The sequence below is a fragment of the Oncorhynchus gorbuscha genome, linkage group LG13 (assembly GCF_021184085.1).
Source record: "Oncorhynchus gorbuscha isolate QuinsamMale2020 ecotype Even-year linkage group LG13, OgorEven_v1.0, whole genome shotgun sequence".
Lineage (NCBI taxonomy): Eukaryota > Metazoa > Chordata > Actinopteri > Salmoniformes > Salmonidae > Oncorhynchus > Oncorhynchus gorbuscha.
The window spans coordinates 687,939-760,027 of record NC_060185.1 but is presented as its reverse complement, the minus strand read 5'-3'; the positions used below and the strand labels follow the sequence as shown (position 1 = coordinate 760,027).

General features: G+C 45.3%; 1 protein-coding gene and 1 pseudogene across 5 annotated transcripts in view; both read right to left on the bottom strand.

Moving 5' to 3' along the window:
• Positions 1 to 16,080: 16,080 nt before the first annotated feature.
• On the bottom strand, positions 16,081 to 62,841 carry LOC123993818 (annotated as a pseudogene).
• Positions 62,842 to 65,031: 2,190 nt separating this feature from the next.
• The window catches only part of LOC123992446 (EH domain-containing protein 2-like), a 45,514-nt gene continuing 38,456 nt past the window's right edge, over positions 65,032 to 72,089 (bottom strand). For 4 of the 5 annotated variants that reach the window (XM_046293578.1, XM_046293580.1, XM_046293582.1 and 1 more), the window contains 3 exons: positions 69,864 to 70,052; positions 69,491 to 69,652; positions 65,032 to 67,458 (listed from right to left, as the gene is read on the bottom strand). In XM_046293578.1, coding sequence (XP_046149534.1) covers positions 66,907 to 67,458; positions 69,491 to 69,652; positions 69,864 to 70,052 — 903 coding nt within the window. In that variant the 3' untranslated portion in view covers positions 65,032 to 66,906. The remainder of the gene's footprint in view (positions 67,459 to 69,490; positions 69,653 to 69,863; positions 70,053 to 72,089) is intronic. The other variant, XM_046293581.1, reaches the window with a different exon arrangement.

Sequence of the window (72,089 nt, the reverse complement as noted above, 5' to 3'; positions counted from 1 at the left end):
TCCTCTCCTCCCTCGCTCCCCTCCCTCCCTCGCTCCCTCCCTCCCTCGCTCCCTCCCCTCCCTCCCTCCCTCCCTCCCTCCCTCCCTCCCTCCCTCTCTCTCTCTCTCTCCTCTCCCTCCCTCCGCCCTCCCTCCCTCGCTCCTCTCCCCTCCTCTCCCTCCCTCCGCCCTCTCTCCCTCCCTCGCTCCCTCCCTCCCTCCCTCTCTCCCTCCCTCCCTCCCTCGCTCCTCTCCCTCCCTCCGCCCTCTCTCCCTCCCTCGCTCCCTCGCTCCTCTCCCTCCCCTCACGCCCTCCCTCCCTCGCTCCTCTCCCTCCCTCCGCCCTCCCTCTCTCCTCTCCCCTCCCTCCCTCTCTCTCTCCTCTCTCCCTCCCTCCCTCCCTCTCCCTCCCTCTCCCTCCCTCCCTCCCTCCCTCGCTCCTCTCCCTCCCTCGCCCTCCCTCCCTCCCTCGCTCCTCTCCCCTCCCTCCGCCCTCCCTCTCTCTCCCTCCCTCCCTCCCTCCCCCTCCCTCCTCTCTCCTCTCCTCCCCTCCCTCCTCCTCTCCCCTCCCTCCCTCCCTCGCTCCTCTCCCTCCCTCCCTCCCTCCTCCTTCTCCTCTCCCTCCCTCCCTCCCTCCCTCCTCCTCTCCCTCCCTCCTCCCTCCCTCCCTCCTCCCCTCCCTCCCTCCCTCGCTCCTCTCCTCCCTCTCCTCCCTCCTCCCTCCTCTCCCTCCCTCCTCCCTCCCTCCCTCCCTCGCTCCTCTCCCTCCCTCCTCCCTCCTCCCTCCCTCCTCCCTCCCTCCCTCTCCTCCCTCCCTCCTCTCCTCTCTCCCTCCCTCGCTCCTCTCCCTCCCTCCCTCCCTCCCGCTCCCTCCCTCCCTCCCTCCCTCCCTCCTCCTCCTCCCTCCCTCCCCTCCCTCCCTCTCCTCCTCTCCTCCTCTCCCCGCTCCTCTCCCTCCCTCGCCCTCCTCCCTCCCTCCTCCCTCCCTCCTCCTCTCTCTCTTTCCCTCTCCTCGCCCTCTCTCCCTCCCTCTCTCCCTCCTCTCTCTCCCTCCCTCCCTCCCTCTCTCCCTCGCTCCTCTCCCTCCCTCCCTCCCCCTCCCTCCTTGCTCCTCTCCCTCCCCTCCTCTCCCTCCCTCCTCCCTCACGCTCTCCCTCCCTCCCTCACTCCCTCGCTCCTCTCCCTCCCCTCGCTCCCCTCCCTCCCTCGCTCCTCTCCCTCCCTCCCTCCTCCCTCCCTCTCCCTCCCTCCCTCCCTCCCTCCCTCCTCTCCTCTCTCCCTCCCTCACGCCCTCCTCCCTCGCTCCCTCTCCCTCCCTCACGCCCTCTCTCCCTCCCTCGCTCCCTCGCTCCTCTCCCTCCCTCCGCCCTCCCTCCCTCCCTCGCTCCTCCTCCCTCCCTCCTCACGCTCCCTCCCCCTCGCTCCTCCCTCCCTCCCTCACGCCCTCCTCCCTCCCTCCTCCTCTCCTCCCTCACGCTCCCCCTCCCTCCCTCACGCCCTCCCTCCCTCCTCCTCTCCTCTCCTCCCTCTCACGCCCTCCCCTCCCTCTCCTCCCCTCCCTCCCTCCCTCGCTCCCTCCCTCCCCTCCTCCCCTCTCCCTCCCTCTCCTCCCTCCTCCCTCCCTCCCTCCCTCCCTCCCTCCCTCCCTCCCTCCTCCTCTCTCCCTCTCCCTCCCTCCTCCTCCTCTCCCTCCCTCTCTCCCTCACTCACTCCCTCCTCGCTCCTCTCCCTCCCTCCCTCCCTCCCTCCCTCCCTCCCTCCCTCCCTCCCTCCTCCTCCCTCCCTCCCTCCCTCCCTCCCTCCCTCCCTCGCTCCTCTCCCTCTCTCCCTCCCTCCTCGCTCCCTCCCTCGCTCCTCTCCCTCACTCCCCTCGCTCCTCTCCCTCCCTCCCTCCCTCCCTCCCTCGCTCCTCTCCCTCCCTCCTCTCCTCCTCTCCCTCCCTCCCTCCCTCCCTCGCTCCTCTCCCTCCCTCCCTCCCTCCCTCCCTCGCTCCCCTCCCTCCCTCCCTCCCTCCTCTCCCTCCCTCCCTCCCTCCCTCCCTCCCTCCCTCCTCCCCTCCCTCCCTCCCTCCCTCCCTCCCTCCCTCCCTACAGCTAGGGGACCAGACTAGCCAACTGCAGACACATTTATCTTCTGTTTATTCTGTATACTCTGAGCCTGACTTTGGACAAGGGCACCAATAGACAGACCATTGTCACATGGCATCTCCAGAGGTTCACACATCCTATCACCATAGTGGTAATAGAACAACTGACAGGAAGGACTCACCAGGTGGACAATTGTTCCAATGGTTCCTTCCTTGATCGTGTCTATGTGGGAAATATCCAGGTTAAGACAATGTGGTCACAAAGCTATAGGATATTAATAAAGCTATGGGATATTAATAAAGCTATGGGATATTAATAAAGCTATGGGATATTAATAAAGCTATGGGATATTAATAAAGCTATGGGATATTAGAATTCCGTTGTCTTAACCTTAACTGGTCACAATCCAAAGTTTGTATTGATAATGGTTTGGTCACACAGGTGGCATTGAGATGCAGCCACTTTTTTCTGTGAAAGGCTCTTGGGAAGTGGTAAAAGGAAAGATATGATAAATGAGGTTGAGTGGATATAGTGGCTCCCTATTCCCTATGGGCACTGGTCAAAAGTAGTGCACTACCTAAGGAATAGGGAACCATTTGGCAGTCACCCATAAAGATTATCATCAGATGACATCAGATGTACTTTTGGTGATCAGAAGCAACTCTGAAAATATAGTTGACATGGGTTATGATTATGACCTTGGATATATTTCAATCTCATAAAACTATAGGTATGACACAAGATTCCTAACAGATGTAAATAACAAGTATTTCATATCCAACCAGCTCGCTAGATAAGTTTACTAGCTAACAGTGAGGAGAATCAATAATACATATTGTGGTAATAGAGGGGAGGTACGTGATGGTAATAGAGGGGTGGTACGTGAGGCGACGTTGGCTCCCTCTGCTGGGGATACGGGAGCTGGACACCTCGACACGGACAGCTCTAAGTGGAGGTAATTAGAGGAAAGGGACAACCATCCGTGGAGGCCAAATAAAAGGAGCACGGTGGCACACTTCGAGAGGAAACGGGGAGAGACCGACAGCAAGCGAAAGGATAGAAGAAGGACCGAGCCAAACCTCAGGGATTTTCTTTGTTATGTTAATTGTCTCTTTTAGTAAAGTTGTTTTTGCGGACTAAAGCCTCCCTGTCTCTGTGTCAATCTCAAACCAACACCCCACGGTTTACCAGAAACTATTTAGTGTTCTAAATCGCAAAAACTGATAACATAGCTTCATTAGATTAGCTAGATACTGTCCGACTGATCGACCTGCCTGTAGCTAGATACTGTCTGCCTGATCGACCTGCCTGTAGCTAGATACTGTCCGGCCTAATTAGAATATATTTGCCTAAACATGCCTAATCGACCTGGCTGGTCACAACTTGCAGGCTTGTTTTCGAATTGCTGTGCGTTTTGTTGACAACCTATTTTGCTATCTGACAACTTTACGGTTTTCACTTTTTAATTACCGTTCATATATTTATTTATTTTTTCCTCAACTTTTTCACTCCGGACGCTTATCTGGACACGATTCGTCAGGACCTCCAACAGCCGAAGCTAAGTAGTAACATTAACATGATGCCTTCTAATTGCAGCCGCTGTGCTCGCCTTACGGCGAGGATAGCTGTACTGCAAGCCCAGCTTCAGACGCAATCGTTAGGCAAGGGTAATTTCAGTGTAGGAAAGGATGAAACAGCGTCTGTGCCACCAGTAAGTACAGATAGTAGTATAAATCCCCTCGCTCATTCAGCCGACAGAAACTTTCAACCGGTTTTCCCCATTAAGCAGCGGGTCGGTGTCAGATGCCGAGTCTTCTCTGGTCTCTACTCCTCCCGTTACGGGGTCTGAGACGCCAAAGCTTCCCACCATTAGCTCTGACAAATTGAAAACTCTAGTCATTGGCGACTCCATTACCCGCAGTATTAGACTTAAAGCGAATCATCCAGCGATCATACACTGTTTACCCGGGGGCAGGGCTACCGACGTTAAGGCTAATCTGAAGATGGTACTGGCTAAAGCTAAAACTGGCGAGTGTAGAGAGTATAGAGATATTGTTATCCACGTCGGCACCAACGATGTTAGGATGAAACAGTCAGAGATCACCAAGCGCAACATAGCTTCTGCGTGCATATCAGCTAGAAAGATGTGTCGGCATCGAGTAATTGTCTCTGGCCCCCTCCCAGTTAGGGGGAGTGATGAGCTCTACAGCAGAGTCTCACAACTCAATCGCTGGTTGAAAACTGTTTTCTGCCCCTGTGTTAAATGAGGCCTCACCTCCTGGCTACACTAGTGACCATATCCCCCCCGTGCATCCCGCAAAGGCGGAGGTGTTGCTAACATTTACGATAGCAAATTTCAATTTACAAAAAAAAAATGACGTTTTCGTCTTTTGAGCTTCTAGTCATGAAATCTATGCAGCCTACTCAATCACTTTTTATAGCTACTGTTTACAGGCCTCCTGGGCCATATACAGCGTTTCTCACTGAGTTCCCTGAATTCCTATCGGACCTTGTAATCATTGCAGATAATATTCTAATCTTTGGTGACTTTAATATTCACATGGAAAAGTCCACAGACCCACTCCAAAAGGCTTTCGGAGCCGTCATCGACTCAGTGGGTTTTGTCCAACATGTCTCTGGACCCACTCACTGTAATAGTCATACGCTGGACCTAGTTTTGTCCCATGGAATAAATGTTGTGGATCTTAATGTTTTTCCTCATAATCCTGGACTATCGGACCACCATTTTATTACGTTTGCAATTGCAACAAATAATCTGCTCAGACCCCAACCAAGGACCATCAAAAGTCGTGCTATAAATTCACAGACAACACAAAGATTCCTTGATGACATTAAAAAAATGTCTCATAAGAAACTAGCTCCCTGGTACACAGAAAATACCCGAGCTCTGAAGCAAGCTTCCAGAAAATTGGAACGGAAATGGCGCCACACCAAACTGGAAGTCTTCCGACTAGCTTGGAAGGACGGTACCGTGCAGTACCGAAGAGCCCTTACTGCTGCTCGATCATCCTATTTTTCTAACTTAATTGAGGAAAATAAGAACAATCCGAAATTCCTTTTTGATACTGTGGCAAAGCTAACTAAAAAGCAGCATTCCCCAAGAGAGGATGACTTTCACTTTAGCAGTGATAAATTCATGAACTTCTTTGAGGAAATGATTATGATTATTAGAAAGCAAATTACGGACTCCTCTTTAAACCTGCGTATTCCTCCAAACCTCAGTTGTCCTGAGTCTGCACAACTCTGCCAGGACCTAGGATCAAGAGAGACGCTCAAGTGTTTTAGTACTATATCTCTTGACACAATGATGAAAATAATCATGGCCTCTAAACCTTCAAGCTGTATACTGGACCCTATTCCAACTAAACTACTGAAAGAGCTGCTTCCTGTGCTTGGCCCTCCTATGTTGAACATAATAAACGGCTCTCTATCCACTGGATGTGTACCAAACTCACTAAAAGTGGCAGTAATAAAGCCTCTCTTGAAAAAGCCAAACCTTGACCCAGAAAATATAAAAAACTATCGGCCTATATCGAATCTTCCATTCCTCTCAAAATTTTTAGAGAAGGCTGTTGCGCAGCAACTCACTGCCTTCCTGAAGACAAACAATGTATACGAAATGCTTCAGTCTGGTTTTAGACCCCATCATAGCACTGAGACGGCACTTGTGAAGGTGGTAAATTACATTTTAATGGCATCGGACCGAGGCTCTGCATCTGTCCTCGTGCTCCTAGACCTTAGTGCTGCTTTTGATACCATCGATCACCACATTCTTTTGGAGAGATTGGAAACCCAAATTGGTCTACACGGACATGTTCTGGCCTGGTTTAGGTCTTATCTGTCGGAAAGATATCAGTTTGTCTCTGTGAATGGTTTGTCCTCTGACAAAACAACTGTAAATTTCGGTGTTCCTCAAGGTTCTGTTTTAGGACCACTATTGTTTTCACTATATATCTTACCTCTTGGGGATGTTATTCGAAAACATAATGTAAACTTTCACTGCTATGCGGTAGACACACAGCTGTACATTTCAATGAAACATGGTGAAGCCCCAAAATTGCCCTCGCTAGAAGCATATGTTTCAGACATAAGGAAGTGGATGGCTGCAAACTTTCTACTATTAAACTCGGACAAAACAGAGATGCTTGTTCTAGGTCCCAAGAAACAAAGAGATCTTCTGTTGAATCTGACAATTAATCTTAATGGTTGTACAGTCGTCTCAAATAAAACTGTGAAGGACCTCGGCGTTACTCTGGACCCTGATCTCTCTTTTGAAGAACATATCAAGACCATTTCGAGGACAGCTTTTTTCCATCTACATAACATTGCAAAAATCAGAAACTTTCTGTCCAAAAATGATGCAGAAAAATTAATCCATGCTTTTGTCACTTCTAGGTTAGACTACTGCAATGCTCTACTTTCCAGATACCCGGATAAAGCACTAAATAAACTTCAGTTAGTGCTAAATACGGCTGCTAGAATCCTGACTAGAACCAAAAAATTTGATCATATTACTCCAGTGCTAGCCTCTCTACACTGGCTTCCTGTCAAAGCAAGGGCTGATTTCAAGGTTTTACTGCTAACCTACAAAGCATTACATGGGCTTGCTCCTACCTACCTCTCTGATTTGGTCCTGCCGTACATACCTACACGTACGCTACGGTCACAAGACGCAGGCCTCCAAATTGTCCCTAGAATTTCTAAGCAAACAGCTGGAGGCAGGGCTTTCTCCTATAGAGCTCCATTTTTTTATGGAACGGTCTGCCTACCCATGTCAGAGACGCAAACTCGGTCTCAACCTTTAAGTCTTTACTGAAGACTCATCTCTTCAGTGGGTCAGTCATATGATTGAGTGTAGTCTGGCCCAGGAGTGGGAAGGTGAACGGAAAGGCTCTGGAGCAACGAACCGCCCTTGCTGTCTCTGCCTGGCCGGTTCCCCTCTTTCCACTGGGATTCTCTGCCTGTAACCCTGTTACGGGGGCTGAGTCACTGGCTTGCTGGTGCTCTCTCGCCGTCCCTGGGGGGGGTGCGTCACCTGGGTGGGTTGATTCACTGTTGTGGTCAGCCTGTCTGGGTTGGCGCCCCTCCCTTGGGTTGTGCCGTGGCGGAGATCTTTGTGGGCTATACTCGGCCTTGTCTCAGGATGGTAAGTTGGTGGTTGAAGATATCCCTCTAGTGGTGTGGGGGCTGTGCTTTGGCAAAGTGGGTTGGGTTATATCCTTCCTGTTTGGCCCTGTCCGGGGGTATCATCGGATGGGGCCACAGTGTCTTCTGACCCCTCCTGTCTCAGCCTCCAGTATTTATGCTGCAGTAGTTTTGTGTCGGGGGGCTAGGGTCAGTTTGTTATATCTGGAGTACGTCTCCTGTCCTATTCGGTGTCCTGTGTGAATTTAAGTATGTTCTCTCTCTCTCTATCTCTATCTATCTCTCTATAGCCTGGTTCCTCTCTAGGTTTCTTCCTAGGTTTTGGCCTTTCTAGGGAGTTTTTCAAAGCCAACGTGCCACAACGCCTGCATTGCTTGCTGTTTGGGGTTTTAGGCTGGGTTTCTGTACAGCACTTTGAGATATCAGCTGATGTACGAAGGGCTATATAAATACATTTGATTTCAGCCTGCTCTGTAGCTATCAAATAATTCATCGGTTTTTAAGATTTTCAAAATGTATTTACTTACTTCTCCATGTGGACGTTTGGAGACATTGCACCATGTTTGTCACCAGAGCGCTATAGAGCATATTACTATTTACCTGTCAATAAATTCATGAAAATGACAATCGATTCAACTATTTACCCATTTAATAACCAGACCATCATGCAAACTTGTTATGCTGAATTATTGATACAGAATGTGCTGCCAGCAGTCCACGAGCCACTTCACTGCTGTAGGTTTCCTCTCCAACCATAATCTAGCCGATTCTAATAATTCGCTGGTTGATAAAATACATTGTTAGTTACGACTGGGGGTTGGAGTGAAAACTTACACGTGGGTAGCGCTCCAGTAACAGGGTTGGAGAGCCCTGGTATAGTCTATGCACCATAAACCCCTACTCATCGCTGAGAGTAGATGAGAGACTCTTGATTACCACCTTTGAGGTCCTACTCTGAGCGGTGAGTAGATGAGGTCAGTCAAACTTTTAGCGTGATTCATAGGAGTAATGAGACGCTTGATAACTATGGACCCTGATAGCGGTTCCATATGTGACAGATATTCAAATCTATTTTCAAAATTTAGAGTGTAAATCTAAAGATGAAACAACTAAGACGGTTGCTGATATGAAGAGGATTGTGAGAGAGAGAGGATAACCAGGATTGTGAGAGAGAGAGAGAGGATAACTAGGATTGTGAGAGAGGAGCGGATAACCAGGATTGTGAGAGAGAGAGAGAGAGAGAGAGAGAGAGGATAGCCAGGATTGTGAGAGAGGAGAGGATAGCCAGGATTGTGAGAGAGGAGAGGATAGCCAGGATTGTGAGAGAGGAGAGGATAGCCAGGATTGTGAGAGAGGAGAGGATAGCCAGGATTGTGAGAGAGGAGAGGATAGCCAGGATAGCCAGGATTGTGAGAGAGGAGAGGATAGCCAGGATTGTGAGAGAGGAGAGGATAGCCAGGATTGTGAGAGAGGATAGCCAGGATTGAGAGAGAGGATAGCCAGGATTGTGAGAGAGGAGAGGATAACCAGGATTGTGAGAGAGGAGAGGATAACCAGGATTGTGAGAGAGAGAGGATAACCAGAGAGAGGATTGAGAGAGAGAGGATAGCCAGGATTGTGAGAGAGGAGAGGATAGCCAGGATTGTGAGAGAGGAGAGGATAGCCAGGATTGTGAGAGAGGAGAGGATAGCCAGGATTGTGAGAGAGGAGAGGATAGCCAGGATTGTGAGAGAGAGAGAGGATAGCCAGGATTGTGAGAGAGGAGAGGATAGCCAGGATTGTGAGAGAGGATAGCCAGGATTGTGATGAGAGGATAGCCAGGATTGTGAGAGAGGAGAGGATAGCCAGGATTGTGAGAGAGGAGAGGATAGCCAGGATTGTGAGAGAGGAGAGGATAACCAGGATTGTGAGAGAGAGAGAGGAGAGGATAACCAGGATTGTGAGAGAGAGAGAGAGAGGATAACCAGGATTGTGAGAGAGAGAGGATAACCAGGATTGTGAGAGAGAGAGAGGATAGCCAGGATGAGAGAGGAGAGGAACCAGGATTGTGAGAGAGAGAGAGGATAACCAGGATTGTGAGAGAGGAGAGGATAACCAGGATTGTGAGAGAGGAGAGGATAACCAGGATTGTGAGAGAGAGAGAGAGGATAACCAGGATTGTGAGAGAGAGAGAGAGGATAACCAGGATTGTGAGAGAGAGAGAGAGGATAACCAGGATTGTGAGAGAGGAGAGGATAGCCAGGATTGTGAGAGAGAGAGAGAGAGAGAGAGAGGATAACCAGGATTGTGAGAGAGAGAGAGGATAGCCAGGATTGTGAGAGAGGAGAGGATAGCCAGGATTGTGAGAGAGGAGAGGATAGCCAGGATTGTGAGAGAGAGGAGAGGATAGCCAGGATTGTGAGAGAGATAGAGGATAACCAGGATTGTGAGAGAGGAGAGGATAACCAGGATTGTGAGAGAGAGAGAGAGAGAGGATAACCAGGATTGAGAGAAAGAGGATAACCAGGATTGAGAGAAAGAGGATAACCAGGATGAGAGAGGAGAGGATACCAGGATTGTGAGAGAGGATAGAGGAGGATAACCAGGATTGTGAGAGAGAGAGAGGATAGCCAGGATTGTGAGAGAGAGAGAGGATAACCAGGATTGTGAGAGAGAGAGAGGATAACCAGGAGAGAGAGAGGATAACCAGGATTGTGAGAGAGAGAGAGGATAACCAGGATTGTGAGAGAGAGAGGATAACCAGGAGAGAGAGGATAACCAGGATTGTGAGAGGAGAGAGAGAGAGAGGATAACCAGGATTGAGAGAAAGAGGATAACCAGGATTGTGAGAGAGGAGAGGATAACCAGGATTGTGAGAGAGGAGAGGATAGCCAGGATTGTGAGAGCGGAGTGGATAGCCAGGATTGTGAGAGAGGAGAGGATAGCCAGGATTGTGAGAGAGGAGAGGATAGCCAGGATTGTGAGAGAGGAGAGGATAGCCAGGATTGTGAGAGAGGAGAGGATAGCCAGGATTGTGCCTTTGGCTTCTGGACAACAAAATAAAGTTGATATGAAAACCAATAGAACAGGAGAGAATAGTGGTGGGTCCAAAAGGGAAATACATAATTACTGTCTATATAAATCAACTCATTCAAAGTACTTCACCAGAAAGCATGACTTAGACCCAGAGGACTCAAGGATCATGAGCTTATTTTAAAGAAATAACTGTGGATTGCTTCACATCTCAAGCTCGTAGGCCTATTTGGGAAGTGGGCGTGCCAATAGGCCTAGCTGATGATTGCGTTGCGGCTGTCAGTGAAAAACATCAACAATTTGTGTGAAGATAATGTTTCTTGAGTATAATTTAAAATGTTGATACAAGAAGGGAAGGGGTGTGTGGTGAAGACAAGTTTCTCTCCAGAATGACTCGGCTGTCTCCCGCATTCATCGTTTCATTGTGTTAATGGTTTCAACTCCCCATGTACCGGTGAGTCATTTGGGTAAATACATTTTTGTTAACCTTTTAGGGAGTTTTATTCCTCTGCTGGTAGGGTGACTACAGCTCAAGCTCATTACCATAACGCACAATGCGCAAAAATATTCCTAAAAATATTTAACCTCCACACATTAACAAGTAAAATAGCTCAAATGAAAGATAAACAAGTTGTTTATCTAGCCAGCAAGTCAGATTTCTAAAATGTTTTACGGCGAAAACATAGCACATATTTATGTCAAACCACCACCGCAGACATAGCTCATTAGCATAGCCAAGTAGGAAAAAATATGCAATCAACAAACGCAGGATTAAAAGAAAAATCATTTCACTAACCTCTTGAAATCTTCATCAGATGACAGTAATATAACATGTTACACAGTACATTCATTTTTTTTCAATAATATGCTATATATATCCATAAATCTCTGTTTACAATGATGCATCGTTCAAAAAATGCTACTCAAATGTCCTGAGAAATGACGATAGCCCCGGCAGATAACGTCAGCTAACAAGGAATACACATCATAAACTTTGACTAAATATGCATGTTTTACATATGTATAGCAAGATACACTTCTTCTAAATGCAATTGCATTGTTACATTTAATTTTAACGTTACATTTTGCGTTCACTAGACTATAATATGGAGTCGGCGCTCCCACAGTAGCATAATGACTCCTCTATCTTGGAGTCGACAGAAACCCAAAATTAATACATTAAATATTCCCTTACCTTTGTTGTTCTTCCATCAAACGACCTGTAAGGGATTATACTCACCAAATTAGCATTCAGTTTTCAAGTCTGCGTCTTTCGGTTCTCAAAATAGCCTGATTTTGGTAAAAATGTAGTCAAAATTGAAGTGGTTGCGCACCAAAACTTCGAAAGTATATATAATATGTTGAGTAAACTTGTCAAACTATGTTCATAATTAAGCTTTAACATGTTAATGCATGTATTAGTCAATTATCGTTCTCATTCTCAAAGTAGAAACGTTGTTTGCAGAGTTCACAACCTACAACACTTGTGAGAAACAAGTTCTTTATTATTTCATTGTCAAATGTTTCATTGTCTTTTGTTTGGAGCACTCCATGTGAGCATGTGCCTAGTTTCTCTGATAATGTTGAGAAAGCATGCATGCTTGACTATGCATGGAAGTACCTGGCCTGCTGTGTGGAAATGTAGGAAAGTGTTTTTCTAACATCCATTGCGAATGATAATACAGTATATTAGAACTATAGTTCCTTACGGTAAGCTATTTCAAAAATCTTTCAAACAAGCTCCCCGTTGATAATCACCAATCCTCGGTGTGAAAGAGCAATTGGAAGTTATGTGCCTATAGGCTATGAGTTCCATGAGATCTTTTCCTTAGTCACCAATGGATCACGGTTTATCAATGTGTCCATATGGAGGAGGATGGTGATCTCTGATTAGTTTACTTTTAAATGTTTATCATTTTAATTCAGACTTTTATGATAAACCAAATTAAAATGACTTTGAAACCGAATACATTATTCAAATACTACTGTTACACGAAAATGTGCATATGAAAATCCTAATTGGCACGCAGAACAAGAGAAATGGTAAGATAAATTGTAAGCTTCCCCAAACTTGAAACACCGCTGCCTATGAAGTCTTTATAATAGAATTCCCTCCACTTTTCAATGGTCGGTTTTGACTATAGGCTACTAAGACATGCCTCATATCAAATAAATCATTCAGCTTTCAAACAATTGGTCCTCTGTAGCTCAGTTGGTAGAGCATGGCGCTTGTAACGCCCAGGTAGTGGGTTCAATTCCCGGGACCACCCATACGTAGAATGTATGCACACATGACTGTAAGTCGCTTTGGATAAAAGCATCTGCTAAATGGCATATATTATTATTATATTATTATATATTGGCTCCAGCTCACATTGTATGGTGGTAGGTGATGCGCTGATAGTGTTGGCTGCACGTGAGGCGCGCCTCAATAACCAGTTGAGGAAAACATTTTTTTTCGTGCTATTTTTAATCATGCACAAAAGCCGTTTTCAGCATGTGTTTGCATTTAGAATGATAAAAGCACATGTTCTACTCCAGCAGCATCAACTGTTGGAGCTGCAGGAGAAACCCCCTCCAGTGTTAGAGCTGCAGGAGAAACCCCCTCCACTGTAGGAGCTGCAGGAGAAACCCCCTCCAGTGTAGGAGCTGCAGGAGAAACCCCCTCCAGTGTAGGAGCTGCAGGAGAAACCCCCTCCACTGTAGGAGCTGCAGGAGAAACCCCCTCCACTGTAGGAGCTGCAGGAGAAACCCCCTCCACTGTAGGAGCTGCAGGAGAAACCCCCTCCACTGTAGGAGCTGCAGGAGAAACCCCCTCCACTGTAGGAGCTGCAGGAGAAACCCCCTCCAGTGTTAGAGCTGCAGGAGAAACCCCCTCCAGTGTAGGAGCTGCAGGAGAAACCCCCTCCACTGTAGGAGCTGCAGGAGAAACCCCCTCCACTGTAGGAGCTGCAGGAGAAACCCCCTCCAGTGTAGGAGCTGCAGGAGAAACCCCCTCCACTGTAGGAGCTGCAGGAGAAACCCCCTCCAGTGTAGGAGCTGCAGGAGAAACCCCCTCCAGTGTAGGAGCTGCAGGAGAAACCCCCTCCACTGTAGGAGCTGCAGGAGAAACCCCCTCAAAATGGGCTCTGTGACTGTGGTAGTTGTGTTGGATAAATAAGACACATGATGAAAAAACACAGGTCAATTGAATTCGAAACCCAGTTTTGCACTAACTGCTGTTTACTAAACCAGCTGACTGCTGTTACTAAACCCAGAGGAGACCTAGGGAGCTACTACTGACCAAATCACTATTACTCTTGATAAACTGAAGGCTGGACTTCCAGAGACAGAGTATCAGCACCCCTAGTGGTGAATGGCCAAAACAAGGGCACAATGACAGCACTGAGAATAGAGACAAACCCTCTGGTTCTCTCAAAGTGCCTCCAAACTGTGCTCTCAATAAAGATCCTGAAAATGATTGTGCATAGGTGAGTCTCTGGTCTGCCTGTTCTTTGTCCGTCCGGTTGTATTCTAGATTCCTAGCACATTATGCGATTTGACCACAAGTGTAGCTTGTCATGTACCCCTCCCTCCTCAGGATGGAGTATGTGAAGAAGCAGGAAATTCTGCCCACCCCTCCCACCCTTCAGAGGCACTCTGCAGTCAGGGAAGCTCTGAATGGAGCCCGTCAGTGAGCTGTCAAACCCTCCACCCCTAAAGTCAAGCCTGCTCACAGAGAGGCCAAAGCACAGGCCAAAGCAAAGGTCAAGGCCCAGGAATCCAAGACAGGCTGTGACTTCAACACTGCTGCCCAGGTAATACAGCCAGCATGCCAGCCACAAAACAACCTGGAGCCTGCTAGCAAACCAGCCAAACCTTCAGCAGCACCAGTCCAAAACAACGTTTTCCTCTGGGGCCTACCACACTTTCAGCAAAAACTCAGTAAGACAGTCTAAAACCCAACCTCAAACAGCAGCTCACCGACCAGTAACGCCACCACCCCGACCAGTAACGCCTTCTCTCCCAACTTTGGCAGGCAGCAAAAGGGACAGGTCCAGGGTTCAGCCAGTAGAGGGGACAGGTCCAGGGTTCAGCCAGTAGAGGGGACAGGTCCAGGGTTCAGCCAGTAGAGGGGACAGGTCCAGGGTTCAGCCAGCAGAGGGGACAGGTCCAGGATTCAGTCAGTAGAGGGGACAGGTCCATAGCCAGTAGAGGGGACAGGTCCAGGGTTCAGCCAGTAGAGGGTAGCAGAGAAGTATTGAATGCACCCAGCTGTCTGTTTGAACTACTGGGACACAGCTCAGACACCTTTGTATACCCCACAAGACAAGTCTAGAACAGACTATGGGAGATGCACAGTACTACATAGAGCCATGACAACACAGAACTCTATTCCACATCAGGTAACTGATGCAAGCAGTAAAATCAGATTTAAAAAAACAGATCAAATAAACATTATGGAACAGCAAAGACACACGATAACATACACACACATGGATTCAGAACTGTAGATATATGGTGGAGTAGGGCCTGAGGGCACACAGTGTGTTGTGAAATCTGTGAATGGATTGTAGTGTTTTTAAAATTGTATAAACTGCCTTAATTTTGCTGCACCGCAGGATGAGTAATGGGGATCCAAAATAAATACAAATACAGATCCGGGGCTCAGCCAGCAGGGGGCAGCAGAGACGACAGGTCTCAGAGGTTCACCTCAAGACCCAGCTCAAACCCCATCACAACACCATGACGTGCTTCAGCACCAACACCAGCTTCAACAGGACCCCTCTCACCAACACCAGCCTCAACACGACCCCTCACAGCAACGCTAGCCTCAACACGACCTCTCACACCAACACCAGCCTCGACACGACCCCTCACACCAACGCCAGCCTCAACAGGACCTGTTCCATTCATATACTAACCAGATCATTTCTAGTCCCCCAGTGGAGAAACCTGTCTTTTCTCTATCTTCCTCTCCTGTCAGGTTGAACTTGAGCAGGATCTTCCAGTGAGCCTCCATGGGTCACCACGGCAACCCTGGCTACCTCCCTAGCGCTATTCACTAGATATGTGTTAGGCAAATATTTATACTACATGAAACTGATCTTCAAAATAAAGAAAGGATGAAATAATATAATTGAGCAGTATAGTTAGTATGTTAAATGTTAAATCATATGACACATGAAATATAAAGTATATCATAAAAAATAGATTTGACATTTCATACTTGTGCACATTTTTCTGAAACAAGCAATTGTATTTTCTAAAATATGAACATGTTTACTGAATGAGTTTGCTGATACAAGAAAAATACCAGGTGTAATGCAGGATGTCCTGAAACAAAGTTACTACAAATTACACCCTAATCCCTAGACAGAAACCCTCCAAACATTCACACCGTGTTCTTCTATGCAGTCAACGTAAATGACAACTAGGACATTTCCTTCTTTGAACTCATTCCCAAAGGTGAACAATGCTGTTAGGAGCCACTGAACAGACTAGCCTTAGCTGGAAAGTGATACCACAACTTTATTTCAGTTACTCAGATGCATTAACAGTCAGACTAGAGGATGTTAAAACACTCATGTCTCTTCTCAGGGAGCTGTGAGAAGCAGGTTGAGTGGGAGAGAACGACCAAGTGTTGGTAAATCCACCAGTCTGACAATCTGTCAAAGTGTTGGCAAATCTACCAGTCTGACAATCTGTCACAACAAAGTGTTGGACAAACTACCAGTCTACCAATCTGTCAACGTGTTGGCAAATCTACAAGTGTGACAATGTATGGAGACATAAGAGGACTGTGTAGTTTGGTATCAAGTGTGTGTGTAATAGCTAACTTCTGCAGTAGGTTACTCTAGACAATCATCTCCAGCTGCCGTGCATACTCTGACTTGCGAAGCCAGCTCGGTGGAGGGAGAGTTGACATCCTCTGTCCTCTGCTTTTGGCTACTGAATGAGTAGTAACCACCTGGGCTCTGGGTCCAGCCCCGCTGTAAAACACAGATGCAAATTTGATACGATGAGAGGTTCTGGGTCCAGCCTCGCTGTAACACACACATACACAACTTTAATATGATGAGAGGTTCTGGGTCCAGCCTCACTGTAACACACACATACACAACTTTAATATGATGAGAGGTTCTGGGTCCAGCCTCGCTGTAACACACACATACACAACTTTAATATGATGAGAGGTTCTGGGTCCAGCCTCACTGTAACACACACATACACAACTTTAATATGATGAGAGGTTCTGGGTCCAGCCTCGCTGTAACACACACGCACAACTTTAATATGATGAGAGGTTCTGGGTCCAGCCTCACTGTAACACACACACACACAACTTTAATATGATGAGAGGTTCTGGGTCCAGCCTCACTGTAACACACACACAACTTTAATATGATGAGAGGTTCTGGGTCCAGCCTCGCTGTAACACACACAACTTTAATATGATGAGAGGTTCTGGGTCCAGCCTCGCTGTAACACACAACTTTAATATGATGAGAGGTTCTGGGTCCAGCCTCGCTGTAACACACACAACTTTAATATGATGAGAGGTTCTGGGTCCAGCCTCGCTGTAACACACACAACTTTAATATGATGAGACTGGACTAAACTCAAGTTCTAAGGATCGGCCGTTCTTTAAAGCTAACTCCTATGGTCCTTTGTCATGCACAAACAGATCTTGGACCAGGCTACTATTCAGTAGGGTACACAACAGAGTAGAGCAGATATTAACTAACCTTTAAACTCTGTCATGTTGTTTGGGCAGGAGAAGAAAAGCACTCTGGTCGCTTCATTGAAATGGATCTGTTTATAAGCCTTCTCTATGCACGCAGAAATACCATCACTGGAAAACACACACAAGGATCACACCATGCCATTGCTGGAGCACAAGGATGACTCAATGAATCCATGCATCTGCCATTTCCAGACAATATCAATTCATCCAATGTCAGAAATCATTCTGTCTCTTACAGGATGGTGTTTAGCAGAATATCTATGAAGAAGGTGTAGCTCTCAGCAGTGATGTTACGTTTGGCCCGACACATTTTGTTGTAATTTCCTTCCATCAGGTACTGACATGAAGATAGTGAAAGTTTAAAAGGCATTCTACAAGCCAGCTGAAATTGCCATGGTTCTACAAAGACAAAGAGAAAAGAACAAGCACAGAAGCGATATACATATGGGTCATTACAGTAGAAGGTAGAGGCTCCTAATCCGTGACCTGATCTCTTATTTCAGAGGCTCCGAATACATGTGTGGAAATTAATTGTTCTCATGCCAAAACCGGATGAAATGCCAAAAAGATTACATTCTCCATGTCACTAGGGAAAACTCACACAAACCCAAAAAATGAAGCGCCACTACAAAGTCAAAACATTATTTAGTTCTGTACAATTTGCTTGATGTTGTGGACCAGTGACTTCGGTGTATCGACATTGGCTAGCTAGCTTATGTTAACATGCTAGTGACTCGTCAGATAATGCTGCTACATAATAATCAGCTCTCATTAGCTAGTTACCTAGCTGGATAGAGTAGCAAGTGCCAGTCCAATGGAAACCGATGCAACCCTGCTGGCTAACAGCTAGCTAAATGAGCTCACTGGTCCCTATGAGAGTCAAGGCTTTAAGTGCCATCGTGCAGAAAAATCAAAGAAAATACTGGTTGATGAGCTAGCTAAGTTAGCTACCATTGTGCGTGCACAAATGCATAATGAGTCAGTGACGACACATTGTATCAAAGTCAAGAAGGCATATAGAATGGACTGCCCCATCTAGCTAGCTATCTAGTAATAGGGGGTAAAAAAATGCAGGTACAGACGCATAGGTCATACAATTATATGTTATTCTAGTCAATGACAATACATGTTGCAAAGAAAATACCTGCATCAAATCTCTAGTTGTGTTGTTGTGCATAGGAAAGTGGACTCCTTAACATGTATTTATGTATTTATTAAGGATTCCCATTAGTTCCTGTCAAGGCAGCAGCTACTCTTCCTGGGGTTTATTATGGATCCCCATTAGTTCCTGCCAAGGATACAGCTACTCTTCCTGGGGTTTATTATGGATCCCCATTAGTTCCTGCCAAGGCAGCAGCTACTCTTCCTGGGGTTTATTATGGATCCCCATTAGTTCCTGCCAAGGCAGCAGCTACTCCTCCTGGGGTTTATTATGGATCCTCATTAGTTCCTGCCAAGGTAGTAACTACTCTTCCTGGGGTTTATTATGGATCCCCATTAGTTCCTGCCAAGGCAGCAGCTACTCTTCCTGGGGTTTATTATGGATCCCCTTTAGTTCCTGCCAAGGCAGCAGCTACTCTTCCTGGGGTTTATTATGGATCCACATTAGATCCTGCCAAGGCAGCAGCTACTCCTCCTGGGGTTTATTATGGATCCCCATTAGTTCCTGCCAAGGCAGCAGCTACTCCTCCTGGGGTTTATTATGGATCCACATTAGATCCTGCCAAGGCTGCAGCTACTCTTCCTGGGGTTTATTATGGATCCCCATTAGTTCCTGCCAAGGCAGCAGCTACTCTTACTGGGATTTATTATGGATCCCCTTTAGTTCGTGCCAAGACAGCAGCTACTCTTCCTGGGGTCCAGCAACACCAAGGCAGTTATGAAATGTAATGTTACATTTTTTACCCAATACATTCATCGTGTTCCCTCAGAGCACTACTCTACTACCACATATCAACAATACATTGTGTTACCTCAGACCACTACTCTACTACCACATATCAACAATACATTGTGTTACCTCAGACCACTACTCTACTACCACATATCAACAATACATTGTGTTACCTCAGACCACTACTCTACTACCACATATGGTTCCGGTTCCGGTTGGAGCCAGTGGTCGCATCTGCACGTCGCTCCAACGGGTAGTATAACTTTTTCATTATATTTCATTATATCACAACGGTTTGATTTGTCTTATCTTAGCAATTTCTTCTCAGCTAGCTACATAGCCGTCTTTGTATCAAAAGATAATTGCGTAATTATCGTATTTCGCCGTCCTAACGTAGTCTTCACTAGTCTTCACTAGCCAGCTAGCTAACGTCCACTGATTAGCTGCACTGGAGAAACTGTTACACTCAACTGAACGACTTGATTAGTTTAGTGTCAGCTACTACATAGCTGTCTTTGCTGTCTTCGTATCATCGTATCATCGTATCCAAGATAATTGTGTTGTTTAGGTTTAGAGTGTGTAGTCTTAGAGTGATTATCTTAATTTACCGAGGTTAGCTAGCCAGCTATTTGTCGTCCTTAACGTAGGTGACTCTGCTAGCTAGCCAACAGCTAGCCAACGCTAGCCAACGTCTTCTGTATAGAACTCAACTACCCGGTCGCATTCACAGGTTGTATCACATTTTCACTTCATTTTCATTACAGTACAACGGTTTGATTTGTTTGATCGTAGCTAGCTACTTAGCTAGCTACATAGCCGTCTTTGTATCAAAGATAATTGTGTAGTCTAGAGCGATTTTCTAGGTATCAACAGCCATCTATTGTCGTTCTTTTAACGCAACGTAACGTAAACAACACTGCTAGCTAGCCTGCTAGCCCCCAATAGCAACACTGCAGAAACTATTACACTCAACGGAACGACTTGATTAGTGTAGTGTCAACAACGCACCCACTGCCAGCTGGCCTACTTCAGCAGTACTGTATCATTTTAATCATTTTAGTCAATAAGATTCTTGCTACGTAGCTTAACTTTCTGAACATTCGAGACGTGTAGTCCACTTGTCATTCCAATCTCCTTTGCATTAGCGTAGCCTCTTCTGTAGCCTGTCAACTATGTGTCGGTTTATCCCTGTTCTCTCCTCTCTGCACAGACCATACAAACGTTCCTCACCGCGACCACGGCCACCCTACTCTGGTGGTCCCAGCGCGCACGACCCACGTGGAGTTCCAGGTCTCCGGTAGCCTCTGGAACTGCCAATCTGCATATCAACAAGGCAGAGTTCATCTCAGCCCATGCCTCCCTCCAGTCCCTCGACTTCTTGGCCCTGACGGAAACATGGATCACCACAGACAACACTGCTACTCCTACTGCTCTCTCTTCGTCCGCCCACGTGTTCTCGCACACCCCGAGAGCGTCTGGTCATTGGGGTGGTGGCACCGGGATCCTCATCTCTCCCAAGTGGTCATTCTCTCTTTCTCCCCTTACCCATCTGTCTATCGCCTCCTTTGAATTCCATGCTGTCACAGTCACTAGCCCTTTCAACTTAACATCATTCATTTATCGCCCTCCAGGTTCCCTCGGAGACCATCAATGAGCTTGATGCCTTGATAAGCTCCTTTCCTGAGGACGGCTCACCTCTCACAGTTCTGGGCGACTTTAACCTCCCCACGTCTACCTTTGACTCTTTCCTCTCTGCCTCCTTCTTTCCCACCTCTCCTCTTTTGACCTCACCCTCTCACCTTCCCCCTACTCACAAGGCAGGCAATACGCTGACCTCATCTTTACTAGATGCTGTTCTTCCACTAACCTCATTGCAACTCCCCTCCAAGTCTCCGACCACTGCCTTGTATCCTTTTCCCTCTCGCTCTCATCCAACACCTCCCACACTGCCCCTACTCGGATGGTATACCTCGTCCCAACCTTCGCTCTCTCTCCCCCGCTACTCTCTCCTCTTCCATCCTTCATCTCTTCCCTCCGCTCAAACCTACTCCCACCTATCTCCTGATTCTGTGTTACCTCAACCCTCCTACTCCTCCAATCTCTGCATCCCTTGACTCTCTATGTCCCCTATCCTCCAGGCCCTCGGTCCTCCTCCCGCTCCGTGGCTCGATGACTCATTGCGAGCTCACAGAACAGGGTTACCGGGCAGACCACGGAAATGGAGGAAAACTCGCCTACCCTGCGGACCTGGCATCCTTTCACTCCCTCCTCTCTACATTTTCCTCCTCTGTCTCTGCTGCTAAAGCCACTTTCTACCACGCTAAATTCCAAGCTTCTGCCTCTAACCCTAGGAACTCTTTGCCACCTTCTCCTCCCTCCTGAATCCTCCGCCCCCTCCCCCCCATATCCTCCCTCTCTGCAGATGACTTCACAACCATTTTGAAAAGAAGGTCGACGACATCCGATCCTCGTGTTGCTAAGTCAAACGACACCGCTGGTTCTGCTCACACTGCCCTACCCTATGCTCTGACCTCTTTCTCCCCTCTCTCTCCAGATGAAATCTCGTGTTACCTGTGACCACCGGCCGCCCAACAACCTGCCCGCTTGACCCTATCCCCTCCTCTCTTCTCCAGACCATTTCCGGAGACCTTCTCCCTTACCTCACCTCGCTCATCAACTCATCCCTGACCGTTGGCTACGTACCCATTCCAATCTTCAAGAGAGCGAGAGTTGCACTACCCTTCAACAATAAAAAACCTACACTCGATCCCTCCGATGTCAACAATTACAGACCAGTATCCCTTCTTTCTTTTCTCTCCAAAACTCTTGAACGTGCCATTCCTTGGCCAGCTCTCCCACATATCTCTCTCTGAATGACCTTCTTGATCCAAATCAGTCAGGTTTCAAGACTAGTCATTCAACTGAGACTGCTCTCCTCTGTATCACGGATATCCGCACTGCTAAAGCTAACTCTCTCTCCTCTGCTCTCATCCTTCTAGATCTATCGGCTGCCTTACCACATATCTGTGAACCATCAGATGTTCCTCTCAGACCACCCTCTCCGAGTTGGGCATCTCCGGCGCGGCCCACGCATATCAACAATACATTCATTGTGTTACCTGACAGGTCCACCTACCAGGTGGCGTGGCGAGAATCTGTCTCCTCACCACGCGCTCTCACCACTGGTGTCCCCAGGGCTCTGTTCTTGGCCCTCTCCTATTCTCGCTATACACCAAGTCACTTGGCTCTGTCATAACCTCACATGGTCTCTCTTATCATTGCTATGCAGACGACACACAATTAATCTTCATCCTTTCCCCTTCTGATGACCAGGTGGCGAATCGCATCTCTGCATGTCTGGCAGACATATCAGTGTGGATGACGGATCACCACCTCAAGCTGAACCTCGGCAAGACGGAGCTGCTCTTCCTATCGGGAAGGACTGCATTGTGTTCCATGATCTCGCCATCACGGTTGACAACTCCACTGTGTCCTCACTCCCAGAGCGCCAAGAACCTTGGTGTGATCCTGGACAACACCCTGTCGTTCTCAACTAACATCACAGGCGGTGGCCCGTTCCTCAACAATAGGTTCATGCTCTACAACATCCGCAGAGTACGACCCTGCCTCACACAGGAAACGGCGCAGGTCCTAATCCAGGCACTTGTCATCTCCCGTCTGGATTACTGCAACTCGCTGTTGGCTGGGCTCCCTGCCTGTGCCATTAAACCCTTCAACTCATCCAGAACGCCGCAGCCCGTCTGGTGTTCAACCTTCCCAAGTTCTCTCACGTCACCCCGCTCCTCCGTTCTCTCCACTGGCTTCCAGTTGAAGCTCGCATCCGCTACACCATGGTGCTTGCCTACGGAGCTGTGAGGGGAACGGCACCTCAGTACCTCCAGGCTCTGATCAGGCCCTACACCCAAACAAGGGCACTGCGTTCATCCACCTCTGGCCTGCTCGCCTCCCTACCACTGAGGAAGTACAGCTCCCGCTCAGCCCAGTCAAAACTGTTCGCTGCCCTGGCCCCCAATGGTGGAACAAACTCCCTCATGACGCCAGGACAGCGGAGTCAATCACCACCTTCCGGAGACACCTGAAACCCCACTCTTTAAGGAATACCTAGGATAGGTTAAGTAATCCCTCTCACCCCACCCCCTAAGTTTTAGATGCACTATTGCTAGTGACTGTCCCACTGGATGTCATAAGGTGAATGCACCAATTTCAACAAGTCATCTGTGATAAGAGCGTCTACTACCTAAATGACTTAAATGTAATGTAAATGTAAACATATCAACAATACATTGTGTTACCTCAGACCACTACTCTACTACCACATATCAACAATACATTCATTGAGTTCCCTCAGACCACTACTCTACTACCACATATGTGGTACCTCAGACCACTTACTACCACATAGCTACATTCAGTTACCTCAGACCACTGGCACATATCAACCATACATTGGGTTATCCTCAGACCACCTACCACATATCAACAATAGAATGTATGCACACATGACTGTAAATACGCTTTGATCAGACCGTCTGCTAAATGGCATATATTATTATTATTATTATACATATCAACAATACATTCATTGTGTTACCTCAGACCACTACTACCACATATCAACAATACATTCATTGTGTTCCCTCAGACCACTACTCTACTACCACATATCAACAATACATTCATTGTGTTCCCTCAGACCACTACTACCACATATCAACAATACATTCATTGTGTTCCCTCAGACCACTACTCTACTACCACATATCAACAATACATTCATTGTGTTCCCTCAGACCACTACTCTACTACCACATATCAACAATACATTCATTGTGTTACCTCAGACCACTACTACCACATATCAACAATACATTGTGTTACCTCAGACCACTACTACCACATATCAACAATACATTCATTGTGTTACCTCAGACCACTACTACCACATATCAACAATACATTCATTGTGTTCCCTCAGACCCACTACTACCACATATCAACAATACATTCATTGTGTTACCTCAGACCACTACTACTACCACATATCAACAATACATTCATTGTGTTACCTCAGACCACTACTACCACATATCAACAATACATTCATTGTGTTACCTCAGACCACTACTCTACTACCACATATCAACAATACATTCATTGTGTTACCTCAGACCACTACTCTACTACCACATATCAACAATACATTGTGTTACCTCAGACCACTACTACTACATATCAACACATATCAACAATCAACATTCATTGTGTTACCTCAGACCACTACTACCACATATCAACAATACATTGTGTTACCTCAGACCACTACTACCACATATCAACAATACATTGTGTTACCTCAGACCACTACTACCACATATCAACAATACATTGTGTTACCTCAGACCACTACTCTACTACCACATATCAACAATACATTGTGTTACCTCAGACCACTACTCTACTACCACATATCAACAATACATTGTGTTACCTCAGACCACTACTCTACTACCACATATCAACAATACATTCATTGTGTTCCCTCAGACCACTACTCTACTACCACATATCAACAATACATTCATTGTGTTACCTCAGACCACTACTACCACATATCAACAATACATTGTGTTACCTCAGACCACTACTCTACTACCACATATCAACAATACATTCATTGTGTTACCTCAGACCACTACTACCACATATCAACAATACATTCATTGTGTTACCTCAGACTACTACCACATATCAACAATACATTCATTGTGTTACCTCAGACCACACTACTACCACATATCAACAATACATTCATTGTGTTACCTCAGACCACTACTACCACATATCAACAATACATTGTGTTACCTCAGACCACTACTACCACATATCAACAATACATTCATTGTGTTACCTCAGACCACTACTCTACTACCACATATCAACAATACATTCATTGTGTTACCTCAGACCACTACTCTACTACCACATATCAACAATACATTCATTGTGTTCCCTCAGACCACTACTACCACATATCAACAATACATTCATTGTGTTCCCTCAGACCACTACTCTACTACCACATATCAACAATACATTCATTGTGTTCCCTCAGACCACTACTCTACTACCACATATCAACAATACATTCATTGTGTTACCTCAGACCACTACTCTACTACCACATATCAACAATACATTCATTGTGTTACCTCAGACCACTACACTACTACCACATATCAACAATACATTCATTGTGTTACCTCAGACCACTACTACCACATATCAACAATACATTCATTGTGTTCCCTCAGACCACTACTCTACTACCACATATCAACAATACATTCATTGTGTTCCCTCAGACCACTACTCTACTACCACATATCAACAATACACATTCATTTTCCTCAGACCACTACTCTACTACCACATATCAACAATACATTCATTGTGTTCCCTCAGACCACTACTCTACTACCACATATCAACAATACATTCATTGTGTTCCCTCAGACCACTACTCTACTACCACATATCAACAATACATTCATTGTGTTACCTCAGACCACTACTACCACATATCAACAATACATTGTGTTACCTCAGACCACTACTACCACATATCAACAATACATTGTGTTACCTCAGACCACTACTACCACATATCAACAATACATTCATTGTGTTACCTCAGACCACTACTCTACTACCACATATCAACAATACATTCATTGTGTTCCCTCAGACCACTACTCTACTACCACATATCAACAATACATTCATTGTGTTACCTCAGACCACTACTCTACTACCACATATCAACAATACATTGTGTTACCTCAGACCACTACTACCACATATCAACAATACATTCATTGTGTTACCTCAGACCACTACTACCACATATCAACAATACATTGTGTTACCTCAGACCACTACTACCACATATCAACAATACATTGTGTTACCTCAGACCACTACTCTACTACCACATATCAACAATACATTCATTGTGTTCCCTCAGACCACTACTCTACTACCACATATCAACAATACATTGTGTTCCCTCAGACCACTACTACCACATATCTACAATACATTCATTGTGTTCCCTCAGACCACTACTCTACTACCACATATCAACAATACATTCATTGTGTTACCTCAGACCACTACTACCACATATCAACAATACATTGTGTTACCTCAGACCACTACTACCACATATCAACAATACATTCATTGTGTTCCCTCAGACCACTACTCTACTACCACATATCAACAATACATTCATTGTGTTCCCTCAGACCACTACTACCATATATCAACAATACATTCATTGTGTTACCTCAGACCACTACTCTACTACCACATATCAACAATACATTCATTGTGTTACCTCAGACCACTACTCTACTACCACATATCAACAATACATTCATTGTGTTACCTCAGACCACTACTCTACTACCACATATCAACAATACATTCATTGTGTTCCCTCAGACCACTACTCTACTACCACATATCAACAATACATTCATTGTGTTACCTCAGACCACTACTCTACTACCACATATCAACAATACATTAATTGTGTTACCTCAGACCACTACTACCACATATCAACAATACATTCATTGTGTTACCTCAGACCACTACTACCACATATCAACAATACATTGTGTTACCTCAGACCACTACTCTACTACCACATATCAACAATACATTGTGTTACCTCAGACCACTACTACCACATATCAACAATACATTGTGTTACCTCAGACCACTACTCTACTACCACATATCAACAATACATTGTGTTACCTCAGACCACTACTACCACATATCAACAATACATTGTGTTACCTCAGACCACTACTACCACATATCAACAATACATTGTGTTACCTCAGACCACTACTACCACATATCAACAATACATTCATTGTGTTACCTCAGACCACTACTACCACATATCAACAATACATTGTGTTACCTCAGACCACTACTACCACATATCAACAATACATTGTGTTACCTCAGACCACTACTACCACATATCAACAATACATTGTGTTACCTCAGACCACTACTACCACATATCAACAATACATTGTGTTACCTCAGACCACTACTCTACTACCACATATCAACAATACATTGTGTTACCTCAGACCACTACACTACTACCACATATCAACAATACATTGTGTTACCTCAGACCACTACTACCACATATCAACAATACATTGTGTTCAGACCACCTCAGACCATATCAACTACCACATATCAACAATACATTGTGTTACCTCAGACCACTACTACCACATATCAACAATACATTGTGTTACCTACCTCAGACCACTACTACCACATATCAACAATACATTGTGTTACCTCAGACCACTACTACCACATATCAACAATACATTGTGTTACCTCAGACCACTACTACCACATATCAACAATACATTGTGTTACTCAGACCACATATCACATATCAACAATACATTGTGTTACCTCAGACCACTACTACCACATATCAACAATACATTGTGTTACCTCAGACCACTACTACCACATATCAACAATACATTGTGTTACCTCAGACCACTACTACCACATATCAACAATACATTCATTGTGTTACCTCAGACCACTACTACCACATATCAACAATACATTGTGTTACCTCAGACCACTACTACCACATATCAACAATACATTCATTGTGTTACCTCAGACCACTACTACTACCACATATCAACAATACATTCATTGTGTTACCTCAGACCACTACTCTACTACCACATATCAACAATACATTCATTGTGTTACCTCAGACCACTACTACCACATATACCACATATCAACAATACATTCATTGTGTTACCTCAGACCACTACTCTACTACCACATATCAACAATACATTCATTGTGTTACCTCAGACCACTACTCTACTACCACATATCAACAATACATTCATTGTGTTACCTCAGACCACCTACTACATATCAACAATATTCATTGTGTTCCCTCAGACCACTACTCTACTACCACATATCAACAATACATTCATTGTGTTACCTCAGACCACTACTACCACATATCAACAATACATTCATTGTGTTACCTCAGACCACTACTACCACATATCTACAATACATTCATTGTGTTCCCTCAGACCACTACTCTACTACCACATATCAACAATACATTCATTGTGTTCCCTCAGACCACTACTACCACATATCAACAATACATTCATTGTGTTACCTCAGACCACTACTCTACTACCACATATCAACAATACATTCATTGTGTTACCTCAGACCACTACTACCACATATCAACAATACATTCATTGTGTTACCTCAGACCACTACTACCACATATCAACAATACATTGTGTTACCTCAGACCACTACTACCACATATCAACAATACATTCATTGTGTTACCTCAGACCACTACTCTACTACCACATATCAACAATACATTCATTGTGTTCCCTCAGACCACTACATTGTGTTCTACTACCACATATCAACAATACATTCATTGTGTTCCCTCAGACCACTACTACTACCACATATCAACAATACATTCATTGTGTTCCCTCAGACCACTACTCTACTACCACATATCAACAATACATTCATTGTGTTCCCTCAGACCACTACTCTACTACCACATATCAACAATACATTCATTGTGTTCCCTCAGACCACTACTCTACTACCACATATCAACAATACATTCATTGTGTTACCTCAGACCACTACTACCACATATCTACAATACATTCATTGTGTTACCTCAGACCACTACTACCACATATCTACAATACATTCATTGTGTTCCTCTCAGACATATCAACAATACATTCTTACTACTACTACCACATATCAACAATACATTCATTGTGTTCCCTCAGACCACTACTCTACTACCACATATCAACAATACATTCATTGTGTTCCCTCAGACCACTACTCTACTACCACATATCAACAATACATTCATTGTGTTCCCTCAGACCACTACTACCACATATCAACAATACATTCATTGTGTTCCCTCAGACCACTACTACCACATATCAACAATACATTCATTGTGTTACCTCAGACCACTACTCAGACACTATCAACAATACATTGTGTTATCAGACCAATACCACATATCAACAATACATTGTGTTACCTCAGACCACTACTACCACATATCAACAATACATTCATTGTGTTACCTCAGACCACTACTCTACTACCACATATCTACAATACATTCATTGTGTTCCCTCAGACCACTACTCTACTACCACATATCAACAATACATTCATTGTGTTACCTCAGACCACTACTCTACTACCACATATCAACAATACATTGTGTTACCTCAGACCACTACTACCACATATCAACAATACATTCATTGTGTTACCTCAGACCACTACTACCACATATCAACAATACATTGTGTTACCTCAGACCACTACTACCACATATCAACAATACATTGTGTTACCTCAGACCACTACTCTACTACCACATATCAACAATACATTCATTGTGTTCCCTCAGACCACTACTCTACTACCACATATCAACAATACATTGTGTTCCCTCAGACCACTACTACCACATATCTACAATACATTCATTGTGTTCCCTCAGACCACTACTCTACTACCACATATCAACAATACATTCATTGTGTTACCTCAGACCACTACTACCACATATCAACAATACATTGTGTTACCTCAGACCACTACTACCACATATCAACAATACATTCATTGTGTTCCCTCAGACCACTACTCTACTACCACATATCAACAATACATTCATTGTGTTCCCTCAGACCACTACTCTACTACCATATATCAACAATACATTCATTGTGTTACCTCAGACCACTACTCTACTACCACATATCAACAATACATTCATTGTGTTACCTCAGACCACTACTCTACTACCATATATCAACAATACATTCATTGTGTTACCTCAGACCACTACTCTACTACCACATATCAACAATACATTCATTGTGTTCCCTCAGACCACTACTCTACTACCACATATCAACAATACATTCATTGTGTTACCTCAGACCACTACTCTACTACCACATATCAACAATACATTAATTGTGTTACCTCAGACCACTACTACCACATATCAACAATACATTCATTGTGTTACCTCAGACCACTACTACCACATATCAACAATACATTGTGTTACCTCAGACCACTACTCTACTACCACATATCAACAATACATTGTGTTACCTCAGACCACTACTACCACATATCAACAATACATTGTGTTACCTCAGACCACTACTACCACATATCAACAATACATTGTGTTACCTCAGACTACACATATCTACTACTCACCATATCATACAATACATTGTGTTACCTCAGACCACTACTACCACATATCAACAATACATTGTGTTACCTCAGACCACTACTACCACATATCAACAATACATTGTGTTACCTCAGACCACTACTACCACATATCAACAATACATTGTGTTACCTCAGACCACTACTACCACATATCAACAATACATTGTGTTACCTCAGACCACTACTACCACATATCAACAATACATTGTGTTACCTCAGACCACTACTACCACATATCAACAATACATTGTGTTACCTCAGACCACCACTACTACCACATATCAACAATACATTGTGTTACCTCAGACCACACTACTACCACATATCAACAATACATTGTGTTACCTCAGACCACTACTACCACATATCAACAATACATTGTGTTACCTCAGACCACTACTACCACATATCAACACATACATTGTGTTACCTCAGACCACTACTACCACATATCAACAATACATTGTGTTACCTCAGACCACACTACTACCACATATCAACAATACATTGTGTTACCTCAGACCACTACTACCACATATCAACAATACATTGTGTTACCTCAGACCACTACTACCACATATCAACAATACATTGTGTTACCTCAGACCACTACTACCACATATCAACAATACATTGTGTTACCTCAGACCACTACTACCACATATCAACAATACATTCATTGTGTTACCTCAGACCACTACTACCACATATCTACAATACATTGTGTTACCTCAGACCACTACTACCACATATCAACAATACACATTGTGTTACCTCAGACCACTACTACCACATATCAACAATACATTCATTGTGTTACCTCAGACCACTACTCTACCACATATCAACAATACATTGTGTTACCTCAGACCTACTACTACCACATATCAACAATACATTCATTGTGTTCCCTCAGACCACTACTCTACTACCACATATCAACAATACATTCATTGTGTTCCCTCAGACCACTACTCTACTACCACATATCAACAATACATTCATTGTGTTACCTCAGACCACTACTACCACATATCAACAATACATTCATTGTGTTCCCTCAGACCACTACTCTACTACCACATATCAACAATACATTCATTGTGTTCCCTCAGACCACTACTCTACTACCACATATCAACAATACATTCATTGTGTTCCCTCAGACCACTACTCTACTACCACATATCAACAATACATTCATTGTGTTCCCTCAGACCACTACTCTACTACCACATATCAACAATACATTCATTGTGTTACCTCAGACCACTACTACCACATATCTACAATACATTCATTGTGTTACCTCAGACCACTACTACCACATATCTACAATACATTCATTGTGTTCCCTCAGACCACTACCACTACTACCACATATCAACAATACATTCATTGTGTTCCCTCAGACCACTACTCTACTACCACATATCAACAATACATTCATTGTGTTCCCTCAGACCACTACTCTACTACCACATATCAACAATACATTCATTGTGTTCCCTCAGACCACTACTACCACATATCAACAATACATTCATTGTGTTACCTCAGACCACTACTCTACTACCACATATCAACAATACATTCATTGTGTTCCCTCAGACCACTACTACCACATATCAACAATACATTCATTGTGTTACCTCAGACCACTACTCTACTACCACATATCAACAATACATTCATTGTGTTACCTCAGACCACTACTCTACTACCACATATCAACAATACATTCATTGTGTTACCTCAGACCACTACTCTACTACCACATATCAACAATACATTCATTGTGTTCCCTCAGACCACTACTCTACTACCACATATCAACAATACATTCATTGTGTTACCTCAGACCACTACTACCACATATCAACAATACATTGTGTTACCTCAGACCACTACTACCACATATCAACAATACATTCATTGTGTTACCTCAGACCACTACTACCACATATCAACAATACATTGTGTTACCTCAGACCACTACTACCACATATCAACAATACATTCATTGTGTTACCTCAGACCACTACTCTACTACCACATATCAACAATACATTCATTGTGTTACCTCAGACCACTACTACCACATATCAACAATACATTGTGTTACCTCAGACCACTACTACCACATATCAACACATTACATTGTGTTACCTCAGACCACTACTACCACATATCAACAATACACATTGTGTTACCTCAGACCACTACTACCACATATCAACAATACATTGTGTTACCTCAGACCACTACTACCACATATCAACAATACATTCATTGTGTTACCTCAGACCACTACTACCACATATCAACAATACATTGTGTTACCTCAGACCACTACTACCACATATCAACAATACATTGTGTTACCTCAGACCACTACTACCACATATCAACAATACATTGTGTTACCTCAGACCACTACTACCACATATCAACAATACATTGTGTTACCTCAGACCACTACTCTACTACCACATATCAACAATACATTGTGTTACCTCAGACCACTACTACCACATATCAACAATACATTGTGTTACCTCAGACCACTACTACCACATATCAACAATACATTGTGTTACCTCAGACCACTACTACATATCACATATCAACAATACATTCAATACATTGTGTTACCTCAGACCACTACTACCACATATCAACAATACATTGTGTTACCTCAGACCACTACTACCACATATCAACAATACATTCATTGTGTTACCTCAGACCACTACTCTACTACCACATATCAACAATACATTCATTGTGTTCCCTCAGACCACTACTCTACTACCACATATCAACAATACATTCATTGTGTTACCTCAGACCACTACTACCACATATCAACAATACATTCATTGTGTTCCCTCAGACCACTACTCTACTACCACATATCAACAATACATTCATTGTGTTCCCTCAGACCACTACTCTACTACCACATATCAACAATACATTCATTGTGTTACCTCAGACCACTACTCTACTACCACATATCAACAATACATTCATTGTGTTACCTCAGACCACTACTCTACTACCACATATCAACAATACATTCATTGTGTTACCTCAGACCACTACTACCACATATCTACAATACATTCATTGTGTTACCTCAGACCACTACTACCACATATCAACAATACATTCATTGTGTTCCCTCAGACCACTACTCTACTACCACATATCAACAATACATTCATTGTGTTACCTCAGACCACTACTCTACTACCACATATCAACAATACATTCATTGTGTTCCCTCAGACCACTACTCTACTACCACATATCAACAATACATTCATTGTGTTCCCTCAGACCACTACTACCACATATCAACAATACATTCATTGTGTTACCTCAGACCACTACTCTACTACCACATATCAACAATACATTCATTGTGTTCCCTCAGACCACTACTACCACATATCAACAATACATTCATTGTGTTACCTCAGACCACTACTCTACTACCACATACTACCAGACATATCAACAATACATTCATTGTGTTACCTCAGACCACTACTCTACTACCACATATCAACAATACATTCATTGTGTTACCTCAGACCACTACTCTACTACCACATATCAACAATACATTCATTGTGTTCCCTCAGACCACTACTCTACTACCACATATCAACAATACATTCATTGTGTTCCCTCAGACCACTACCACATATCAACAATACATTCATTGTGTTCCCTCAGACCACTACCACATATCAACAATACATTCATTGTGTTCCCTCAGACCACTACTCTACTACCACATATCTACAATAGAACATCCATGTGTACGTGTTTATGGAGTGTCTAATCATGTGTATGTGTGTGTCTTCACAGTCCCCGCTGATTCATAAGGTGTATTTTTATCTGTTCTTTAAATCTAATTCTACCTCTTGCATCAGTTACCTGATGTGGAATACAGTTCCATGTAGTCATGGCTCTATGTAGTACTGTGGAATACAGTTCCATGTAGTCATGGCTCTATGTAGTACTGTGGAATAGAGTTCCATGTAGTCATGGCTCTATGTAGTACTGTGGAATAGAGTTCCATGTAGTCATGGCTCTATGTAGTACTGTGGAATAGAGTTCCATGTAGTCATGGCTCTATGTAGTACTGTGGAATATAGTTCCATGTAGTCATGGCTCTATGTAGTACTGTGGAATAGAGTTCCATGTAGTCATGACTCTATGTAGTACTGTGGAATAGAGTTCCATGTAGTCATGGCTCTATGTAGTACTGTGGAATAGAGTTCCATGTAGTCATGGCTCTATGTAGTACTGTGGAATAGAGTTCCATGTAGTCATGGCTCTATGTAGTACTGTGGAATAGAGTTCCATGTAGTCATGGCTCTATATAGTATTGTGGAATAGAGTTCCATGTAGTCATGGCTCTATGTAGTACTGTGGATTAGAGTTCCATGTAGTCATGGCTCTATATAGTATTGTGGAATAGAGTTCCATGTAGTCATGGCTCTATGTAGTACTGTGGAATAGAGTTCCATGTAGTCATGGCTCTATGTAGTACTGTGGAATAGAGTTCCATGTAGTCATGGCTCTATATAGTATTGTGGAATAGAGTTCCATGTAGTCATGGCTCTATGTAGTACTGTGGATTAGAGTTCCATGTAGTCATGGCTCTATATAGTATTGTGGAATAGAGTTCCATGTAGTCATGGCTCTATGTAGTACTGTGGAATAGCGTTCCATGTAGTCATGGCTCTATGTAGTACTGTGGATTAGAGTTCCATGTAGTCATGGCTCTATATAGTATTGTGGAATAGAGTTCCATGTAGTCATGGCTCTATGTAGTACTGTGGATTAGAGTTCCATGTAGTCATGGCTCTATATAGTATTGTGGAATAGAGTTCCATGTAGTCATGGCTCTATGTAGTACTGTGGAATAGAGTTCCATGTAGTCATGGCTCTATGTAGTACTGTGGATTAGAGTTCCATGTAGTCATGGCTCTATATAGTATTGTGGAATAGAGTTCCATGTAGTCATGGCTCTATGTAGTACTGTGGAATAGAGTTCCATGTAGTCATGGCTCTATGTAGTACTGTGGATTAGAGTTCCATGTAGTCATGGCTCTATATAGTATTGTGGAATAGAGTTCCATGTAGTCATGGCTCTATATGTGGGGTTCTGTAGCTCAGTTGGTAGAGCATGGCGCTTAGTCATGGCTCAGGGTACTGTGGGTTCGATCCATGGACCACCCATACATAGAATGTATGCACACATGACTGTAAGTCGCTTTGGATAAAAGCGTCTGCTAAATGGCATATATTATTTATATTATTATTATTAGTATTGTGGAATAGAGTTCCATGTAGTCATGGCTCTATGTAGTATTGTGGAATAGAGTTCCATGTAGTCATGGCTCTATGTAGTACTGTGGAATAGAGTTCCATGTAGTCATGGCTCTATGTAGTACTGTGGAATAGAGTTCCATGTAGTCATGGCTCTATGTAGTACTGTGTGCCTTCCATAGTCTGTTCTGCACTTGGGGACTGTGAAGAGACTTCTGGTGGCATGTCTTGTGGGGTATGTATGGGTGTCTGAGCTGTGTGCTTGTAGTTTAAACAGACCTCTGGTGGCATGTCTTGTGGGGTATGTATGGGTGTCTGAGCTGTGTGCTAGTAGTTTAAACAGACCTCTGGTGGCATGTCTTGTGGGGTATGTATGGGTGTCTGAGCTGTGTGCCAGTAGTTTAAACAGACCTCTGGTGGCATGTATGGGTGTCTGAGCTGTGTGCTTGTAGTTTAAACAGACCTCTGGTGACATGTCTTGTGGGGTATGTATGGGTGTCCGAGCTGTGTGCTTGTAGTTTAAACAGACCTCTGGTGACATGTCTTGTGGGGTATGTATGGGTGTCTGAGCTGTGTGCTTGTAGTTTAAACAGACCTCTGGTGGCATGTCTTGTGGGGTATGTATGGGTGTCCGAGCTGTGTGTTAGTAGTTTAAACAGACCTCTGGTGGCATGTCTTGTGGGGTATGTATGGGTGTCCGAGCTGTGTGCCAGTAGTTTAAACAGACCTCTGGTGACATGTCTTGTGGGGTATGTATGGGTGTCTGAGCTGTGTGCCAGTAGTTTAAACAGACCTCTGGTGGCATGTATGGGTGTCTGAGCTGTGTGCTTGTAGTTTAAACAGACCTCTGGTGACATGTCTTGTGGGGTATGTATGGGTGTCCGAGCTGTGTGCTTGTAGTTTAAACAGACCTCTGGTGGCATGTCTTGTGGGGTATGTATGGGTGTCCGAGCTGTGTGTTAGTAGTTTAAACAGACCTCTGGTGGCATGTCTTGTGGGGTATGTATGGGTGTCCGAGCTGTGTGCTTGTAGTTTAAACAGACCTCTGGTGGCATGTCTTGTGGGGTATGTATGGGTGTCCGAGCTGTGTGCCTGTAGTTTAAACAGACCTCTGGTGGCATGTCTTGTGGGGTATGTATGGGTGTCCGAGCTGTGTGCCAGTAGTTTAAACAGACCTCTGGTGGCATGTCTTGTGGGGTATGTATGGGTGTCCGAGCTGTGTGCCTGTAGTTTAAACAGACCTCTGGTGGCATGTCTTGTGGGGTATGTATGGGTGTCCGAGCTGTGTGCTTGTAGTTTAAACAGACCTCTGGTGGCATGTCTTGTGGGGTATGTATGGGTGTCCGAGCTGTGTGTTAGTAGTTTAAACAGACCTCTGGTGGCATGTCTTGTGGGGTATGTATGGGTGTCCGAGCTGTGTGCCAGTAGTTTAAACAGACCTCTGGTGACATGTCTTGTGGGGTATGTATGGGTGTCTGAGCTGTGTGCCAGTAGTTTAAACAGACCTCTGGTGGCATGTATGGGTGTCTGAGCTGTGTGCTTGTAGTTTAAACAGACCTCTGGTGACATGTCTTGTGGGGTATGTATGGGTGTCCGAGCTGTGTGCTTGTAGTTTAAACAGACCTCTGGTGGCATGTCTTGTGGGGTATGTATGGGTGTCCGAGCTGTGTGCTTGTAGTTTAAACAGACCTCTGGTGGCATGTCTTGTGGGGTATGTATGGGTGTCCGAGCTGTGTGCTTGTAGTTTAAACAGACCTCTGGTGGCATGTCTTGTGGGGTATGTATGGGTGTCCGAGCTGTGTGCTTGTAGTTTAAACAGACCTCTGGTGGCATGTCTTGTGGGGTATGTATGGGTGTCCGAGCTGTGTGCCTGTAGTTTAAACAGACCTCCGGTGGCATGTCTTGTGGGGTATGTATGGGTGTCCGAGCTGTGTGCTTGTAGTTTAAACAGACCTCTGGTGGCATGTCTTGTGGGGTATGTATGGGTGTCCGAGCTGTGTGCCTGTAGTTTAAACAGACCTCTGGTGGCATGTCTTGTGGGGTATGTATGGGTGTCCGAGCTGTGTGCCAGTAGTTTAAACAGACCTCTGGTGGCATGTCTTGTGGGGTATGTATGGGTGTCCGAGCTGTGTGCCTGTAGTTTAAACAGACCTCTGGTGGCATGTCTTGTGGGGTATGTATGGGTGTCCGAGCTGTGTGCTTGTAGTTTAAACAGACCTCTGGTGGCATGTCTTGTGGGGTATGTATGGGTGTCCGAGCTGTGTGCTTGTAGTTTAAACAGACCTCTGGTGGCATGTCTTGTGGGTTATGTATGGGTGTCCGAGCTGTGTGCTTGTAGTTTAAACAGACCTCTGGTGGCATGTCTTGTGGGGTATGTATGGGTGTCCGAGCTGTGTGCCTGTAGTTTAAACAGACCTCTGGTGGCATGTCTTGTGGGGTATGTATGGGTGTCCGAGCTGTGTGCTTGTAGTTTAAACAGACCTCTGGTGGCATGTCTTGTGGGGTATGTATGGGTGTCCGAGCTGTGTGCTTGTAGTTTAAACAGACCTCTGGTGGCATGTCTTGTGGGGTATGTATGGGTGTCCGAGCTGTGTGCTTGTAGTTTAAACAGACCTCTGGTGGCATGTCTTGTGGGGTATGTATGGGTGTCCGAGCTGTGTGTTAGTAGTTTAAACAGACCTCTGGTGGCATGTCTTGTGGGGTATGTATGGGTGTCCGAGCTGTGTGCCAGTAGTTTAAACAGACCTCTGGTGACATGTCTTGTGGGGTATGTATGGGTGTCTGAGCTGTGTGCCAGTAGTTTAAACAGACCTCTGGTGGCATGTATGGGTGTCTGAGCTGTGTGCTTGTAGTTTAAACAGACCTCTGGTGACATGTCTTGTGGGGTATGTATGGGTGTCCGAGCTGTGTGCTTGTAGTTTAAACAGACCTCTGGTGGCATGTCTTGTGGGGTATGTATGGGTGTCCGAGCTGTGTGTTAGTAGTTTAAACAGACCTCTGGTGGCATGTCTTGTGGGGTATGTATGGGTGTCCGAGCTGTGTGCCTGTAGTTTAAACAGACCTCTGGTGGCATGTCTTGTGGGGTATGTATGGGTGTCCGAGCTGTGTGCCTGTAGTTTAAACAGACCTCTGGTGGCATGTCTTGTGGGGTATGTATGGGTGTCGAGCTGTGTGCCTGTAGTTTAAACAGACCTCTGGTGGCATGTCTTGTGGGGTATGTATGGGTGTCCGAGCTGTGTGCTTGTAGTTTAAACAGACCTCTGGTGGCATGTCTTGTGGGGTATGTATGGGTGTCCGAGCTGTGTGCCTGTAGTTTAAACAGACCTCTGGTGGCATGTCTTGTGGGGTATGTATGGGTGTCCGAGCTGTGTGCTTGTAGTTTAAACAGACCTCTGGTGGCATGTCTTGTGGGGTATGTATGGGTGTCCGAGCTGTGTGCTTGTAGTTTAAACAGACCTCTGGTGGCATGTCTTGTGGGGTATGTATGGGTGTCCGAGCTGTGTGCTTGTAGTTTAAACAGACCTCTGGTGGCATGTCTTGTGGGGTATGTATGGGTGTCCGAGCTGTGTGTTAGTAGTTTAAACAGACCTCCGGTGGCATGTCTTGTGGGGTATGTATGGGTGTCCGAGCTGTGTGCCAGTAGTTTAAACAGACCTCTGGTGACATGTCTTGTGGGGTATGTATGGGTGTCTGAGCTGTGTGCCAGTAGTTTAAACAGACCTCTGGTGGCATGTATGGGTGTCTGAGCTGTGTGCTTGTAGTTTAAACAGACCTCTGGTGACATGTCTTGTGGGGTATGTATGGGTGTCCGAGCTGTGTGCTTGTAGTTTAAACAGACCTCTGGTGGCATGTCTTGTGGGGTATGTATGGGTGTCCGAGCTGTGTGTTAGTAGTTTAAACAGACCTCTGGTGGCATGTCTTGTGGGGTATGTATGGGTGTCCGAGCTGTGTGCCTGTAGTTTAAACAGACCTCTGGTGGCATGTCTTGTGGGGTATGTATGGGTGTCCGAGCTGTGTGCCTGTAGTTTAAACAGACCTCTGGTGGCATGTCTTGTGGGGTATGTATGGGTGTCCGAGCTGTGTGCCAGTAGTTTAAACAGACCTCTGGTGGCATGTCTTGTGGGGTATGTATGGGTGTCCGAGCTGTGTGCCTGTAGTTTAAACAGACCTCTGGTGGCATGTCTTGTGGGGTATGTATGGGTGTCCGAGCTGTGTGCTTGTAGTTTAAACAGACCTCTGGTGGCATGTCTTGTGGGGTATGTATGGGTGTCCGAGCTGTGTGCCTGTAGTTTAAACAGACCTCCGGTGGCATGTCTTGTGGGGTATGTATGGGTGTCCGAGCTGTGTGCTTGTAGTTTAAACAGACCTCCGGTGGCATGTCTTGTGGGGTATGTATGGGTGTCCGAGCTGTGTGCTTGTAGTTTAAACAGACCTCTGGTGGCATGTCTTGTGGGGTATGTATGGGTGTCCGAGCTGTGTGCTTGTAGTTTAAACAGACCTCTGGTGGCATGTCTTGTGGGGTATGTATGGGTGTCCGAGCTGTGTGCTTGTAGTTTAAACAGACCTCTGGTGGCATGTCTTGTGGGGTATGTATGGGTGTCCGAGCTGTGTGCTTGTAGTTTAAACAGACCTCTGGTGGCATGTCTTGTGGGGTATGTATGGGTGTCCGAGCTGTGTGCTTGTAGTTTAAACAGACCTCTGGTGGCATGTCTTGTGGGGTATGTATGGGTGTCCGAGCTGTGTGCTTGTAGTTTAAACAGACCTCTGGTGGCATGTCTTGTGGGGTATGTATGGGTGTCCGAGCTGTGTGCTTGTAGTTTAAACAGACCTCTGGTGACATGTCTTGTGGGGTATGTATGGGTGTCTGAGCTGTGTGCTTGTAGTTTAAACAGACCTCTGGTGGCATGTCTTGTGGGGTATGTATGGGTGTCCGAGCTGTGTGTTAGTAGTTTAAACAGACCTCTGGTGGCATGTCTTGTGGGGTATGTATGGGTGTCCGAGCTGTGTGCTTGTAGTTTAAACAGACCTCTGGTGGCATGTCTTGTGGGGTATGTATGGGTGTCCGAGCTGTGTGCTTGTAGTTTAAACAGACCTCTGGTGGCATGTCTTGTGGGGTATGTATGGGTGTCCGAGCTGTGTGCTTGTAGTTTAAACAGACCTCTGGTGGCATGTCTTGTGGGGTATGTATGGGTGTCCGAGCTGTGTGCTTGTAGTTTAAACAGACCTCTGGTGGCATGTCTTGTGGGGTATGTATGGGTGTCCGAGCTGTGTGCTTGTAGTTTAAACAGACCTCTGGTGGCATGTCTTGTGGGGTATGTATGGGTGTCCGAGCTGTGTGCTTGTAGTTTAAACAGACCTCTGGTGGCATGTCTTGTGGGGTATGTATGGGTGTCCGAGCTGTGTGTTAGTAGTTTAAACAGACCTCCGGTGGCATGTCTTGTGGGGTATGTATGGGTGTCCGAGCTGTGTGCCAGTAGTTTAAACAGACCTCTGGTGACATGTCTTGTGGGGTATGTATGGGTGTCTGAGCTGTGTGCCAGTAGTTTAAACAGACCTCTGGTGGCATGTATGGGTGTCTGAGCTGTGTGCTTGTAGTTTAAACAGACCTCTGGTGACATGTCTTGTGGGGTATGTATGGGTGTCCGAGCTGTGTGCTTGTAGTTTAAACAGACCTCTGGTGGCATGTCTTGTGGGGTATGTATGGGTGTCCGAGCTGTGTGTTAGTAGTTTAAACAGACCTCTGGTGGCATGTCTTGTGGGGTATGTATGGGTGTCCGAGCTGTGTGCCTGTAGTTTAAACAGACCTCTGGTGGCATGTCTTGTGGGGTATGTATGGGTGTCCGAGCTGTGTGCCTGTAGTTTAAACAGACCTCTGGTGGCATGTCTTGTGGGGTATGTATGGGTGTCCGAGCTGTGTGCCAGTAGTTTAAACAGACCTCTGGTGGCATGTCTTGTGGGGTATGTATGGGTGTCCGAGCTGTGTGCCTGTAGTTTAAACAGACCTCTGGTGGCATGTCTTGTGGGGTATGTATGGGTGTCCGAGCTGTGTGCTTGTAGTTTAAACAGACCTCCGGTGGCATGTCTTGTGGGGTATGTATGGGTGTCCGAGCTGTGTGCCTGTAGTTTAAACAGACCTCCGGTGGCATGTCTTGTGGGGTATGTATGGGTGTCCGAGCTGTGTGCTTGTAGTTTAAACAGACCTCCGGTGGCATGTCTTGTGGGGTATGTATGGGTGTCCGAGCTGTGTGCTTGTAGTTTAAACAGACCTCTGGTGGCATGTCTTGTGGGGTATGTATGGGTGTCCGAGCTGTGTGCTTGTAGTTTAAACAGACCTCTGGTGGCATGTCTTGTGGGGTATGTATGGGTGTCCGAGCTGTGTGCTTGTAGTTTAAACAGACCTCTGGTGGCATGTCTTGTGGGGTATGTATGGGTGTCCGAGCTGTGTGCTTGTAGTTTAAACAGACCTCTGGTGGCATGTCTTGTGGGGTATGTATGGGTGTCCGAGCTGTGTGCTTGTAGTTTAAACAGACCTCTGGTGGCATGTCTTGTGGGGTATGTATGGGTGTCCGAGCTGTGTGCTTGTAGTTTAAACAGACCTCTGGTGGCATGTCTTGTGGGGTATGTATGGGTGTCCGAGCTGTGTGCTTGTAGTTTAAACAGACCTCTGGTGACATGTCTTGTGGGGTATGTATGGGTGTCTGAGCTGTGTGCTTGTAGTTTAAACAGACCTCTGGTGGCATGTCTTGTGGGGTATGTATGGGTGTCCGAGCTGTGTGTTAGTAGTTTAAACAGACCTCTGGTGGCATGTCTTGTGGGGTATGTATGGGTGTCCGAGCTGTGTGCTTGTAGTTTAAACAGACCTCTGGTGGCATGTCTTGTGGGGTATGTATGGGTGTCCGAGCTGTGTGCTTGTAGTTTAAACAGACCTCTGGTGGCATGTCTTGTGGGGTATGTATGGGTGTCCGAGCTGTGTGCTTGTAGTTTAAACAGACCTCTGGTGGCATGTCTTGTGGGGTATGTATGGGTGTCTGAGCTGTGTGCTTGTAGTTTAAACAGACCTCTGGTGGCATGTATGGGTGTCTGAGCTGTGTGCTTGTAGTTTAAACAGACCTCTGGTGACATGTCTTGTGGGGTATGTATGGGTGTCCGAGCTGTGTGCTTGTAGTTTAAACAGACCTCTGGTGACATGTCTTGTGGGGTATGTATGGGTGTCTGAGCTGTGTGCTTGTAGTTTAAACAGACCTCTGGTGACATGTCTTGTGGGGTATGTATGGGTGTCTGAGCTGTGTGCTTGTAGTTTAAACAGACCTCTGGTGGCATGTCTTGTGGGGTATGTATGGGTGTCCGAGCTGTGTGTTAGTAGTTTAAACAGACCTCTGGTGGCATGTCTTGTGGGGTATGTATGGGTGTCCGAGCTGTGTGTTAGTAGTTTAAACAGACCTCTGGTGGCATGTCTTGTGGGGTATGTATGGGTGTCCGAGCTGTGTGCTTGTAGTTTAAACAGACCTCTGGTGGCATGTCTTGTGGGGTATGTATGGGTGTCTGAGCTGCTTGTAGTTTAAACAGACAACTTGGTGCATTCAGCATGTCAACGCCTCTTACAAAAACAACTAGTTATGAAGTCAGTCTCTCTTCAACTTCGAGCCATGAGAGATGTGCATGCATATGATTAATGTTAGCTCTCCGAGGACATTTAAGGGCGAGCTGTGCTGCCCTGTTATGAGCCAATGAATGGTTTCATGTGAGCTTTGCTGCATCCCCTGTCTTAAAGTGGAAGAAGGTATTTGATATCACAAAGTATGCTGGATTTCCCTTTCTCGTTTAGTTAGCCCCACCTCACCCCAGACATGCAAATCAGTTCACAGAGAAAATCCATAGATGTATGTATGTGTCTAACAAACCATAAGTGTTCTCCAAAATGTCCCAGATATGTTCATATACAAATCATATGCAATAGTGACATTTTTAAACCAGTTCAGCAAGCCAGTGGACTCTATCAAGTACTGTTGAATTCGCTGTGATCTGTGGGGATACGATGACACCCAGGTAGTCATGTGGTTGATTTCTCCCTAACCATCAAAATAGAGCCTTGAATCTGTCTCACCACTACTCATCTAGCTAGCCACGTTCATGGGTTTCCATTGGACTAGACCAGAGCTTCCTAGGCTGGCTAGCTAGCTAGCGTCAATACACCATAGTCGTGGGTCTGCAAAATCAAGTAAATGGTACTGAACTCATGACAAAATCATTTTGACTTTGTAGTGGCTATTAATGTAATTAATGTAATTCGTCAACCATTTTGAAAAGAAGGTCAACGACATCCGATCCTCGTTTGCTAAGTCAAACGACACCGCTGGTTCTGCTCACACTGCCCTACCCTGTGCTCTGACCTCTTTCTCCCCTCTCTCTCCAGATGAAATCTCGCGTCTTGTGACGGCCGGCCGCCCAACAACCTGCCCGCTTGACCCTATCCCCTCCTCTCTTCTCCAGACCATTTCCGGAGACCTTCTCCCTTACCTCACCTCGCTCATCAACTCATCCCTGACCGCTGGCTACGTCCCTTCCGTCTTCAAGAGAGCGAGAGTTGCACCCCTTCTGAAAAAACCTACACTCGATCCCTCCGATGTCAACAATTACAGACCAGTATCCCTTCTTTCTTTTCTCTCCAAAACTCTTGAACGTGCCGTCCTTGGCCAGCTCTCCCGCTATCTCTCTCTGAATGACCTTCTTGATCCAAATCAGTCAGGTTTCAAGACTAGTCATTCAACTGAGACTGCTCTTCTCTGTATCACGGAGGCGCTCCGCACTGCTAAAGCTAACTCTCTCTCCTCTGCTCTCATCCTTCTAGACCTATCGGCTGCCTTCGATACTGTGAACCATCAGATCCTCCTCTCCACCCTCTCCGAGTTGGGCATCTCCGGCGCGGCCCACGCTTGGATTGTGTCCTACCTGACAGGTCGCTCCTACCAGGTGGCGTGGCGAGAATCTGTCTCCTCACCACGCGCTCTCACCACTGGTGTCCCCCAGGACTCTGTTCTTGGCCCTCTCCTATTCTCGCTATACACCAAGTCACTTGGCTCTGTCATAACCTCACATGGTCTCTCCTATCATTGCTATGCAGACGACACACAATTAATCTTCTCTTTTCCCCCTTCTGATGACCAGGTGGCGAATCGCATCTCTGCATGTCTGGCAGACATATCAGTGTGGATGACGGATCACCACCTCAAGCTGAACCTCGGCAAGACGGAGCTGCTCTTCCTCCCAGGGAAGGACTGCCCGTTCCATGATCTCGCCATCACGGTTGACAACTCCATTGTGTCCTCCTCCCAGAGCGCTAAGAACCTTGGCGTGATCCTGGACAACACCCTGTCGTTCTCAACTAACATCAAGGCAGTGGCCCGTTCCTGTAGGTTCATGCTCTACAACATCCGCAGAGTAAGACCCTGCCTCACACAGGAAGCGGCGCAGGTCCTAATCCAGGCACTTGTCATCTCCCGTCTGGATTACTGCAACTCGCTGTTTGCTGGGCTCCCTGCCTGTGCCATTAAACCCCTACAACTCATCCAGAACGCCGCAGCCCGTCTGGTGTTCAACCTTCCCAAGTTCTCTCACGTCACCCCGCTCCTCCGCTCTCTCCACTGGCTTCCAGTTGAAGCTCGCATCCGCTACAAGACCATGGTGCTTGCCTATGGAGCTGTGAGGGGAACGGCACCTCAGTACCTCCAGGCTCTGATCAGGCCCTACACCCAAACAAGGGCACTGCGTTCATCCACTTCTGGCCTGCTCGCCTCCCTACCACTGAGGAAGTACAGTTCCCGCTCAGCCCAGTCAAAACTGTTCGCTGCTCTGGCCCCCCAATGGTGGAACAAACTCCCTCACGACGCCAGGACAGCGGAGTCAATCACCACCTTCCGGAGACACCTGAAACCCCACCTCTTTAAGGAATACCTAGGATAGGATAAAGTAATCCTTCTCACCCCCCCCCTTAAAAGATTTAGATGCACTATTGTAAAGTGGCTGTTCCACTGGATGTCATAAGGTGAATGCACCAATTTGTAAGTCGCTCTGGATAAGAGCGTCTGCTAAATGACTTAAATGTAAATGTAATATTTATCTGATGACCGTGTCTCTGTGTGTGTGTGATAATCTATCTATATTTATATTTATCTGTGCATGTCTATCTGTGTGTGTGTGAGATAATGTATCTGCATCCAGTTTATCTGTGCGTGTCTCTATTTTGTGATGTGTGAGATAATCTAGGATAGTCAGTTTTGCTAAATGACTTAAATGTAAATGTAAAATGCCTTGATTAGATGACCTGGAGATGTTTGGGTCTGGAAGGAGAATTTGCAGTCTAGGGCCAGACACCTAAGTACTTATAGGTGTCCACATATTCAAGTCGGAGCAGTGGTGGGTGGTATAAGGTGCTTTAGTGACAAAACGGATGGCACTTTGATAAACTGCATCCAGTTTGCTGAGTAGCACAGTGTTGAAGCAATTTAGAAGATGACATCGCCGAGGTCGAGGATCGGTAGGATAGTCAGTTTTACTAGGTAAAATGGCAGCGTGAGTGAAGGAGGCTTTGTTGGGAATAGAGAAGCCGACTCTTGATTTGATTTTCGATTGGAGATGAACTTGATATGAGTCTGGAAGGAGAGTTTGCAGTCAGCCAGACACCTAAGTACTTATAGGTGTCCACATATTCAAGGTCGGAGCCATCCAGGGTGGTGATGCAGAGTCGGGTATGCGGGTGCAGGCAGCGATCGGTTGAAAAGCATGCATTTGGTTTTACTAGCGTTTAGAGCTGAGTTTGGAGGTTAGATAGCGGAAACCAGTGTCCAATGACGGTGGGATTCGAGATGGTCAGTGACCTGTTTGTTGAATGGTGTAGGTCTGTAAGAGGTGGATCAGGGAATCGCCCCTTTGAAGCAAGAGCAACATCATTTATATCATACAGAGAAAATAGTGAACAGGCTGGTAAATTGAACCGGATAGTTTGGCACCCCCATAGAGACTGCCAGAGGACCGGACAGCATGCCCTCCGTTTTGACAGCACTTTCAGAACTCTGTCTGCAAAGTAATTGGTGAACCAGGCAAGGCAGTCATCCGAAAAACGGAGGCTACTGAGTCGGAGCTGTTGGCCGAGGTAGGAGTAGCCAGGCGGAAGGCATGGCCAGCCGTTGAGAAATGCTTGTTGAAGTTTTCGATAATCATGGATTTGTCGGTGGTGACCATGTTCCTTAGCCTCAGTGCAGTGGGCAGCTGGGAGGAGGTGCTCTTGTTCTCCATGGACTTCACAGTGTCCCAGAACTTTTTGGAGTTGGAGCTACAGGATGCAAACTTCTGCCTGAAGAAGCTGGCCTTAGCTTTCCTGACTGACTGCTTGTATTGGTTCCTGACTTCCCTGAACAGTTGCATATCGCGGGGACTATTCGATGCTAATGCAGTCCGCCACAGGATGTTTTTGTGCTGGTCGAGGGCAGTCAGGTCTGGAGTGAACCAAGGGCTGTATCTGTTCTTAGTTCTGTATTTTTTGAACGGAGCATGCTTATCTAAAATGGTGAGGAAGTTACTCTTAAAGAATGACCAGGCATCCTCAAATGACGGGATGAGGTCAATGTCCTTCCAGGATACCCGGGCCAGGTCGATTAGAAAGGCCTGCTCACAGAAGTGTTTTAGGGAGCGTTTGACAGTGATGAGGGGTGGTCGTTTGACTGCGGCACCATAGCGGATACAGGCAATGAGGCAGTGATCGCTGAGATCCTGGTTGAAGACAGCAGAGGTGTATTTGGAGGGCCAGTTGGTCAGGATGATCTATGAGGGTGCCCTTGCTTACAGAGTTAGGGTTGTACCTGGTGGGTTCCTTGATGGTTTGTCTGAGATTGAGGGCATCTAGCTTAGATTGTAGGACTGCCGGGGTGTTAAGCATATCCCAGTTTAGGTCACCTAACAGAACAAACTCTGAAGCTAGATGGGGGGCAATCAATTCACAAATGGTGTCCAGGGCACAGCTGGGAGCTGAGGGGGTTCGGTAGCAGGCGGCAACAGTGAGAGACTTATTTCTGGAGAGAGTCATTTTCAGAATTAGTAGTTCGAACTGTTTGGGTATGGACCTGGAAAGTATGACATTACTTTGCAGGCTATCTCTGCAGTAGACTGCAACTCCTCCCCCTTTGGCAGTTCTATCTTGACGGAAGATGTTATAGTTGGGTATGGAAATCTCTGAATTTTTGGTGGCCTTCCTGAGCCAGGATTCAGACACGGCAAGGACATCAGGGTTAGCAGAGTGTGCTAAAGCAGTGAGTAAAACAAACTTAGGGAGGAGGCTTCTGATGTTGACATGCATGAAACCAAGGCTTTTTCGATCACAGAAGTCAACAAATGAGGGTGCCTGGGGACATGCAGGGCCTGGGGTTATCTCCACATCACCCGCGGAACAGAGAAGATGAGAGCGAGAGGGAAAAGGATACAAGGTAGTGGTCGGAGAGGAATACCTAGGATAGGATAAGTAATCCTTCTCACCCCCCCCCTTTAAGATTTAGATGCACTATTGTAAAGTGACTGTTCCACTGGATGTCATAAGGTGAATGCACCAATTTGTAAGTCGCTCTGGATAAGAGCGTCTGCTAAATCAAATCAAATCAAATCAAATTTATTTATATAGCCCTTCGTACATCAGCTGATATCTCAAAGTGCTGTACAGAAACCCAGCCTAAAACCCCAAACAGCAAACAATGCAGGTGTAAAAGCACGGTGGCTAGGAAAAACTCCCTAGAAAGGCCAAAACCTAGGAAGAAACCTAGAGAGGAACCGGGCTATGTGGGGTGGCCAGTCCTCTTCTGGCTGTGCCGGGTAGAGATTATAACAGAACATGACCAAGATGTTCAAATGTTCATAAATGACCAGCATGGTCAAATAATAATAAGGCAGAACAGTTGAAACTGGAGCAGCAGCACAGTCAGGTGGACTCAGGTGGAGTCCTGGGGGGACAGGCAAGGATGTGGGGTGGCCATCGGGTGGAGATTATGTGGCCAAGATGTTCAAATGTTCATAAATGACCAGCTGGGCAGAACAGTTGAAACTGGAGCAGGGCATGGCCAGGTGGACTGGGGACAGCAAGGAGGGTCCTCTCAGGTAGTCCTGGGACATGGTCCTAGGGCCCAGGCCGACTGGAGCAGCAGCATGGCCAGGTGGACTGGGGACAGCAAGGAGTCCTCATGTCAGGTAGTCCTGGGGCATGGTCCTAGGGCTCAGGTCCTAGAATTAGAGAACGCACACTTAGATTTACACAGGACACCGAATAGGACAGGAGAAGTACTCCAGATAAACAAACTGACCCTAGCCCCGACACATAAACTACTGCAGCATAAATACTGGAGGCTGAGACAGGAGGGGTCAGGAGACACTGTGGCCCCATCCGAGGACACCCCGGACAGGGCCAAACAGGAAGGATATAACCCCACCCACTTTGCCAAAGCACAGCCCCCACACCACTAGAGGGAAATCTTCAACCACCAACTTACCATCCTGAGACAAGGCCGAGTATAGCCCACAAAGATCTCCGACACGGTACAACCCAAGGGGGGGGGGAACCCAGACAGGCCGACCACAACAGTGAATCAACCCACCCAGGTGACGCACCCCCAGGGACGGCACGAGAGAGCCCCAGCAAGCCAGTGACTCAGCCCCGTAACAGGGTTAGAGGCAGAGAATCCCAGTGGAAAAAGGGGAACCGGCCAGGCAGAGACAGCAAGGGCGGTTCGTTGCTCCAGAGCCTTTCCGTTCACCTTCCCACTCCTGGGCCAGACTACACTCAATCATATGACCCACTGAAGAGATGAGTCTTCAGTAAAGACTTAAAGGTTGAGACCGAGTTTGCGTCTCTGACATGGGTAGGCAGACCATTCCATAAAAATGGAGCTCTATAGGAGAAAGCCCTGCCTCCAGCTGTTTGCTTAGAAATTCTAGGGACAATTAGGAGGCCTGCGTCTTGTGACCGTAGCGTACGTGTAGGTATGTACGGCAGGACCAAATCAGAGAGGTAGGTAGGAGCAAGCCCATGTAATGCTTTGTAGGTTAGCAGTAAAACCTTGAAATCAGCCCTTGCTTTGACAGGAAGCCAGTGTAGAGAGGCTAGCACTGGAGTAATATGATCAAATTTTTTGGTTCTAGTCAGGATTCTAGCAGCCGTATTTAGCACTAACTGAAGTTTATTTAGTGCTTTATCCGGGTAGCCGGAAAATAGAGCATTGCAGTAGTCTAACCTAGAAGTGACAAAAGCATGGATTAATTTTTCTGCATCATTTTTGGACAGAAAGTTTCTGATTTATGCAATATTACGTAGATGGAAAAATGCTGTCCTCGAAATGGTCTTGATATGTTCTTCAAAAGAGAGATCAGGGTCCAGAGTAACGCCGAGGTCCTTCACAGTTTTATTTGAGATGACTGTACAACCATTAAGATTAATTGTCAGATTCAACAGAAGATCTCTTTGTTTCTTGGGACCTAGAACAAGCATCTCTGTTTCATCCGAGTTTAATAGTAGAAAGTTTGCAGCCATCCACTTCCTTATGTCTGAAACACATGCTTCTAGCGAGGGCAATTTTGGGGCTTCACTATGTTTCATTGAAATGTACAGCTGTGTGTCATCCGCATAGCAGTGAAAGTTTACATTATGTTTTCAAATAACATCCCCAAGAGGTAAAATATATAGTGAAAACAATAGTGGTCCTAAAACAGAACCTTGAGGAACACCGAAATGTACAGTTGATTTGTCAGAGGACAAACCATTCACAGAGACAAACTGATATCTTTCCGACAGATAAGACCTAAACCAGGCCAGAACATGTCCGTGTAGACCAATTTGGGTTTCCAATCTCTCCAAAAGAATGTGGTGATCGATGGTATCAAAAGCAGCACTAAGGTCTAGGAGCACGAGGACAGATGCAGAGCCTCGGTCCGATGCCATCAAAATGTCATTTACCACCTTCACAAGTGCCGTCTCAGTGCTATGATGGGTCTAAAACCAGACTGAAGCATTTCGTATACATGGTTTGTCTTCAGGAAGGCAGTGAGTTGCTGCGCAACAGCCTTCTCTAAAATCTTTGAGAGGAATGGAAGATTCGATATAGGCCGATAGTTTTTTATATTTTCTGGGTCAAGGTTTGGCTTTTTCAAGAGAGGCTTTATTACTGCCACTTTTAGTGAGTTTGGTACACATCCAGTGGATAGAGAGCCGTTTATTATGTTCAACATAGGAGGGCCAAGCACAGGAAGCAGCTCTTTCAGTAGTTTAGTTGGAATAGGGTCCAGTATACAGCTTGAAGGTTTAGAGGCCATGATTATTTTCATCATTGTGTCAAGAGATATAGTACTAAAACACTTGAGCGTCTCTCTTGATCCTAGGTCCTGGCAGAGTTGTGCAGACTCAGGACAACTGAGGTTTGGAGGAATACGCAGGTTTAAAGAGGAGTCCGTAATTTGCTTTCTAATAATCATAATCTTTTCCTCAAAGAAGTTCATGAATTTATCACTGCTAAAGTGCAAGTCATCCTCTCTTGGGGAATGCTGCTTTTTAGTTAGCTTTGCCACAGTATCAAAAAGGAATTTCGGATTGTTCTTATTTTCCTCAATTAAGTTAGAAAAATAGGACGATCGAGCAGCAGTAAGGGCTCTTCGGTACTGCACGGTACCATCCTTCCAAGCTAGTCGGAAGACTTCCAGTTTGGTGTGGCGCCATTTCCGTTTCAATTTTCTGGAAGCTTGCTTCAGAGCTCGGGTATTTTCTGTGTACCAGGGAGCTAGTTTCTTATGAGACATTTTTTTAGTTTTTAGGGGTGCAACTGCATCTAGGGTATTGCGCAAGGTTAAATTGAGATCCTCAGTTAGGTGGTTAACGGATTTTTGTCCTCTGGCGTCCTTGGGTAGGCAGAGGGAGTCTGGAAGGGCATCAAGGAATCTTTGTGTTGTCTGTGAATTTATAGCACAACTTTTGACGTTCCTTGGTTGGGGTCTGAGCAGATTATTTGTTGCAATTGCAAACGTAATAAAATGGTGGTCTGATAGTCCAGGATTATGAGGAAAAACATTCAGATCCACAACATTTATTCCATGGGACAAAACTAGGTCCAGCGTATGACTGTGAGAGTGAGTGGGTCCAGAGACATGTTGGACAAAACCCACTGAGTCGATGATGGCTCCAAAAGCCTTTTGGAGTGGGTCTGTGGACTTTTCCATGTGAATATTAAAGTCACCAAAGATTAGAATATTATCTGCAATGACTACAAGGTCTGATAGGAATTCAGGGAACTCAGTGAGAAACGCTGTATATGGCCCAGGAGGCCTGTAAACAGTAGCTATAAAAAGTGATTGAGTAGGCTGCATAGATTTCATGACTAGAAGCTCAAAAGATGAAAACGTCATTTTTTTTTTTTTGTAAATTGAAATTTGCTATCGTAAATGTTAGCAACACCTCCGCCTTTGCGGGATGCACGGGGATATGGTCACTAGTGTAGCCAGGAGGTGAGGCCTCATTTAACACAGTAAATTCATCAGGCTTAAGCCATGTTTCAGTCAGGCCAATCACATCAAGATTATGATCAGTGATTAGTTCATTGACTATAATTGCCTTTGAAGTAAGGGATCTAACATTTAGTAGCCCTATTTTGAGATGTGAGGTATCATGATCTCTTTCAGTAATGACAGGAATGGAGGTGGTCTTTATCCTAGTGAGATTGCTAAGGCGAACACCGCCATGTTTAGTTTTGCCCAACCCAGGTCGAGGCACAGACACGGTCTCAATGGTGATAGCTGAGCTGACTACACTAACTATGCTAGTGGCAGACTCCACTATGCTGGCAGGCTGGCTAATAGCCTGCTGCCTGGCCTGCACCCTATTTCATTGTGGAGCTAGAGGAGTTAGAGCCCTGTCTATGTTGGCAGATAAGATGAGAGCACCCCTCCAGCTAGGATGGAGTCCGTCACTCCTCAGCAGGTCAGGCTTGGTCCTGTTTGTGGGCGAGTCCCAGAAAGAGGGCCAATTATCTACAAATTCTATCTTTTGGGAGGGGCAGAAAACAGTTTTCAACCAGCGATTGAGTTGTGAGACTCTGCTGTAGAGCTCATCACTCCCCCTAACTGGGAGGGGGCCAGAGACAATTACTCGATGCCGACACATCTTTCTAGCTGATATGCACGCAGAAGCTATGTTGCGCTTGGTTATCTCTGACTGTTTCATCCTAACATCGTTGGTGCCGACGTGGATAACAATATCTCTATACTCTCTACACTCGCCAGTTTTAGCTTTAGCCAGCACCATCTTCAGATTAGCCTTAACGTCGGTAGCCCTGCCCCGGGTAAACAGTGTATGATCGCTGGATGATTCGCTTTAAGTCTAATACTGCGGGTAATGGAGTCGCCAATGACTAGAGTTTTCAATTTGTCAGAGCTAATGGTGGGAAGCTTCGGCGTCTCAGACCCCGTAACGGGAGGAGTAGAGACCAGAGAAGACTCGGCCTCTGACACCGACCCGCTGCTTAATGGGGAGAACCGGTTGAAAGTTTCTGTCTGCTGAATGAGCGACACCGGTTGAGCGTTCCTACAGCATTTCCTTCCAGAAACCGTGAGAAAGTTGTCCGGCTGCGGGGACTGTGCCAGGGGATTTATACTACTATCTGTACTTACTGGTGGCACAGACGCTGTTTCATCCTTTCCTACACTGAAATTACCCTTGCCTAACGATTGCGTCTGAAGCTGGGCTTGCAGTACAGCTATCCTCGCCGTAAGGCGAGCACAGCGGCTGCAATTAGAAGGTATCATGTTAATGTTACTACTTAGCTTCGGCTGTTGGAGGTCCTGACGAATCGTGTCCAGATAAAGCGTCCGGAGTGAAAAAGTTGAGGAAAAAATAAATATATGAACGGTAATTAAAAAGTGAAACCCGTAAAGTTGTCAGGTAGCAAAATAGGTTGGCAACAAAACGCACAGCAATTCGAAAACAAATGACTTAAATGTAAATGTAAATGTAATGTTTTTTTGCTTCGTGACATTGTGAATATCATCTTTTGGAATTGATGTATGTAATCCGGTTTCTGCATGAGAAATTACCGAAGTCCTTGGATCATTTCTCTGAACACCAGCTGCACAAGGAATATATTAAAGTATGAAGAAGCAATACTCCAAGCCCCAGTTCCATACTAGTCAGACAGAGAACTGACACTGTATACTGGTTGTTGGTGAGGGATTAGTGTGGGGTTTGTGGGGGGGGGGGGTTCTGTGGGTGGCTTGTGACCTTTGTATTGGATTCCACATGTCTTAGTCAATGGTGGGAAGAAGTTTGGTCTTAAGTCAGATGTTGGGTACTATATTTGTTGAATATTACGTGAATCTTTAAATTAAAAAGGCCAATTTAGGCGCAATCAATTAGCTTCACTTTTCATAGATCAAATTATATATCAACAAAATAATTGTTGGTGGAATGCTGTTCTTATCTATTTCTAACAGAAAACCATTTCCATGCAATCTGAGATGAGTGTCAAAATCCTCTCTCTTGTGTTTTTGAGGTGGAACGACCCATTTAAAACATTGAACTAGAAGTCAATAATATATGCCATGAAAGTCAATGAAAGCCAGAATATGACTCTTGGGGAGAGGATGAGGGTACATGTCTGAAGCAGCAGAGGTCACCTGCTCTAAGCAGATGTTGATCTGGATGTCTTTAGCAGTCAGCCTCTCCAGCTCTGTTTGGAACTGACACACGGTTCTGGGACAGCAGAAAGATTAGGTGCAGACCCAGCAGCTGGAGCATGTAGACCGACTCTGGAAACTCATCTCTGGATGGAGCAGCTGGAGCATGTAGACCGACTCTGGCAACTCATCCCTAGATGGAGCAGCTGGAGTATGTAGACCGACTCTGACAACTCATCCCTGGATGGAGCAGCTGGAGCATGTAGGCCGACTCTGGCAACTCATCCCTGGATGGAGCAGCAGGAGCATGTAGACCGACTCTGGCAACTCATCCCTGGATGGAGCAGCTGGAGCATGTAGACTGACTCTGGAAACTCATCCCTGGATGGAGCAGCAGGAGCATGTAGACCGACTCTGGCAACTCATCCCTGGATGGAGCAGCAGGAGCATGTAGACCGACTCTGGCAACTCATCCCTGGATGGAGCAGCTGGAGCATGTAGACCGACTCTGGCAACTCATCCCTGGATGGAGTGTGAGACACTGATCTAGTTGATTGAACAAGCTCAGGTTGAGATGCTCTGCGCATAGAGTGCCTTCAGAAAGTATTCACACCTTGACTTTACACATTTTGTTGTTATACTGCCTAAATGTAACATTACATTTAGATTTGTTACTGGCTTACACACAATACCCCATAATGTCAGTGTTTGTCGAAATTTTTACGAATTAATTATAAATGAAAAGCTGAAATGTCTTGAGTCAATAAGTATTGTCATGACTACACTTGAGGATCCAAGGGCTCAGATCAGATTGGCAATGGTTGACAAATAACCAGGCCCTCTCTCACCCACAGAAGAGAGGAGGGGGGGGGGGTTGGGCCGACTTTTGACACCTCACACCCGGTTGTAAATTTTATGTAGCAGAGACTCTTTCTCTTTAGTATCAACCAAAGGAATGAGTTTGTTCACAGACACTTTTGCCCACGCAAAACTCTAACATCCAAAAGGTGAACACTGGAACAATATTCCTAACATCAGAACATGGGGAATGATGAGAGATGGTCTATGGAAAGCTAATGTCTATTTTGTGATGTCTTTAAAAATGGTATAACGAAAATACTGTAACTTGAAAAGTATACACACTGTATATGTCAGGGTTTCATCTTATATGTTGTGGTGAGACATGAAACATGAACATATTTTTGTTAAGAACATAGTTTTAAAGATACTTTGCACCAGTAAGTAGCCTTGCCCCGAGGGAGCTCAGAGATCATGTCAGGATGATGGAATGCCCCTTTTACACAGAGTGCATAAAGGATTGGAAGAGAAATTAGCATCAGACCAGAAAGACATGAGACTGTGGTACACGTGTTTGAAATGGTTACAACTTAACCTCAATATGAGGTGAAGAAGATGAACTCACCAGACTAAACCCGAACATTGCCAGGCTGCAGCTGTGCATGTAAAGTGGTTCAAACTCTGACTGACTATCCACACGAGCTAAGAACAAGTTCTGAACAAAGATACTACCGATAACCGAACATCTAAGGAGGGCATTGTGACCTCTGGTGGACAACCCCCTTTCAAGAAGGCATGGTTTCAACAGAGATAGATGATGAACGACTGCATTCAAACACAAATACATTCATGACTTCTTATTCCAAACAGGCGGTGGTTCATGTGGAAAGTAAATGGTTACTGTGAGCGTAGTTTCCAAATGTACGATAAGTGATCTTTGTCTCCCTCTCTCTACCCCTTTTTTGGTAAACAAGCAGTCATCTGTCAGTCCACTAGGGACCTTTGTCTCATGTAAGTGTGTATTCTGTGCTATTTAGTTAGCTGGTAAATAAATATTAAAACCAATTTGTGTGGTACAGAATGATCAGTAAAGCTGGGGTTTTTGCCGATCAAAGAAGGTTGAGGTAATGATTAATAAGTGACTGTTATCGATATAAGTTATATATCTAGAGTTTTTTTATTTTGATATGAAGTGCCATAACTCCCCAAAATCCGTATTGATATGATTTGCCTAACTTGTGACCAATAAAAACAAGGAGATATTGGGCATCCTTGTTTATTTCTAAGGCTAATATCAAATCTCTGAGTTTCCATGGGATAATTTAACAGAGCTGTTACTATTATGAAGTGTCTTAATTACACTTTGAAAATATTGACCAAAGCTCTACAAATAAAATAAAGATATCTTCCATAGTGTGCTCATTGTAGTCTATCAAGTCCAATACTAGTCGGACATTATTACATATAAACTCAAAAAAAAAAAAAGAAAGTAAATATCCCTTTTTCAGGACCCTGTCTTTCAAAGATAATTTGTAAAAATCCAAATAACTTCACAGATCTTCATTGTAAAGGGTTTAAATTCTGTTTTCCCATGCTTGTTCAATGACCCATAAACAATTAATGAACATGCACCTGTGGAACGGTCGATAAGACACTAACAGCTTACAGACGGTAGACAATTAAGGTCACAGTTATGAAAACTTAGGACACTAATGAGGCCTTTCTACAGACTCTGAAAAACACCAAAAGAAAGATGCCCAGGGTCCCTGCTCATCTGTGTGAACATGCCTTAGGCATGCTGCAAGGAGGCATGAGGACTGCAATGTAGCCAGGGCAATAAATGACAATGTCCATACTGTGAGACACCTAAGACAGCGCTACAGGGAGACAGGACGGACAGCTGATCATCCTCGCAGTAGCAGGACCACGTGTAACACCAGGAAAAAAATGTTTTGAGGTCATTGGATTTTCTGATGCTTTTCTATGGGGAAGCCGAATTATCAGGACCCAGATTGCAGTTCCTATGGTTTCCACTAATGTCAACAGCCTTTAGAAACTGTTCTATGTTTTTTTTATGAAGAAGTAGTCTTACTCTTTCTAAGTGTCACTCAGGTGGCCTCCAGTCTTTTCATGAGCGTGAATGAAGGTGCGCTCTGTGTTGTTTTTCTCCAGTAAACAGTTTATTCAGTCTTAAATTTTATCGATGATTTACATTTTAGGCTACCTGAGGTTGGATTAGAAACGTTGTGTTAAATGTTTGGACCAAGTTTACAGGTAACTTATTAGATCCTTTGTAGGCATGTTGGGCGAGTTGGAACCGGTATATTTCTGAATCAAACGCGCCAAATAAAAATACATTTTTGGGATATAAAGAAGGACTTTATAGAACTAAACAACCATTCATTGTGTAACTGAGACCTTTGGGATTGCAAAAAGATGAAGATCTTCAAAGGTAAGCGATTTATTTTATTGCTATTTCTGACTTTCGTGATGCATCTGTTTGGTTGGAAAATGTTTTTCATGCTTGTGTATGCCTTACAATAAGAAAATATTCACCCATAGTTAGTGTTTAGTTTTTCCAGTTCAGGTCAGCCTTTCTCATTCAAAGTGTTTTTGTAAATTCTTGGCAATTATGCAGTATTTAGGCCTACCAGTTCTGTTTGAGTTAGACTGGATCTCTCTCAAATGTTCTGATTTGGTCACATTTCTTTCCCATCAATGATCACTCTTGCAACGACAAAGAATGCTGTTTTCCCTGCACCGGCCACAGGTTCTGACTGTCTACAGATCCTCAGTGAACTTACATTTTCGCTTGATGAGGAACTCACAGTTCTTTCCTCACCTCCAGAGAAGATCCTGTGTAGATCTGTTGTTGAACTGGATGATGGTTGTCCTCGGACTCGTCTTGATCCTTGACTCTTCCCAAACAATGAACGATGTCCACATTTTCCTGAAGTTTGGCTTTTGATTCAGGAATGACAGCTCCACAGATGTCAACAACGTCAACAACAACTTAAACAACAATGTCCTCACCCATCTGCTCTGGAATTCCGTGGAGACTCAGGTTCAGACTGGTTTCTCTCTGCCTCATTTACCTTTTGATCAATTTGATCAAGTGGTGGTGTCTCATCCTTTCAGGTTGTTGGTAGGAATAAATATATTTAAATAGTGGAGTAGGGTGGTGTTTTTATACACTGCTCAAAAAAATAAAGGGTACACTAAAATAACACATCCTAGATCTGAATGAATGAAATATTCTTATTAAATACTTTTTTCTTTACATAGTTGAATGTGCTGACAACAAAATTACACAAAATTTGTCAATGGAAATCAAATTTATCAACCCATGGAAGTCTGGATTTGGAGTCACACTCAAAATTAAAGTGGAAAACCTCACTACAGGCTGATCCAACTTTGATGTAATGTCCTTAAAAAACAAGTCAAAATGAGGCTCAGTAGTGTGTGTGGCCTCCATGTGCCTGTATGACCTCCCTACAACACCTGGGCATGCTCCTGATGAGGTGTCTCCTGAGGGATCTCCTCCCAGACCTGGACTAAAGCATCCGCCAAAAAAATAATTGCTGAAGTTGGAGACGTATTTCCCTCACCAACTTCAAACATCAGCTATCTGAGCAGCTAACCGATCACTGCAGCTGTACATAGTCCATCTGTAAATAGCCCACCCAATCTACCTACCTCATCCCCATACTGTTTTTATCTTATGTACTTTTCTGCTCTTTTGCACAACAGTATCTCTACTTGCACACTGCTTTGCTTTATCTTGGACAGGTCGCAGTTGCAAATAAGAACATGTTCTCAACTAGCCTACCTGATTAAATAAAGGTGAAATAAAAAAAAAAATAAAATAAATTGAGATTGACACAGAGAGAGGGAGGCTTTAGTCCATAAAAACAACTTTACTTAAAATATATATATATCAAAGAAATAACTTAGGTTTTGCTCTGTCTTCCTTCTCTCTCTTGACTGGTGTCCGTCTCTCTCCCCGTTTCCTCTCGAAGTGTGCCACCGGGCTCCTTTTATTTGGCCTCCACGGCTGGTTGTCCCTTTCCTCTAATTACCTCCACTTAGAGCTGTCCGTGTCGAGGTGTCCAGCTCCCGTATCCCCAGCAGAGGGAGCCAACGTCGCCTCACGTACCTCCCCTCTATTACCATCCCCCGGAGTAGACCTCCTGGGATACCAAATAAGATTGAGCTTGTTCAAAATGTCTCCACATTTGTTTGGATTTTTCTTGTTTGCATATAGCCCCGCGGTCTCTTTCAATACACCATGGGGATTCTGCTAAATGTACGACACTTACTGCCTGGAATATGTTAAGCAACTGTCGTAAAACAGTGCTGTTGCTAAAGTAACTTCTTCGTTCTAATTCAAATCAACCAAATTGTATTTGTCACATACACATGGTTAGCAGATGTTAATGAGAGTGTAGCAAAATGCTTGATAAAGATGGCAGCAGTGGGATATGAACCCTCCATAGAGACTGGAGCCTTAATCCAGCACCTTAGACCACTCGGCCAAACTACCGAGCTCTACCTAGTACAAACTGTGCATTCGAGCCTCCTACAGGCAGACACATAAAACCGTTGTGTTTCTGAGAAAGGAAAATGTGAAATACTGTCTATCCTAGGTAGTTTCCATATGTTTCATCCTTCACGGGGCGTCCTAGTGAGGAATTCCCCATGTATGCATCAAGTGTAGCTGGAGACCCCTGTTTAGTGGGCTGCTTGGGTCCATCCTGGTCCTCCTGTAGTCTTGACAGCAGTGTGCCAGTGTTAACCAGTGCCTTTTAGGGTTCCGTGGGAATGTCACGTAGCATGTTTTCTGTTGTTGTTGGGAAAATACATTTTCCATCATAGTAACATTAACTACTTTAAAGCAACTAAATACTTTTGATAGTGTTTTTAACTGTCTGTAATGTGCATAACCAAATAACTAACCTCTTGTCAAAGTGGGGATTGAATTCGCTCTAGCGGTGTTATACATGGCAAAGACTTGTTTTAATATCCACATTGGAAGCTAATCAAAATTCCTCTGTCACTGAAATATCTCACGAGAAATGTCAAGACATCTACTCCACATTACTGTAATGTTGGAAAGCCACACTGTGCAGTCAGCAACACTGCCTGTTGATCTGATTAGGAAATCTCTCTCTGTCTCGCGCCCACACACACTAATAACAGATTTTGGAGTGTGGCCTAAACATCTGGGGGAAAGGAAAAGTCCAAATAGGGGAATGTTGTTCATTTGAATGTTTTATCATAAATGTAGTGTCTAGAGGCTGAGCTGCAGCTGAAGGAAACTTAGCGGGGAAAGCTGATATTAATAGTTCTCAGGCCAGCCCACCACATTCCTGGCATGTGAGTCACACTGTACACTGGGAGGCGAGGGAAACCTATGTACAGACATTGAGAAAGGTCGCCGTAGGCAGACCTGCCTCTCGAGAAGATGTGCACACTGCCCACAAAATAAGGTGGAAACAGCTGCACTTCCTAACCTCCTGCCAAATGTAAGACCATAGAGACACATATTTCCCTGAGATTAGATTATACAGAACCACAAAGAATTTGAAAACAAATCCAGCCAGAGTGAAACTCTCAACCTCCAAAGAGAAAACAAGACACTCACCTCCAAGGTAAAAATACACGGTTCCAACATGGGTTGTCTACTCAGGGTAAACAGGGTGATGAAGGAGACGCTACTAGACATACAATGCATAACATGCGTGAAAATCTATTTTTTTATGGTATTCCTGAGGACGCATCCAATAATCCAGAGGGCGCGTTGATACTTCCTATAGAGACTGTAAACAAGGTGGCTTTCCACCGAGAACATAGACTTGAAACTTCCTATAGAGACTGTAAACAAGGTGGCTTTCAACCGAGAACATAGACTTGAAACTTCCTATAGAGACTGTAAACAAGGTGGCTTTCAACCGAGAACATAGACTTGGCGCTCAGAGCGACAAGACCAAGGATCCCCGACCGATCATCGCAAAATTTGAACACTACCAACAAAAGGAGCTGATCAAAAGCCGGGGAAGGGAGCTTAAAGGGACCAAATTCAGTCTCAATGACCAATTTCCAAAGGAGATAAATGAACGTTGTAAAAGACTGTATCCGGTACAAAGACAACAAAGGAAGGATGGTAGGCGTGCCTTTATCATTGTGGACAAACTCTTTATAGATGGACAGCTATTCTGAGACAGCTCCATAACACCGTGGCTGTACTAAATTATACAGGGACTTCAGGTTTTAAAAAAAAATGGTATGGGAACTGTTTAAAATATCTGAACATTATGAAGTGGAAATGAACACACATGTACTCACCTACATGCTTGCTTGCACATACGGACACACACACACACACACACACACACACACACACACACACACACACACACACACACACACACACACACACACACACACACACACACACACACACACACACACACACACACACACACACACACACACACACACACACACACAATCCCGCTCTCTTCTCTCACTTTCTCTCTCTCTCTTTTGTCGAGACCGGTTTTATAATTTAATGTTTTATTTTTTTATGTATTTGTCTAAAAGTTTATATATGTTTACAACAAGCAAGGGGAATATATCATAATAGGGGCATTGGGGAATAATAACATAGTGTACGGAAAACATTTGTACTGTAGTGAAGCCGTCTCTAGAGAAAAGTCTCTTTCATGATAATGTGAAAAGTCAATTGCTATGGAAATGCTGGGATTTGTTTTTCAATTAAAGGTAATTATGATGCAACTGTCACGTTCTGATCTTAGTTCCTATTTATGTCTTTGTGTCATGTTGGTCAGGGCGTGAGTTGGGGTGGGTAGTCTATGTCCTTTTTTCTTTTCTCGTGTTACGTGTTTGTGTTGGGTGTGTTCGTGCTCCGGACCTGGTACCCTGAGTTTTGGGTTGGTCCATATTTTTTTCGCCCTGTATTTTGGGCATTGCTTTAGGTGCCATATTAAAGTGCACTTCTCCCTGTGGAACTCTCTGCTCTCTGCGCCTGATTCTTCCCTCACGCACCTAGTCAGCCATTACAGTATCACCCACCACAACCAGACCAAGCAGTGTGGTAACCAGGAGCAGAGGGTTCTGGACACCTGGACATGGGAGATTTTGGACGGAACGGAACCCTGGGCACAGGCTGGGGAATATCGCCACCCCAAGGCAGAGCTGGAGGCAGCGAAAGGCAGAGCTGGAGGCAGCGAAAGGCAGAGCTGGAGGCAGCGAAAGGCAGAGCTGGAGGCAGCGAAAGGCAGAGCTGGAGGCAGCAAAAGCTGAGCGGCGGCGATATGAGGAGGTAGAACGGCAGTGCGACAAAAAAAATATGTTTTGGGGTTGCACACGGGGAGTGTGGCAGAGTCAGGTTGGAGACCTGAGCTCACTCCTCGTGCTTACTGGAAGAAGCGCAGTACTGGTCAGGCACCGTGTTATGCGGTCAATCGCACAGTGTTGCCAGTATGCGAGGCTATAAGCCAGCCCCACGCAAATGCCATGCGAGAGTAGGCATCCAGCAAGGGCGTGTTGTGCCAGCCCAGCGTTTTTGGTCTCCAGTACATCGTTTCGGCCCAGGGTATCCTGCGCCAGCGCTGCGTGCTGTGTCTCTGGGGCGCTGAGAGGGTGCAGTGCATCCTATGCCTGCGCTCCGCCCGAACCGGGCGAATGTGGGTATTGAGCTTAAGGGAGAAGTGTGAGTGGTCTGCACCAGATCTCCAGTGCTCACCCACAGCCCGGTTCAACCTGTGCCTGCACTCTGGAGGGTCTGGGCTTAAGGGGTCATCCAGCCTAGAGGAGTGGTGCCAAGGCTGCACACCAGAATTCCAGTGCTCCCCCACAGCCCGGTACATCCGGTGCCTCCTCCACGCACCAGGCATCCTGAAGGTCTCCCCAGCCTGGTGGGTCCTGTGGCAGCCCCACGCACCAGGCTGTCTCTTCGTCTCCTCCCTTCAGGTTCGCCCGTCTGTTCTGAGCCGCCAGAACCGCCCGGCTGTCAGGAGCCGCCAGAACCGCCCGGCTGTCAGGAGCCGCCAGAGCCGCCTGTCAGTCAGGAGCCGCCAGAGCCGCCTGTCAGTCAGGAGCCGTCAGAGCCGCCCATCAGTCAGGAGCCGCCAGTCAGTCAGGAGCCGCCAGTCAGTCAGGAGCCGCCCTTCACGCCGGCGCTGCCGGAATCGCCCTTCACTCCGGCAGAGGAGTCTCCCGCCTGTCCGGTGCTGCCAGAATCTCCTGTCCATTCGGGACCAGCGGCAAGGATCCTCAGTCCGAGGGTCGCCACTCCCAAGGAGCCACGGTTTGGCAGATTATTAAAAAAAGATCATTCTTTACATGGCTAAAAGAAACGGAATATAATATATACTGTTTACAGGAAACTCACTCTACATCCTTAGATGAAGTTGCGTGGAAAAAGGAATGGGGTGGTGAAATCATTTTCTGTCATGGACAAAAGGAACTCAAAGGGGGTGATGATATTAATTAACAAAAATGTTGATCTGAATGTGCAAATAATCAGGAATTATTCGCAAGGCAGGTGGATCCTGAATATGAAATTGGACAAAGAGATTTGGCTCTGAGATGTGGTCAAATGATATGATACAGCTTGTCAAGATATGTGGCATTAATTCACAATGGAAATACAATGAAATCGATAAATTATTTAATTGCTCACAATTCCACACGTAAAGTCTAATGCCCTCTAAATGTTTGAGTTGAATAGTGCTCTATGTACTATATCATTGGTAATTTTACACAGCTGCTCTTCACTCACAGCACAAAGTAGTGATTTATTACTGTCTCCTTATCTTTAGGACAGTGGGCTCCTGAGTGGAGCAGGGGTCTAATACACTGCATCTCAGTGCTATATGGGGGGCTCCAGAGTGGAGCAGGGGTCTAATACACTGCATCTCAGTACTATGTGGGGGGCTCCAGAGTGGAGCAGGGGTCTAAGACACTGCATCTCAGTGCTATATGGGGGGCTCCAGAGTGGAGCAGGGGTCTAATACACTGCATCTCAGTACTATGTGGGGGGCTCCAGAGTGGAGCAGGGGTCTAAGACACTGCATCTCAGTGCTATATGGGGGCTCCAGAGTGGAGCAGGGGTCTAAGACACTGCATCTCAGTACTATATGGGGGGCTCCAGAGTGGAGCAGGGGTCTAAGACACTGCATCTCAGTACTATATGGGGGGCTCCAGAGTGGAGCAGGGGTCTAAGACACTGCATCTCAGTGCTAGAGGTGTCACTACAGCCCCTGGTTCAGTCACGGGCTGTATCACAACCGGATGTGATCGGGAGTACCAAAGGGCGGCGCACAATTGGCACAGCGTCTTCCGGGTTAGGGGAGGGTTTGGCCGGGGTAGGCCGTCATTGTAAATAACAGTTTGTTCTTAACTGACCTTCTTAACCTTAAACAAACGTTAAATTAAAAATACATTTAAAAAAGGCCCAACCTGGCTGAATTCTTGTCCAATCTGTTTTGATAAACGAGTTCAGATTTTTGCCTACGCATAATTGATGAGGCCCCTGGAGCATCACTTTAATCCACAGATTCAAATGATGTTTGTCTGTTGTTGATTAGAATCACATCAAGTCATCACCACCATTACCTAATCCTCCACCATTACCTAATCCTCCACCATTACCTAATCCTCCACCATTACCTAATCCTCCACCATTACCTAATCCTCCACCATTACCTAATCCTCCACCATTACCTAATCCTCCACCATTACCTAATCCTCCACCATTACCTTTCCTTTCTCTAAACACTTATGAATTCAACTTCTTCTCCTCTTCAATCTGAACAAAAGGTCAGTGGAGGTCATCAGAACACAGTCCATACAGTTTATTAGGTAATGATAATAATAACATGTAGCTGTTGAGTTAGCTGTGAACAGCAGTCACTGTTTTACATAACAACATTGTTCTCACAGCATATGACATTAATTTGAAACACATGCCGTTATTTGTCTAGTAAATAGAAAATCAACAGCACTACTCACTAAACAATCCCCCAAAAGCTGAATAGAAGACAGTGACAGTGTGTGAGGAAAACTATACTAACTATATAAGTACTGCAATGTTATTGGTTGGACCAGCCCCTGCAGACAGACAGAGAGATGACTAAACAAGCTTTATACTGTACCTAATGGCAACAGCTGTCAAATACATGAACATAGATTAGTGTACTTGAACATATTCAACATGCGTCTATGTATGTCTGTCTTGATTTGTTAAACCCCTGCAAAATAGCTCCATGTAAAAGCAAGTCAAATATAGTAAGGCAGCTTTCAGAGCCATGTATAATCAGATCAGTGTGTAATTAGTAGAGTAGAGTAGAGTAGAGTAGAGCAGAGTAGAGTAGAGTAGAGTAGAGTAGAGTAGAGCAGAGTAGAGTAGAGTAGAGTAGAGTAGAGCAGAGTAGAGTAGAGCAGGCCACTAGCTTTTATTTGACATCACTCAGCAAAACACATTTAGATCCAATTGGAAAAAGATGTGGTGCATCTCAATAATATGAAGTATCTTCTCCTCCTCCTCCTCCTCCTTTCCTTTCCTTTCCTTTCCTTTCCTTTCCTTTCCTTCATCTGCACTATGGGAAAGGAATTAGAGTGGAGACACATTGGACTTGGTGGTTCAAGACCCATCTCCACTACTCTGTCTACTTACGATCTCCCTCTCTACTCTCCTTCTGTCCTTTTGTCCTATTCATTAATACAAAACATGAAACGGCATCGGACCTCTGTTATCCTGTAGGAATAAAACACAAGAAAATGTGACTTTACAGGAGAGGAGAAGAAAAAGCTACCGAAGACTATTGAGATGCAGCCAGGGGCTTACAGACACGAAGTAAGGAAAGATAATGAGACAAGGAGACAATGTAGGGCACAAGGGGAAAACGTGGGGTACTAGGGGACAATGTAGAGGACTGGGGACAATGTAGGGGACAATGTAGGAGACAATGTAGGGGACTAGAAGACAATGTAGGGGACAATGTAGGGGACTGGGGACAACATAGGGGACTGAGGACAACGTAGGGGACAATGTAGGGGACAACGTAGGGGACAATGTAGGGGAAAATGTAGAGGACCGGGGGATGACGTAGGGGACAATGTAGGGGACTAGAAGACCAAGTAGGGGACAATGTAGGGGACTGGGGACAACGTAGTGGACAACATAGGGGACAATGTAGAGGACTGGGGGATGATGTAGGGGACAATGTAGGGGACTAGAAGACCAAGTAGGGGACAATGTAGGCGACTGGGGACAACGTAGGGGACTGAGGACAACGTAGGGGACAACATAGGGGACAATGTAGAGGACTGGGGGATGACGTAGGGGACAATGTAGGGGACTAGAAGACAATGTAGGAGACAACGTAGGGGACTGGGGACATTGTAGGGGACTGGGACAATGCAGGGGACAACGTAGGGGACAATGTAGGGGACTAGGGGACAACATAGGGGACTAGGTGACAATGTAGGGTTCAACACAGGGGACAAAGTAGGGGGACAACGTAGGGGACTAGGGGACAATGTAAGGGTCTAGGGGACAATGTAGGGGACAAAGTAGGGGGACAAAGTAGGGGGACAAGGTAGGGGACAATGTAGGGGACAACGTAGGGGACAACATAGGGGGGCAGTAGTGTGTGTGTCAGCTGTCAGAGGGTTATACTCTCAGCTCCAAAGGGTAGGTTAATGTAGTCTCTCTATATATCAGATCCTTTCTGCCTGCGCTTGGAGGGGGGCACCAGGCGTGCTGGCAGCTCGGGTGGCAGACCATGCCCCTCTAACTTCACCTCAATCAGGTGGCTGGCCAGGGCAAACTCCTCGTCATCCAGCATGCCATCTCGGTCCACATCCGACAGCTTCCAGATCCTCCCCAGGACGGAGTTTGGCAGCCGGGTGCTCACCATCCAGTCCCTGGCCTTGGTGCCACTCAGCTTGCCCTCGTTGGGCGCCAGGTTGTAGAAGATCTCGTCATATTTGGGCTTGTCCTTGGTCACCACCCAGGCCATCTCGCCCCCATCCTCGCCCTCCTTCTCCACTTCTCCAAATGGGTCGTTCACCACGAAGGGCCCGGCGCGGGTTCCCAGGAAGGCCCCCCCCTGTACCCCTGGCTGCTCCCCCAGGTTGACCTCCTCCTGGCGCAGCAGGGGCATCAGCTTGGCGATGTCGGATGCCAGCAGCTCATCCAGAGCAGCCATCAGGGACGGTTTCAGGGGCTTGAACTTACTGAAGTCATGGGTCAACAGCTGCTCCTGGATGGGAACAGAACAGAGCAAACTAGTCAGCCAATCAGTCCATCTGGAAATTAAATGGCTTGCGAAAGTATTCACCCCCTTGACATTTTTCCTATTTTTCTTTGTCTTACAAACCTGGAAATAAAATGGATTTGGGGAGTTTGTATCATTTGATTTACACAACATGCCTACCACTTTGAAGAAGCAAAATATTTTTTCTTGTGAAACAAACAAGAAATTAGACAAAAAACAGAAAACCTTAGCATGCATAACTATTCACCCCCAAGGTCAATACTTTGTAGAGCCACCTTTTGCAGCAATTACAGCTGCAAGTCTCTTGGGGTATGTCTCTATAAACTTGGCACATCTAGCCACTGGGAGTTTTGCCCATTCTTCAAGGCAAAACTGCTCCAGCTCCTTCAAGTTGGATGGTTTCCACTGGTGTACAACAATCTTTAAGTCATACCACATGTTTTTGGATAGGGGTCAGGGCTTTGACTAGACCATTCCAAGACATTTAAATGTTTCCCCTTAAACCACTCATGTGTTGCTTTAGCAGTTTGCCTAGGGTCATTGTCCTGCTAGAAGGTGAACCTCTTTCCCAGTCTCAAATCTCTGGAAGACTGAAACAAGATTCCCTCAAGAGTATCCCTATATTTAGAACCATCCATCATTCCTTCAATTCTGACCAGTTTTCCAGTCCTTGCCGATGAAAAACATCCCCACAGGATGGTGTTCTCGGGGTGATGAGGCGTTGGGTTTGCGCAAAACATAGCATTTTCCTTGATGGCCAAAAAGCTCAATTTTAATCTCATCTGACCAGAGTACCTTCTTCCATATGTTTAGGAAGTCTCCCACATGCCTTTTGGCAAACATCAAACATGTATGCTTATTTTTTTCTGGCCACTCTTCCGTAAAGCCCAGCTCTGTGGAGTGTACGGCTTAAAGTGGTCCTATGGACAGATACTCCAGTCTCCACAGTGGAGCTTTGCAGCTCCTTCAGGGTTATCTTTGGTCTCTTTGTTTCCTCTCCGATTAATGTCCTCCTTGCCTGGTCTGAGTTTTGGTGGGTGGTCCTCTTGTCAGGTTTGTTGTGGTGCCATATTCTTTCAATTTGTTATTAATGGATTTAATAGTGCTCTGTGGGATGTTCAAAGTTTCAGATGTATTTTTTAGAACCCAACCCTGATATGTCCTTCTCCATAACTTTGTACCTGACCTGTTTGGAGAGCTCCTTGGTCTTCATGGTGCCGCTTGCTTGATGGTGCCCCTTGCTTAGTGGTGTTGCAGACTTTTAGAACAGGTGTATACATACTGAGCTCATGTGACAGATCATGTGACACTTAAATGACACTTCATTTCACTTCACCAATTTGGACTATTTTGTGTATGTTCATTACATGAAGTCCAAATAAAATGCAACAAAATAGGAAAACTGCCAAGGGTGATGAATACTTTCGCAAGGCACTGTATGACTTAAAGATGGATTACTGAGGGATGCTGGACTTTTGCTATGGACATTGAGAAGTCTCACCTTTTCATAGAGGGGTCATATTAGTGCTGGACACTGAAACCCAAATAGACTAAATATAAACAATATTTTGAATGTTTATATCAAAACAAAAAATTACGTTTTAAATCAACAAATATTTTATACTACTTATCTAATAAACATGATTTATTTTTTTATCATGTTGAGTGTTTTCAAATTCATGAAAAAAAAGACAGGCATGCAGACAGACAACCAGATAGACAACCAGACAGACAGACAACCAGACAGACAGACAACCAGACAGACAGACAACCAGACAGACAACCAGACAGACAACCAGACAGACAACCAGACAGACAGACAACCAGACAGACAGACAACCAGACAGACAGACAGACAGACAACCAGACAGACAGACAGACAACCAGACAGACAGACAGACAACCAGACAGACAGACAACCAGACAGACAGACAACCAGACAGACAGACAACCAGACAGACAGACAACCAGACAGACAACCAGACAGACAACCAGACAGATAATCTTATATAATAACCTGCATCTTGGCGCAGTCAGGGAAGTCCCCAGCAGAGATGTGGTGTTGCAGCTGGATCTTGGAGAAGATGACAGGAAGTTGGTAGATTAGGTTCTTCTTTCTGTTGTCCTTCCTGAAGGTTGGCATCTCCTTCTTCAGGTAACTTATGATGTGGGCATGCACCTGGAGGGTGGAGAGAGGGGGGAGGTAGAGAGAGAAAGAGGGGGGGCTATTAACTTCAGCAAAGCCACTTTCTCCTCAATTTTTCATATTGAAACTGAGTCAGACACCTTATTCTTTAGTACCTAGGTTGTGTTTGCAGATTATATCACAGCATCTAGTAGATGAATGAGACAGATAGAGGGAGGGAGATCCAGAGAGAGAGAGAACCTACTCTGACCAGTCGTGCCCTCTTCACCAGGTCGTTGAGTTTCCTGAGGGCTGCATTATGGGGAAGGTTCTGGATGTCACTAAACAGATCCTCCTCCTCCAGCTCAAACAGACGACGGTTATCAGGGACCAGCAGTGGTTCAGACCAGAACGACCCGATATACACCCTCACGACCTCTGGGGTGTTGAACACCTGTCAATCAATCGAATGTATCCATGAAGCCCCTTTAACAGTTTTATCACAAAATGTTATACCCACTCAACACAACCCTTTAGGTGATATACCCACTCAACACAACCCTTTAGGTGATATACCCACTCAACACAACCCTTTAGGTGATATACCCACTCAACACAACCCTTTAGGTGATATACCCACTCAACACAACCCTTTAGGTGATATACCCACTCAACACAACCCTTTAGGTGATATACCCACTCAACACAACCCTTTAGGTGATATACCCACTCAACACAACCCTTTAGGTGATATACCCACTCAACACAACCCAACACAACCCTTTAGGTGATATACCCACTCAACACAACCCTTTAGGTGATATACCCACTCAACACAACCCTTTAGGTGATATACCCACTCAACACAACCCTTTAGGTGATATACCCACTCAACACAACCCTTTAGGTGATATACCCACTCAACACAACCCTTTAGGTGATATACCCACTCAACACAACCCTTTAGGTGATATACCCACTCAACACAACCCTTTAGGTGATATACCCACCCACTTTAGGTGATATACCCACTCAACACAACCCTTTAGGTGATATACCCACTCAACACAACCCTTTAGGTGATATACCCACTCAACACAACCCTTTAGGTGATATACCCACTTTAGGTGATATCAACACAACCCTTTAGGTGATATACCCACTCAACACAACCCTTTAGGTGATATACCCACTCAACACAACCCTTTAGGTGATATACCCACTCAACACAACCCTTTAGGTGATATACACAACACAACCCTTTAGGTGATATACCCACTCAACACAACCCTTTAGGTGATATACCCACTCAACACAACCCTTTAGGTGGTGATATACCCACTCAACACAACCCTTTAGGTGATATACCACAACCCTTTAGGTGATATCAACACAACCCTTTAGGTGATATACTCAACACACCCTTTAGGTGATATACCCACAACACAACCCTTTAGGTGATATACCCACTCAACACAACCCTTTAGGTGATATACCCACAACACAACCCTTTAGGTGATATACCCACAACACAACCCTTTAGGTGATATACCCACTCAACACAACCCTTTAGGTGATATACCCACTCAACACAACCCTTTAGGTGATATACCCACTCAACACAACCCTTTAGGTGATATACCCACTCAACACAACCCTTTAGGTGATATACCCACTCAACACAACCCTTTAGGTGATATACCCACTCAACACAACCCTTTAGGTGATATACCCACTCAACACAACCCTTTAGGTGATATACTCAACCAACCCTTTAGGTGATATCTCAACACAACCCTTTAGGTGATATACCCACTCAACACAACCCTTTAGGTGATATACCCACTCAACACAGCCCTTTAGGTGATATACCCACTCAACACAACCCTTTAGGTGATATACCCACTCAACACAACCCTTTAGGTGATATACCCACTCAACACAACCCTTTAGGTGATATACCCACTCAACACAACCCTTTAGGTGATATACCCACTCAACACAACCCTTTAGGTGATATATCAACACAACCCTTTAGGTGATATACCCACTCAACACAACCCTTTAGGTGATATACCCACTCAACACAACCCTTTAGGTGATATAACACAACCCTTTAGGTGATATACCCACTCAACACAACCCTTTAGGTGATATACCCACTCAACACAACCCTTTAGGTGATATACCCACTCAACACAACCCTTTAGGTGATATACCCACTCAACACAACCCTTTAGGTGATATACCCACTCACACACAACCCCTTTAGGTGATATACTCCCAACCCTTTAGGTGATATACCCAACACAACCCTTTAGGTGATATACCCACTCAACACAACCCTTTAGGTGATATACCCACTCAACACAACCCTTTAGGTGATATACCCACTCAACACAACCCTTTAGGTGATAACCCACAACACCCTTTAGGTGATATACCCACTCAACACAACCCTTTAGGTGATATACCCACTCAACACAACCCT